This window comes from Balaenoptera physalus (genome assembly GCF_965194825.1).
Source record: "Balaenoptera physalus genome assembly, chromosome: 12".
Classification (NCBI taxonomy): Eukaryota; Metazoa; Chordata; class Mammalia; order Artiodactyla; family Balaenopteridae; genus Balaenoptera; species Balaenoptera physalus.
In genome coordinates, this window is record NC_138897.1 from 82,038,164 (window position 1) to 82,107,387 (window position 69,224).

The 69,224-nt window shown below is 50.6% G+C and overlaps 3 protein-coding genes across 11 annotated transcripts; 2 read left to right on the forward strand and 1 right to left on the reverse strand.

Moving 5' to 3' along the window:
• The first annotated feature begins 1,898 nt into the window (after positions 1-1,898).
• PLBD2 (phospholipase B domain containing 2) lies at positions 1,899-30,300 on the forward strand. 3 transcript variants are annotated; one of them, XM_082416493.1, is made up of 12 exons: positions 1,899-2,287; positions 13,379-13,472; positions 15,588-15,746; positions 17,547-17,647; positions 17,867-18,081; positions 23,598-23,695; positions 26,413-26,573; positions 27,171-27,266; positions 27,527-27,598; positions 28,263-28,418; positions 29,041-29,203; positions 29,307-30,300. In XM_082416493.1, exons 1-12 carry the CDS (start codon positions 1,998-2,000, stop codon positions 29,472-29,474), a joined length of 1,773 nt encoding a protein of 590 aa, XP_082272619.1. In that variant the 5' UTR covers positions 1,899-1,997; the 3' UTR covers positions 29,475-30,300. The 3 variants fall into 3 exon arrangements, with proteins under 3 accessions (XP_082272619.1, XP_082272621.1, XP_082272620.1); XM_082416494.1 differs by having other exon boundaries at positions 1,900-2,287; positions 28,266-28,418; XM_082416495.1 differs by lacking the exon at positions 27,527-27,598 and having other exon boundaries at positions 28,266-28,418.
• Positions 30,301-33,136: 2,836 nt separating this feature from the next.
• On the reverse strand, positions 33,137-41,192 carry SDS (serine dehydratase). Of its 2 annotated transcripts, none has more exons than XM_082416507.1 (8): positions 41,043-41,192; positions 37,395-37,549; positions 37,059-37,098; positions 36,700-36,836; positions 36,510-36,601; positions 35,524-35,751; positions 34,598-34,722; positions 33,137-33,872 (listed from the first exon to the last, which is right to left on the reverse strand). In XM_082416507.1, exons 2-8 carry the CDS (start codon positions 37,545-37,547, stop codon positions 33,664-33,666), a joined length of 984 nt encoding a protein of 327 aa, XP_082272633.1. In that variant the 5' UTR covers positions 37,548-37,549; positions 41,043-41,192; the 3' UTR covers positions 33,137-33,663. The 2 variants fall into 2 exon arrangements, with proteins under 2 accessions (XP_082272633.1, XP_082272632.1); XM_082416506.1 differs by having other exon boundaries at positions 36,700-36,839; positions 41,043-41,191.
• Positions 41,193-50,724: 9,532 nt separating this feature from the next.
• On the forward strand, positions 50,725-65,160 carry SDSL (serine dehydratase like). Of its 6 annotated transcripts, XM_082416518.1 has the most exons (10): positions 50,726-54,021; positions 54,187-54,320; positions 57,360-57,443; positions 57,738-57,982; positions 58,153-58,192; positions 59,251-59,390; positions 60,551-60,639; positions 61,374-61,601; positions 63,317-63,441; positions 64,472-65,160. In XM_082416518.1, exons 4-10 carry the CDS (start codon positions 57,809-57,811, stop codon positions 64,663-64,665), a joined length of 990 nt encoding a protein of 329 aa, XP_082272644.1. In that variant the 5' UTR covers positions 50,726-54,021; positions 54,187-54,320; positions 57,360-57,443; positions 57,738-57,808; the 3' UTR covers positions 64,666-65,160. The 6 variants fall into 6 exon arrangements, with proteins under 6 accessions (XP_082272648.1, XP_082272644.1, XP_082272643.1 ...); XM_082416522.1 differs by having other exon boundaries at positions 50,725-54,320; positions 59,251-59,342; XM_082416517.1 differs by having other exon boundaries at positions 50,726-54,320.
• The last annotated feature ends 4,064 nt before the right edge of the window (positions 65,161-69,224 follow it).

The window sequence follows — 69,224 nt, forward strand, 5'->3', positions numbered from 1 at the left end:
GACTGGAGTCTTCATTTCAGCCAATGCCCAAGGGCTGGGCTAATCAATGGGGACCTTGGGGGCTGTAGCTGAGGGTTTTCTATGTCTGCCAGGCTCTCGGGTGGGATTGTAACCCCTGAGGGTGAGGGTCTTTCTCTGGGACTTGGATCATTACAGCCGCAGTGAGTGAGGGTCACCTGGCCCAAGTTGGGGTAGGGGGCTGCTGCTCAGGTTCAGGGCTCAGCTGGGAGTATTCTGGAGGTTTCTTATCACTCAAGGAGAATCTTTTTGTTTTTGACGACCCATGGCCATTTGAACCTTTTCTCCACGCAGGCTGAGATCCACAATGGTTCACTAGCTTCCAAAGCCAGGTTTGCAGGAGTCCATATAGTTAAGAAGTTAAATGCTTAGAATTCAGAGGCAGAGAGGCCCAGGGTAGAATCCCATCAGCCTACTCACTTGCTGCAGGCCCTTTCGAGGCTGGAAGGAGACAAGGCACTTATCTCTCAACATCCTTCCCATCCCCCACAAACTACTCCCCACCAAATCAAGGCCTTTCTCCTCTCAGTGCTACAGCCACCAAACCCACTCCCCTGCCCCCATCCCAACACCACTGTCCTCTTCTCTTATGGTCAATGAAGTGAGCATTTTCCATGTTTAAAGATCATTTTAACATCTTTTTTCATGAATTGTCTGTTCACAGTTTTTGTCTATTTTTCTATCTGTTTTTCACATTTTCCCCTCAAATTTAAAGGGTTATTCATAAATTAGTGAGAATGGCCCTTTATCCATGATACATGTTATAAATATCTTCTCCCAGTTTGTCACTTGTCTTTTGACTTCGTTTATGGTGTTTTCGACATGCAAAAGTTAATGAAAGTTTTATGTAGTCAAATGTACTAATCTTTTATTGCATTTGGATTTTGAGTCATAGTTAGAGGCCTTTTTTTTTCCCACACACAAGTTATGGAGGAATTCACCCATACATACGCTTCTAGTAATTGCAGTTTCATTTTTTAGATGCTCATCATTTAGGAGTTTACTCTTTTTTTAAAAATAAATTTATTTACTTTTATTTATTTATTTTTGGCTGCGTTGGGTCTTCGTTGCTGCGCACGGGCTTTCTCTAGTTGCGGCGAGTGGGGACTACTCTTCGTTGTGATGCGCGGGCTTCTCCTTGCGGTGGCTTCTCTTGTGCAGCACGGGCTCTGTGTGCGTGGGCTTCGGTAGTTGTGGCTCGCAGGCTCTAGAGCACAGGCTCAGTAGTTGTGGCACACGGGCTTAGTTGCTCCGCGGCACGTGGGATCTTCCCAGACTAGGGCTCGAACCCATGTCCCCTGCATTGGCAGGCGGATTCTTAACCACTGCACCACCTAGGGAAGTCCCAGGAGTTTATTCTTGTGTGTTGTGTGAGGAGTGGATACTGGGTCAAAAGAAAAGAAAAACAGAGAAAGCATTTTTGGGACAACTGGTAAAATTCGAATAAAGACCCTGTATTAGACAATAGTATTAAGTAAATGGTAAATTTCCTGAGTGTTATAATGGTACTGTGGTTATGGAGGATAATGTCTTTTCTCTTATATGACCACCTGCAGTTTTTAGGGTTGATGCGTCTCGATGTCTTCAATGAACTCTCAAATGGTTGAGCAAAATTACATATAAGTATGAAGAGACAGTTAATAAAATGTGACAAAATATTAGCAATTGATGACAGGCATATGGATATTTATTATACTTTACTATTCTTGCAACTTTTCTTGAGGTTCAAACTTTTGAAAAATAAAAAGCTGAGATGAAGTGCGTCGTTGCAAGGTTTGAGCAGGCTGACGAGGGCGCCGGGCCCCTTTAAGATGGCCCTGTGCCTTACGTCCCGCCCCCAGGCCCCGCCCACCCGGAAGGGCTTGGCCCAAGCCCCGCCCCTCCACCGCCTACGGCCTTTTCTTTCCAGCCCCGGCCCGGCCCTCCGCAGCGGAGTGCAGTCACGTGAGCCGGGCTGCGGCGCCCCGCTCCGCACCGTCATGGTGGACCCGATGTATGGAGCCCCGGGCGGCCGCCTGGCCCGGGCGCTGACGCGGGCGCTGGCGCTGGCCCTGGTGCTGGCTCTGCTGGTCGGGCTGTTCCTGAGCGGCCTGACCGGCGCAATCCCGACCCCGAGGGGTCACCGGGGACCGGGAAGGCCGGTCCCACCCGCCTCCCGCTGCCGTTCGGTGCTCCTGGACCCTGAGACGGGCCAGCTGCGCCTGGTGGATGGCCGCCACCCTGACGCCGTGGCCTGGGCCAACCTTACCAACGCTATCCGCGAGACCGGGTAAGGGTTGGCCCGGTCTCGCGCGGACCAGCCGGGGGAGGGAGTTGCGTGGGCGCCGGACCTCGCCTGCCCCTAGGACCGGCCTCTTGCCGGTGACAGAGTCCCATCCTTGTCTCCCTGGGGGTCAGTGTCCCACCTCTGAGGCTGCTGCACCGTAGTTGGGTGGGGCTGATGCCGCATCCCTCAGCTCATGGGGACCAGTCCTTTGCCTTCAGCCAGGGATGACAGTACCTCTGTTTCCCTAGTGATACAGTAACTCTTATCCCCACGTAGGCCGGCACTCCCCCTCAACCCTCATCTCACCTCCATGACCAGAGGGGTGGTAATGGCTCTCCAGGAGAAATTCTCACTTCCTTGGTTTTAGCTTACCCCATGGGTGCCAGCCCCCCTGCCTTCTTTCCAGAACCAGAGCAGCAGGACTGAGCTTGGATTCCAGGCCAGTCTGAAAACAGAGGGTCCCTAAATTCACAAAGACCCAGAGTGTATCATTGCTTGGCCTCTGCTCCTTGCTTCCCTCCTCTCTCCTGGTCCAGGGGGAAGTCACTTGGCCAGATACTTAGTATGGGGCCAAGCACTCCATCTTTGGCAGTCACCGTCACTATCCTTATCACTGGGACCCAGGCTGTCATTCTGTTGTATGGCTCTTACCTAACTCCTCTGCCTGTCTGGGCTCTCATTTCCCCATCTGTGGCTTGGATTTTGATGATGTGCTCTGGCTGGGAAGTTGGGTGGTGTCCCTCTCAGGCCTTGTACCAGGGCTGGTGCCCATTCATTCATTCACTCACCTGGTGCTCTTGGCTATGGGGACACAGAGCTGAGGGGGTCCCCATTCAGTCAGGGAGACAGTGCCAGGAGGGAAAATCCTGGGTGTGGGGAACATCTGCCTCAAAGCCTTGTCAGCAAGGCCCAGACCCTGGATCCATGCTGTGTTGGGGAATCTTGGGGAACCCTGTGTCCCCCACTCCCCCCCACCACCTGCACTGTCCCATCCTGGGGTCATCCCAGTGCTTAGAATACGTTACCCCCTCCAGCAGGCACGGCTTCTCCCACTGCTGCCCCCATCCATTTTGCTGGCTTGCATTCATTTCTGCAGGTGTTGGGGAGACATAGGACACTGTGGACACCCCCGTTCTGGTGCTTTGTGGCCCTTGGGAGTGTATTAGATAGACAGACCAGAGACTGTGGGGAGAGGATTTGCTGCAGACCCAGGAGCTGGGTGCGGCTAATCTGGGAAGGCTCCCAGGGAGAGGAAGCCACAGAGGGCGTCTGTAGAGGGAATCAGAACTCTGTGGCGACTTGACTCTGGAATCTGGTGACCCAGTCTCTGCTGACTCATATGTTTTGGGCCCCCGCTTAGCAGAGCTAAGAGAGATGACAATCTCTGGATGCTAGGGAGGGGGCACAGAGGTAAGGCTCAGCATGGGGAGGGGGCTTTGGCCCCAGCAGTTCCCCGCTAGGCTGTGTTGCTGTCAATTATGGAAAACAGAGAAGTGGGGAGAGGGATCCCCTGCTTGTGCTGGATGGAAAGTTCTTCCAGGCTCAGCTCTGGTGCTGTGTGACCTTGGGCAAATCACTTCATCTCTCTGAGCCTGTTTCCTTCCCTGAAGGTGGGCCTCGAAGGGAAATTTGGGGAATCACAGAAAGCACCTCTGTTTATTTACTAAAGGAAGGAGTGAATGAAAGAGAAAGGAGCGCCTGTCTTCTGCCCCCATTTAGCAGGTGGGGAAACTGAGAAGTGAGCCCTGGTCTCTTCCACACTTCTTGCTCTCACTTCACTGTTCCAGCATCTTTTCTGTCCAGTCTGCCCCTTTCCCTGTGGGTTTGACAGCACTTGGGACTACGATGTAGGGGAAACTGTATGGGAAGCCCCCATTTTATAAGTAGGGAAACGGAGGCCCTCAAAGACACCCTCTTGAGAACTCAGGAGTGAGATGTAAGAAAGACATCTGGGGTGTCCTGGCCCCCGAGCAGTAAAACCGCTGATTTGCAGGTGACTGTCTTATTTTTTGGAGGGTGGAAATCATGGTTTGACTCTTCTGTTCACCTAGAATTGGGATCCTTCTTCCTTTCTGGCTCCCAGATTTCACCAGATCCTGGGATTGTCAGGATAACTTGCACGTCTCCTTCCCTCATAATCTTTCCGCTTACTTGTGCTGTATCTGACTCTGGACTGACACTCCCCATGGAGCCTGAAACATTTAGATTTAATGCTAGGGGATCAGAGATGCACCCAGAGGCAGCGCCTGCGCCAGCCTGGCTCTGGTCTTGGTCCTGGGGAGGCCGAACCCTCCAACCTTAGCTTTTCCTCCTTTTCTGACCTGATGCCCCCCAACCTGCTGATTGACCTAAATAGCCTTCGAGTTGGGAGAGGAAGTGAATACCAATAAGAGGGAACTAACCTATTAGGAAACTGGGAAACATCCCAAATCTACCACCCAACAGGCAGAAACGCAGCCCAGTAAAATAGATAAATACCACCCAACTGTTTCTTTTTTTTTTCTTTTTTTCTTTATCTATTTTTTTTGTGTTTTATTTTATTTATTTTTTTATACAGCAGGTTCTTATTAGTCATCCATTTTATACACGTCAGTGTATACATGTCAATCCCAATCTCCTAATTCATCACAGCACCACCCCCACCCCCCGCTGCTCTCCCCCCTTGGTGTCCATACGTTTGTTCTTTACATCTGTGTCTCTATTTCTGCCCTGCAAACCGGTTCATCGGTACCATTTTTCTAGGTTCCACATGTATGCGTTAATATACGATATTTGTTTTTCTCTTTCTGACTTACTTCACTCTGTATGACAGTCTCTAGATCCATCCACGTCTCTACAAATGACCCAATTTCATTTCTTTTTATGGCTGAGTAATATTCCATTGTATATATGTACCACATCTTCTTTATCCAGTCATCTGTCGATGGGCATTTAGGTTGCTACCATGACCTGGCTATTGTAAATAGTGCTGCAATGAACATTGGAGTGCATGTGTCTTTTTGAACTATGGTTTTCTCTGGGTATATGCCCAGTAGTGGGATTGCTGGGTCATATGGTGGTTCTATTTTTAGTTTTTTAAGGAACCTCCATACTGTTCTCCATAGTGGCTGTATCAATTTACATTCCCACCAACAGTGCAAGAGGGTTCCCTTTTCTCCACACCCTCTCCAGCATTTGTTGTTTGTAGATTTTCTGATGATGCCCATTCTAACTGGTGTGAGGTGATACCTCATTGTAGTTTTCATTTGCATTTCTCTAATCATTAGTGATGTTGAGCAGCTTTTCATGTGCTTCTTGGCCATCTGTATGTCTTCTTTGGAGAAATGCCTATTTAGGTCTTCTGCCCATTTTTGGATTGGGTTGTTTGTTTTTTTAATACTGAGCTGCATGAGCTGTTTATATATTTTGGATATTAATCATTTGTCCGTTGATTCGTTTGCAAATATTTTCTCCCATTCTGAGGGTTGTCTTTTCATCTTGTTTATGGTTTCCTTTGCTGTGCAAAAGCTTTGAAGTTTCATTAGGTCCCATTTGTTTATTTTTGTTTTTATTTCCATTACTCTAGGAGGTGGATCAAAAAAGATCTTGCTGTGATTTATGTCAAAGAGTGTTCTTCCTATGTTTTCCTCTAAGAGTTTTATAGTGTCCAGTCTTACATTTAGGTCTCTAATCCACTTTGAGTTTATTTTTGTGTATGGTGTTAGGGAGTGTTCTAATTTCATTCTTTTACATGTAGCTGTCCAGTTTTCCCAGCACCACTTATTAAAGAGACTGTCTTTTCTCCATTGTATATCCTTGCCTCCTTTGTCATAGACAAGTTGACCATAGGTGTGTGGGTTTATCTCTGGGCTTTCTATCTTCTTCCATTGATCTATATTTCTGTTTTTGTGCCAGTACCATATTGTCTTGATGACTGTAGCTTTGTAGTATAGTCTGAAGTCAGGGGGTCTGATTCCTCCAGCTCCGTTTTTTTCCCTCAAGACTGCTTTGGCTGTTCGGGGTCTTTTGTGTCTCCATACAAATTTTAGGATTTTTTGTTCTAGTTCTGTAAAAAATGCCATTGGTAATTTGATAGGGATTGCATTGAATCTGTAGATTGCTTTGGGTAGTATAGTCATTTTCACAATGTTGATTCTTCCAATCCAAGAACATGGTATATCTCTCCATCTGTTGGTATCATCTTTAATTTCTTTCATCAGTGTCTTATAGTTTTCTGAATACAGGTCTTTTGTCTCCCTAGGTAGGTTTATTCCTAGGTATTTTATTCTTTTTGTTGCAATGGTAAATGGGAGTGTTTCCTTAATTTCTCCTTCAGATTTTTCATCATTAGTATATAGGAATGCAGGAGATTTCTGTGCATTAATTTTGTATCCTGCAACTTTACCAAATTCATTGATTAGCTCTAGTAGTTTTCTGGTGGCATCTTTAGGATTCTCTATGTATAGTATTGTGTCATCTGCAAACAGTGACAGTTTTACTTCTTCTTTTCCAATTTGTATTCCTTTTATTTCTTTTTCTTCTCTGATTGCCGTGGCTAGGACTTCCAAAACTATGTTGAATAATAGTGGTGAGAGTGGACATCCTTGTCTTGTTCCTGATCTTAGAGGAAATGCTTTCAATTTTTCACCATTGAGAATGATGTTTGCTGTGGGTTTGTCGTATATGACCTTTATTATGTTGAGGTAGGTTCCCTCTATGCCCACTTTCTGGAGAGTTTTTATCGTAAATGGGTGTTGAATTTTATCAAAAGCTTTCTCTGCATCTGTTGAGATGATCATATGGTTTTTCTCCTTCAGTTTGTTAATATGGTGTATCACATTGATTGATTTGCGTATATTGAAGAATCCTTGCATCCCTGGGATAAATCCCACTTGATCATGGTGTATGATCCTTTTAATGTGTTGTTGGATTCTGTTTGCTAGTATTTTGTTGGGGATTTTTGCACCTATATTCATCATTGATATTGGTCTGTAATTTTCTTTTTTTGTAGTATCTTTGTCTGGTTTTGGAATCAGGGTGATGGTGGCCTCATGGAATGAGTTTGGGAGTATTCCTTCCTCTGCAATTTTTTGGAAGAGTTTGAGAAGGATGGGTGTTAGCTCTTCTCTAATTTTTAAAAAAAATTTTTATTGGAGTATAGCTGATTTACAATGTTGTATTAGTTTCAGGTGTACAGCAAAGTGAATCAGTTATACATATATCTACATTTTTTTTTTTAGATTCTTCTCCCACGTCGGCCATTACAGAGTATTGAGTAGAGTTCCCTGTGCTGTAGAGCAGGTTCTTATTAGTTATCCAACTGTTTCTTTGAAAAGTCACAAAAGATAACTTACACCATCAAGAATGGAAGAGGAGTGATAGCCACAGATGAGGTGGTACATCCCACATAGTAGTGGGTGTCCAGGGCACACTGTACACTGAAGGGACAATGAAGGTGAGGGGCGATTTGTGACCTGCTGCTCATCTCACAAGAATGGTCTGGCTTTTCCCAAACGTGGCCTCTTCATTAGATCCTGGAGTCATCTCAGAGGTTATTAGCTGCCCCTGACATAAAACCACAGTGTGGCCCATACACTTTCCAGGAAAAAAAAAAAAAGACTGGGGAAATAGATTCAGTGCAGCCGACTTTTTATTTTTGCCAGGCAAGTGCATTAAAGACAAACCAGAACAATATTTATTGATCTCTGCCCATTTCATCTAATAAAAGATCCGCTATTTTAGAACCAAACAAGCAGGAAGGACATGATCTCTGAATCAAGAACAGTCTAATGGGGACATTTTGCTTTAGAAACACATTCTTTCCAGTGGTTTGTTTTTTTGTTTTGTTTTGGCCAGGGACTGGGGTAGAGTCTTCCCAAAGTTGTCAGCCAGCACAGCAGTGAGGGATTCCAGAAGCCATTTGCTGATGTCCAAGCCTTCCCGTTTTACAGATGGGGAAGCTGAGGCTGGGAGAGCGTGGAGGTGTGGTATGACGCAGGGTTTCAGGTTTAACATCAGGGAGATCTAGGTTCAGATCTCTGCCCGGACACTTCCTACAGGTGGCTGTCGGCAGCTGCCTCACGCCCCGAGATGAGGATGGCGCCAGCCTTGCAGGGGCCCCGAAGAAAACCATCTGATTAGGACTTAGGGCCCGAGGCAGCAGAGGGATCCTCAGAGATCAGCCAGAGGGGCTCTAGCACTGAAATTCCCTCACGAATGGGAATCTCTCTCTTTCCAAGGTATTCTGGAAAGACAGGCAGACACCTACGTAGCCAGGTTTTCTGAGAACTCAAGCAAAGTGCACAAACCCCATCCAAACCGAATCACCCCAGTTGCCCTTTGGAATAAGGCGGATCAGAGAGGAATGCAGAAGGCACGCTCTCCGACAAGGGCAGTGACTAATTGCATATTTACGGTACTGTGGCCTGGCTGGGGGGCGGGGGGTCGGGGGGGAATTGTCACTCTCCACTCATCCTTTTCCTTTCTGTCCAGCTTGAAAGAGTCACACTGCTCTCTTTTAAATCTTTGTAACTGTTGCACAAGTACTTAACTTTCCATGGTAAAAAAATTCTAGCAGTTTAGAAAGGTGAGGTGGAATGTGGAAGGTAAATTGCGCTCCCCACTCTTTCTTTTTATATATAACCACTGTTCTTTCTTCTAGAATTTTCTATGCATAAACAGGCCTAAACATACATACATACATACATGTGTATACGTACTGGTATGTGTGTGTGTGTAATGTCTTTGTACATGGGGTTATCCTGAGTCCACTGTTTGTCCTTCTCTAATCTTATTTTTTTTAAAAAAACTTTGTGTCTGACACCTCATCAGCACACGGCAGTCTGCCACATGGTTCTAGAAGCCCACCGCATATATGGATAGATTATTGTATCAGGCCCCTAACACTGGATGTTTTGGGAGGGTCCTGTTTTCCTCAGCTCTAGTCAAAACTGCTGCTGTGAGCTCTATTTACAATAGCCAGGACATGGAAGCAACCGAAGTGTCCATCAACAGATGAATGGATAAAGAAGATGTGGCACATATATACAATGGAATATTACTCAGCCATAAAAAGAAACGAAACTGAGTTATTTGTAGTGAGGTGGATGGACCTAGAGACTGTCATACAGAGTGAAGTAAGTCAGAAAGAGAAAAACAAATACCGTATGCTAACACATATATATATGGAATCTAAAAAAAAAAATGGTCATGAAGAACCTAGGGGCAAGATGGGAATAAAGATGCAGACCTACTAGAGAATGGACTTGACGATACGGGGAGGGGGAAGGGTAAGCTGGGACGAAGTGAGAGAGTGGCATGGACATATATACACTACCAAATGTAAAATAGATAGCTAGTGGGAAGCAGCCGCATAGCACAGGGAGATCAGCTCGGTGCTTTGTGACCACCTAGAGGGGTGGGATAGGGAGGGTGGGAGGGCGGGAGATGCAAACGGGAAGAGATATGGGGACATATTTATATGTATAGCTGATTCACTTTGTTGTAAAGCAGAAACTAACACACCACTGTAAAGCAATTATACTCTAATAAAGATGTTAAAAAAAAAAAATGCTGCTGTGCACAAGGACGCTGATGCATGCCCGTGGGGGCTGTGCGAGCGCCGGTCACGGGGTGAGTGCCTGGCTGCGGCCTGTCTCCAGGGCCTCAGCACTGTGGCCTTGACTGAGCCTGCTCCCTGCAGAAGGAGAGTTTTCAGGCAGGCGCTGTCTGGACGAAGGCCACTGACCTCTCAGTTATAACCAGGACTTGGCATCTGAACAGCCTTTTTGGTTTTGTTTTTTTTTTTTTTTTTTTTTTTTGTTTTGTTTTTTTTAATAGATTTCCTAAGCACTAGTGTTTTTTAAGGAACATCTTATAGCTACTTTATTTATTTATTTATTTACTTTATTTTTGGCTGTGTTGGGTCTTCGGTTCGTGCGAGGGCTTTCTCTAGTTGCGGCAAGCGGGGGCCACCCTTCATCGCGGTGCGGGGACCGCTCTTCATCGCGGTGCGCGGGCCTTTCACTATCGCGGCCCCCCCCGTTGCGGGGCACAGGCTCCAGACGCGCAGGCTCAGCAGTTGTGGCTCACGGGCCCAGCTGCTCCGTGGCATGCGGGATCTTCCCAGACCAGGGCCCGAACCCGCGTCCCCTGCATTAGCAGGCAGATTCTCAACCACTGCGCCACCAGGGAAGCCCGTAGCCTTTTTGGTTTTATGTAAGTTGTGTATGTTCTCCCTTGATTCCCCCGCTTTTTTTTTTTTTTTTTATCACGAGGGGAACTACATTCTGTACCCTGTTTTAAATTTCTTCCCATCACCGAGTCTACTGGATTGCTCCAAACCTCCCCTCTCAGGTTCATGATGAGACACATATTTAGTGAGTATAAAACGTGAGTTCTCTTCTGGCACCTGCCATGGCAACCCTCTGAAGTGGGAATCGCTTTGCCCATTTTACAGGTGAGGAAACTGAGGCCCAGAGAGGTTAAGCAATTTGCCCAAAGGTACACAGTTGATAAGAGAGAGACCTGGGGATTCAGACGATGCCTGAGGGACCCACAATCCCAGACTCTCTTTGTCCTCCACTCTCCTTGAAATTTAAGACCTTTATTATAGTCTCTTCTGTTTTTCTGTCCATATCTGTGATTATATGTGAGTCACTAGCCGGAAGTTCATGGCTCTTAGATTTGTTTGATAAGAGCTAACTCCTTCACCTTCAAGGACAAAACAATCCCCCACAAAACTCAGTTAAGGTAGAGGCTCAGGGCACATCATGCCGTTTGATGTTAGTCTCAGCTCTGTTGGGCAAGTGACTTCACCTCTCTGAGCCTCAGGTCCCACAGCTGTAAATTGGGAGACTCAAACTCATGTCATAGGGTCTCTGGGAGAATTTAGAGAGAAAAGTAGACATGTGATGTGCTTAGCACTGGGGGCTCTTGTTATCCACCATAGCAGGGCCTCATTACCAGTCCCCACAGCTCCATTTTATCTTGTAGCTCAAATTCTTTGCTTTGGAACTCTCAGAGCTCAGGCTTCCTTCTTTTACTTTCCCTCTCCCCACCACCCCCCTTCTCCCCGCAAGCTCTTACTTAAACTTCAAAACGCAGAGCAGCTGTCACCTCTTCTGTGAAGCCTTCCTAGAGTTTACTCAGTAGCAGCAGGAGCGTACCTTCTCAGGGTACTTTATTCCTTTTCTCGTCATAGCAGTTACATATATTCATTCTTGTATACCCTCGGTGTCTGGCACCCAGTAGGTGCTCAGAGAAGCTTGATTGCCAAAACTATTGGGTGTGAGTATTTTGATAGTCATTTCCTCTCCTGTGTCTTCTCTAGGGCAGAGCTGTGCCTGTCCTGGAGCTCTTTGGTGACTTTTTAGCCAAATTCCTGTGAGACGGTCCTGGCTGAGCCTGGCTTTCCGTGTTGTGTAGCCTCTTCAAGGTCTCATTAGTGTCTTCTGTTGCCCTCATTTTCTTAATAGAAGTTGCCTTCACAAGTGTTTTCCTTAGTTACAGAAGTCACCTGGGTGAATATTCTTTGTGTCCTTGGAGCAAGGATGAAATCCAGAACCATAAAGGAAAGACTGATAGGACAAAACTGAAAACTACCATATGGCAAAAACAAAAGCAAAAATCTATTAAAATACAGGTATTTTCAATATTAGTGACACGCCAAGGGCTAATATGTATATAGAGAATTTCACCAATCAATAAGAAAAGGTGATGGGAATTCCCTGGTGGTCTAGTGGTTAGGATTTGGTGCTTTCACAGCCATGTCCAAGGTTCAATCCCTGGTTGGGGAACTGAGATCCCGCAAGCCACGGTGCAGCCGAAAAATAATAATAATAATAAGATGAAAAAAACTACGGTAGAGAAAAATGAGTAAAGGACATGAACCAAAGAACTATAAATGACCAATAAGAAATAAGAAAATATATGTAACTTAACTCATTAAAGGATTATAATTACGTGATTGAATTTTTCTGTCACCTTAGTAAGGATGAAAAAGATTGATTTTAAGCAGGGAAGTGCACAGACAGGAGTTTGTACGTTGTAGAAATGCAGTATATATCCCAGGCATCACCTGGGAGCTAGTTAGAAATACAGAGTCTTGGGCTTTACCCCAGACCTCCTGATCAGAATCTGCTTCCTGGGAGCCAGCCTGCCTGGAATTGAATCCTAGCTTTTCCCTTTCTTAGCTCTGTGACCTTTGGTATGTGTATCAGCTAGTATTAGGCAACAGTGTTGTGTAGTAACAAACTGCCCCCAAACTCAGCGGCTTGAAATGACAACCGTTTATGCTCGTGGATCCTTGGAGCAGTTGGGGCAGCTCTGCTTCATGCTATAGTTCTGCAGACCTGGTCAGCAACATGTGTCTCTCATATTCTTGGGACCAGCGAGCTGGCCGGGCATGTTTCTCTTGTGGCCATAGCAGGGACACAAGTGGAAACACGGAAGGCCCTTTGAAGGCTAATCTCATAACTGACACAAGTCACTTCCACCGCATTCCATCGGCCAGAGCAAGTCATATGACATGACTGAGCCCAAATCAAGGGGACAGGGAAGGACATTTGGCCAGTGGTGGGAGGGATGTAAAGCCACACAGCAAAAGGCAGGGACGTGGGGGGAAGAGGCTGCGATGCCATCTACCACAGCAGGTACATAACTCTGTGCTTGAACTTCCTCCCCTCCTGTACAATGGAGACAAGAACAGTGCCTGCCTTGCAGGACTGTGGGATTGTCATGAGGACTACTACATGAGTTAATAGATATGGAAGTGACTAGAACAGTGCCTGGCTCAGAAGAAACCCTCAGTAGATATTAGCTGGTATTATCGTGGGGGAGGGGCGGAGAATGAAGGTTAGTACAGCCCTGGGGGAGGCTGTTTGTCAGTATCTATTAAAATTAAAAATACATGTGCCCTTTGACCTAGCAGTTCCTCTTTTAGGGATTTAGCCTGACACGTGCACAGAGACAGACCGACAGACATTCACGTGAATGGCAGTTCATCACTGTGTTGTTCTCTATGGTTTAAAACTGCAGACAGGTGCACGCCGAGCTGAGGGCCCATTTCACGCTCGCTCCCTCGCTGACCAAGTGTCCCCTCTCCTCCCCCTGCAGGTGGGCCTTTCTGGAGCTGCACACGAACGACCACTACAACGATAGCCTGCAGGCCTACGCAGCGGGCGTGGTGGAGGCCGCCGTGTCTGAGGAGGTAAGGGCCAGATGCGGGACCCCGGGGTTCCCCCCGCCCATCAAGTGTGTTCCCCAGGGAGCTTTGGAGGGTTCTGAGGTATGTGTAGAGGGGGCTCTCCCACCCCCAGCCTTCCATCTAGTTGGGGAGAAAAGGCTCCCATGTATTTGTTAAAAATTTACACTGGGTGCTATTTGATGCATATAAAAAATACACAACACATTCCAAGTTACGAAGCTTAGTAATAAAATGAACACCCAAACTAAACCCTGGACTGTTACGAAAACCACTGAAGCCCCCTCTCAACTCCGTTCCCCTGCCTCTCCTACCCCAGAGACACCCACCACACTACATGTGGTGGCTGTCATTCCCTTTCATTCATTCATTCATTCATTCATTTATATTGAGATAGAATTCACATGCCATAAAATTCACCATTTTATAATGTACAGTTCAGTGGGTTTTAGTATATTCACAAGGTTGCACGACCACCACCACTATCTAATTCCAGAACCTTCTCATCAGCCCAGAAAGAAACCCCATACCTGTTAGCAGTCACCTCCCTTTTTCCCCACTCCACCCAGCCCCCGGCAACCGCTAATCTACTTTCTGTCTCTACGGATTTGCTTATTCTGAACAGTTCCTATGAAAGGAATCATCCAATATGTGGTCTTTTGTGGCTGCCTTCTTTAACTTGTTTCCAGGGTTCCTCCACGTTCTAGTGTATGTTAGTACTTTATTCCTTTTTATGGCTGAATAGTATTGCATTGTAGGGATAGACTATTTTATTTATCCTTTCATCAGTGGGTGGACATTTGAGTTATTTCCACTCTCTTCCTTTGGTTAAACTAGTTTTACTACATGTGATGAAACCTTAAACAACATATTATTTTGCTTTACCTGCTTTTGGGCTTTTTAAAAGTGATAATCACAGATTTCAGAAGGCAGACCTCATCAGGAGTGGGTGAGGCCGTGGTGGGCTGGCCATGCTCCCACACTGTGTGTGAAGGGGTGACACCCACGTTGGAATGTAATTTGGCATTAACGTGTAGAGTTGAATACACACACGCCTTAGGACCCAGGGGCCCCACTCCTTCGGTGTGTACCCTAGAAGTGACCCAAGGGGTTCAAAGCAGCCCCGAGGCAAACACACTCAAACGCCACCGGTGGGTGCACGGGGAACCGGATTGCAGTACTGTCACACAGTGCAGGATCATAGAGCAGTGAAAATGAACGAGCAGAGTGGATGGGTGTGAGATGCATGGTGGTGAGAGGGACAGAGCATGTCACAGGAGACGGTGTACAGTGTGACAGCGTTTAATAAACTCCCTCTCCTCATTCTGACACCCAGCTGCAGTTTGAGATGCCCTCCTGGGACCTCGATGTCTGGGGAGGTGTCAGACACTGGGTCAGGCCACGCTGTTTTGGGTGCTTGGTGGTATCTGAGACAAGAGTCCATCTCTCAAGGGCCCTGTAGCCTGAGCCAGGAACACTGAGGCAAGGCCCTAAGTGGTTCTCACGTGAGGAACCCCAGACACAAGTGCCAGGGGCTTTGCCCACGTTACCTCTCTGAGCTTGCACACCAGCCCCCGAGGGAGGCTCTCCGTCTGTTGGGGTGACGGGGACGATGGGCTCATATGGTCTTTCACCCCCCAGCAGGCTGGCCCAGCTTGTTCATGTGACGTCGGGGCGGGGAGGTGGGGAAGGCCTCTTGAGGGCTGGTGGAACTGGCACAGGGTTCTCTTGCCAGGTTCACTGCCGTGTCCTCAGTGCTCAGGACAGGACATAGTAGGTGCTCAAAAAAAAAAAAAAAAAAAAGGTAGTTGAGTGACTGAATACATGTATAGATGGGGGGGGGGGTCGGTCCCCAGTAACAGAGGAGGCGTAATCTAGGGCAGACTGTGAGTGCTGAAGGCTTTCAGAGGAGGGAGGCATCCAGAGGCATTGGGCCCTGGTGGGGGTGAGAGAAGCCAGCGTGAGCAGAGGTGCAGAGGTGTCCTCACCAGAGCTCCTCGACTCTTTGGAGGCCTGGATGGGGTGAGGAGGTGAGGACTCTGAGCCCGAGCGGGGGCCAGTGGGGTCCTCAGGGAAGAGCGCAGCCCCGCTGCCCCGCCCCTGTCCTCGCCCACCCCACAGCTCATCTATATGCACTGGATGAACACGGTGGTGAATTACTGCGGCCCCTTCGAGTACGAGGTCAGTTACTGCGAGAGGCTCAAGAAATTCCTGGAGGCCAACCTGGAGTGGATGCAGAAGGAGATGGAGTTGAACAATGGCTCTGCTTACTGGCACCAGGTGGGCGTGGCCCCCATGCTCGGAGGGCTGGGGCAGCAGGCTGGGTCTGCTTTGGGGACCTGCTACCACTGCGGCTGCTACTGTTCCAGCTGGCCAACCTAGCTGTCCCCTGCTCCTCTTAGCCAGCCCTTTCTCCCTTCCTCCCTCCCTCCCTCATCCATCCACCCATCTACCTACCCGTCCTCCCATCCATCTACTCATCCATCCACAGATCCTTCCAGTCTTCCCTCCCTCCCTCCCTCCATGTCCATCCTTCCCTTTCTCCCTCCCATACATCCGGCTATCCATCCACCCACCCACCCCTCCATCCATCTACCCATTCATCCATCCATCTATTCATCCATCCGTCCATCCATCTAGTTTTGCAGCACATTCGTCCACCCACCCACAAGTCTATCCATCTTTCATTCTCTTCTTCCCATTTATTCATCTGTCACCAACCTGCCCATCTTAGCCTAGTTGTCAGATATTCTATCCACCCGCCTTGCTGATATATCCCATTTGGTTGCCTGTCTCTCTCTCTGTTCATCATCTACCTGTCTGTCCATCTACCCTCCCATCTACCTGCCTAGCCATCTTTCTGATGGACCACGTTCCCTGCTTCATTCCTTCTCTTCCTTCTGGCCAGAGCCTAGGCACCTCTCAGTCTGTCCATCTGTTGGTCCATCCCCTCTGCTCTGTCTCTGCTGCTCGTACATCTCGCCAGGGGCTGCCCAGTTCTCCAGGGTGATGCCCACACTCCTTAATGTGGCCTCAACACCGCCCTGCACCCTCTCCCTCCCCAGCCTCATCTACTGACCTTCTTGATCTGTGCTCCAGCCTCCCTGGCCTCCTCCCAGTTCCTTGAACAAGATGTCACCTCTTCACTCAGGGCTTTAAAATGTGCTGTTCCTTCTGCCTGGAACACTTTGCCTTCCCCCCCTCTGCCCGGCTCACCCCCACCACTCCTCACCTCCACGTCCCCTCCCTGCACTTCTTCGTAGCACTCTTGTGAGGCATTCAGGTTCTGTCTTCAACTGGACTTGGGCCCCATGAGGACAAGGCAAGGACCACATCTGCCTTGTCCACTGTGGTATCCCCAGTACCTAGCACAGGGGCTGGCACATAGTAGGTGCTTTATAAGTGAAGGTTTGTTGAGTATTTACAGATGAAGGAGTGAATCCCTCTGGTCCCGTCCATCTGCTTCAGCACCTGCCTGAACATCTGTCCTTCTCTTCACTCTCCTGTCCATCTAGATGATTGCCTTTCTCTCTGTCCTTCTCTCGTTTAACTCGGTAGCCACCATCCAGCCATCCATCCATCTGTCCTTTTGTCCATCCATCTTATGGATGCTTGCTAAGTGCCTGGTGTATGCCCAGCACAGGCCAAGGCCCGGTGGGGGACACAGTGATATACTCCATGGTTACAGAACAATGACAGTGACAGTGGGGAGAAGTCAGCCACGAGACAAGTGCGCTGAGCCAGCAGCACAGCCAGTAAAACTCAGAACAGGGAGCAGTCAACAGTGGGCCAAGGCAGGCTGGGAGGCTTCCTGGAGGAGGTGGGTTTGAGTTGGGTTCTTAAGTGGGGTGATTTGGGGTTGCCACAGGATGGAGACATATAGTTAAATGATGGCAGGAGGGTGCTTGGCATGGAGGGGTGGGTGGTGGTTAAGGGGGGGGGTCAGGGTTGGCTGGAGCCTGGAGGGTGCACCTGAGCCTCCCTTGCTGGAGCCCCTCCCATTGCAGAAGGCATGAGCCTGGGGGAGAGGCCTCACACTGCCTCTGCCCCCTGCCCCCTGCCCCCTCCCCCTCCCCCTAGGTGCGGCTGACCCTCCTGCAGCTGAAAGGCCTAGAGGACAGCTATGAAGGCAGTGTGACCTTTCCAACTGGGAAGTTCACCATCAAACCCTTGGGGTTCCTGTAAGTGCCACCCCCAGAGTGGACAGGGCAGGGGAAAGTGCCACACACCTTATAGTCAGACAGACCTGGGTTCCAATACCAGCCCTGCCACTTCCTGGCTACATGGCCTCGGACCGGTCGCCCAACCTCCCAGTGCCTCAGCTTCCTCTTCTGTGAAATGGGTATGTAATGGCACTCCCAGCAGGCGTGGTAACCCTCCGGCACTCTGACCCTCCTCAGCCTGTTGCAGATCTCTGGGGACCTTGAAGACTTAGAGCTGGCCCTGAATAAGACCAAGACCAAGCATGCTATGGGCTCTGGCTCCTGCTCCGCCCTCATCAAGCTGCTGCCTGGCCAGAGTGACCTCCTGGTCGCCCACAACACCTGGCACTCCTACCAGTACATGCTGCGCATCATGAAAAAGTACTGGTTCCAGTTCAGAGAAGGGCCCCAAGGTGGGTAGATGTGGGTGGGTCTGTGTGTGAGCATGTATGTGGGTACACAGTGGGCATAGTACTGGGAGGTGTGGGCCTCAGCCCCGTATACACTGGGGTCACCATAAGGCCACTCTAAGAGTTCATGTTATTTTTAACATGTTTATTTCCTTTTAATTTTTATCTCACAAGGCGTATCAGTAAGCTACTGCTGCGTAACAAATCACCCCAAATTTAAAACAACAAAGGTTTAAAACATAGCCATTTATTTTTGCTCACGTGTCCATGGGTCTGCTGGGTGGTTTTGTTATTCTGGGACAAGCCTGCTGATCGTGGCCGGGCTCACTGATGCTTCTGTAGTCAGCTGGGGTGAGCTGGCTGACCTAGAATGGCCTCGTCTGCACGTCTGGGGGTTGGCTGTCAGCTAGGATGATGTGACAGCTGGGCTACATGGTCTTTCATCCTCCCACAGGCTAGCTCAGGTTTGTTCATGTGACATCTGGGCAGGGAAGTGTGGAAGGCCTCTCGAGGGCTGATTGAAACTGGCACAGCATTCTGTTGCTCAAAGCAAGTCAAGTGACCCGTGCAGATTCAAGAAGTGGGGAAATAGACCCGACCATGTGATGTAAGGAACTGCAGAGTCACATTGCAGATGACGTGGATACAGGCATGGGGAGAGTTACAGCCATTTTTGCAAACAGCTACACAGGAATGGATGAATACGTTCTTCCTGTCAAATGTGAAAACCTTGCCACTAAGGCCCAAGTGCCAGATAGTGTGCCCGTCATTACTGGCCCCAGTGTTAAGTCTAGAGGTAGCCACTGCCAGATGTTTGCAGTGCCTCCTTCTTGGCCAAACTTAAAAAAATTAATGTTGCCAGGAGGTGGCGAGAGGGTGGGGAAATGTATACCCTCATTCACTGCTAACGGGAGTGGGAGCTGGCACGGCCACTTTGAAGAGGAGCCCAGCTGGCGTCTAACAAAATTTAAAATCTGTCTCGCCTGTGATCCAGCAACTCTCTGGCTCATATCTGTCCCTGGAGAAACATTTCTATTTCTGCAAGGGGATTGTGTACGTGGATGTCAGCTGCATTAGTGGTTTGGAAACAACCTAATGCCCATTAATTTAAATTTAAACTTCTAAATTGACATTTGTACAGAAAAGTGTGCTCATCATAAGTGACCAGCTGGAATTTTTGCACGTTGAACACACACCTGTGTGTGTAATAGCCAGACAGAGAAACAACATTCCCAGCCCCCAGAAGCTTCCTTCCTGTCCCTTTCCAGGCACTGTCCCCAGCCCGTAGTGACTTCTCACAGCCTGGATTAGGTTTGATGGATTTGGAATGTTTTGCGAATAGAATCATGCAGCATGGGCTTGTTTGCATCTGGCTTCTTTCACTCAGTGTAACGTCTGTGAGTTTCATCCACGTTGTCCTCTGTAGCTGCAGATCTGTCGTTCCCATTGCTGTGTATCCACTATCGTCTTAATATCTGAAAAACCTATATAAGTCATACACGTATGTTATAGAAAATTGGAAAATGCGGCAAAACACACATACACACAATGAAAGTCACTGGAACACCCCACATCCCACAAGAGATCATTTCTGCAAACACTTGGTTATGTTTTTTAGACTTTTAAAAAACGTACCTCACTTTTCCATTTGTTTTAACTTATCAATATTTTTATTATACTATTTATATGTAAATACACCCTCACTGCCACAGATTCCAGCAATAGAGATGAAGAAATACATCTCCCTTGATACCTTCGTCCCAAATTCCAGATCTCTCCTAAGAGGAAAGCACTGATGCCATTTTGGTTTGGATCTATCTAGATTTTGGGGGATGCATTTATATGTGTGTATATATGGACCTTTTTAAAATTAATAGACTTCATTTCTTAGAAAAATTTTACATTGACATAAATTGAGTAGACAGTACCGAGCGTTCCCATATATCCCCCTTCCCACTTTCCCCTGTTACTAGCCTCTTGCATTAGTGTGGTTCATTTGTTACAATTGATGAACCAATATTGATACATTATTGTCAACTGAAGTCCGTGGTTTACATTTGAGTTCACTCTTTGTAGAGTTTTATGGATTTTTGATGAACGCTCAATGACATGTATCCGCCATTACAGTATTCTACAGAATAGTTGCACAGCCCTAAAAAGTTTGCTTTCTGGGTTTTTAAAAAAAACATAAATGAGATCATGCTACATGGATTGTTTGCCACTTGTTCCTCTTGTTCCACAGCCGGCCTTGGAGAGCGTTTGATATTGCCATGTTCGGTCCACCTTTTAACAGCTGGACGTTAAATTTTAATTAGTCCCCAGTTGAGGATATGAACCATTTCCAGGTCTTTGCTCTTTCTCCCTTCCTCCCTTCCTGCCTTCCTTCCTCCCTCCCTCCCTTCCTTCTTTCTTTTTAAAAAATATTTATTTCTTTATTTGGCCACACCGTGAGGCTTGTGGGATGTGGGATCTTAGTTCCCCGACCAGGGACCGAACCTGGGCCCTCACCAGTGAGAGCAAGGAGTCCCAACCACTGGACTGCCAGGGACTTCCCAGGTCTTTGCTGTTTCAAACAGTACTACAGCAAGCAAGTGGGCCCCCAGATGTGTTTCCTGGTGGAAACGCTGGGTTAAAAGATGAGTATAATTAAAATTTTAGTTTCTAGATAGATAACAGCCAAATTGCCTCAAAAAATGGTTGGGCCAATTTACACTTCCACCGCCATTCTGTGAATATGTTGTCTTTCCCCACAGCCTTGCTAGCACTGGGTATTATGGTTCATTTCAAATTTTTTTGCCATTCTGCTGGGTGATAAATGATGTCCCGGACGAAGTTTGTTCTGTTTTTTTTTTTTTTTAATTCACTTTATTGATGGATAGCTTAAATACACATTTAGAGCATATAATTTGATGGGTTTGGACAAACATCTGCAGTCACGTAAACACCATTCCATGAAGATATAGAACATTTCCGTCACCCTAGAAAGTTCCCTGCGACCTTTGCAGTTAGCTTCCCCGCCTCTCCCCAGGCAACCGCTCTTCTGATTTCTTTCCCATGAGGTTAGATTTGCCTGTTCTAGAACTTCATATAAACCTGCACTAACTTTTAAAAATTTTCGAAGGGAACTCCCTGGCGGTCCAGTGGTTAGGACTCTGCCCTTCCACTGCAGGGGGCACAGGTTTGATCCCTGGTCAGGGAACTGAGATCCTGCATGCCTCACGGTGCAGCCAAAAAAAAAAAAAGTTTTTTTTTCTAGTTTTATTTATTTATTTATTTATTTAATTGCGGTGAAATTCACATAACATAAAATTAACTATTTTAAAGTGAACAATTCAGTGGCATTTAGTGCATTCACAGTGGTGTGCAACTGCCACCTCAGTCTAGTTCCAAAACGTTTTCATCACCAAGAGAGGAAACCCTGTACCCACTGAGTAATCACTCCCTCTTCCCCCTCCTCCCAGCCCCTGGCAACCACCAATCTACTTTCTATCTCTGTAGATTTAGCTGTTCTGGACATCCCATAAAAATGGAAACATACAATGGTGGTTTTCTTACGACTGGCTTCTTTCACTCAGCGTCATAATTTCAAGGCTTCTCCATGTCGTAGCAGGTGTCAGCACTTCATTTCTTTTTCTGACTGCCTAATATTTCACCGCATGGAGATACTACAGTTTGTTTATCTATCCATCTATTGATGGATATTTGGGTTATTTCTTTTTGTATTCTACACTTATTTTTAATAATTAAAAAAACAAATTACTCAAGTCATACATGTTCACTGTAGGAAGTTAGAAAATAGAGCACAAAGAAGGAATAAAAATCACTTGTAACCAGCCCTGCCACCAGCCCCTGAAAAACCACCATTGGTGTTGGTTGTTTTCCCTTCCAGTTTTAGCTGTTCATTGATGGCTTTGCCCTTTTTACTTTTATCTATTTATTAGTTATATAGAAATAGCTCCTTTGGTCCATCCCCTCATCCCTAGGGGCCCTCATCCCTACCCCAGAACACTTTGTACCAAAAGTCCATCCCTTGACAAGTGCTGGTCTGGTTACGCAGTAACCTTGATCGTAGGCCTACTGGGTACCCACTGTTATGCTAGAAACTACCTCCACGATCTTATAAATTAAATCTTTACAACTGCCCTGTGTGAGATGAAGGATTATTATTCCCAGTTTGCAGATAAGGAAACTGAGGCTCAGAAAGGCTAAGTAACTTGACATAAATCAAACGGTTGATAAGGGCCTGAACCGGGATTCTGCCCAGGTCTCCTCCCCACAAAGCCTGTGCTCTCATATGATCCATCCATCTCACTTCCAGGAAATAAAATCTTGAGGAAGTGTCTGCACTCCTATGTTCATTGCAGTATTCACAATAGCTGAGATATGGAAACAACCTAAATGTCCATCGCCAGACAAATGGATAAAGAAAATGTACACGTACACACACACACACACACACACACACACACACACACACACACAAAATGGAGTATTATTCAACTGAAAAAAGCAGGAAATCCTGCCATTTGCGACAACATGGGTGAACCTGGAGGCCATTATGCTAAGTGAAATAAGTCAGAGAAAGACAAACACTGTATGATCTCACTTTCACGTGGAATCTAAAAAAGTTGAACTCGAGGGAATTCCCTGGCGGTCCGGTGGTTAGGACTCTGAGCTTTCACTGCTGCGGGCCCGGGTTCAATCCCTGGTTGGAGAATTAAGATCCCGCAAGCTGCGTGGTACGGCCAAAAAAAAAAAAAAAAAAGTTGAACTGATATAAGCAGAGAGTAGAGTGGTGGTTGCAGGGGGCTGGGGGGAGGGGGAAATGGGGAAATGCTGGTCAGAGAGTACCATCTCCCAGTTAGAAGACAAATGAATTCTGGAGTCTAAAGCACTGCATGGTGACTGTAGTTAACAACGCCGTATTGTATACTTGAATCTTGCCAAGAGAGTAGAACTTCAGTGTTTTCACCACACACACAGCAGAGGTAACTACGTGAAGTGATGGATGTGTAAATTAGCTTGACTGTGGCCATCCTTTCACAGTGTCTACGTCTATCCAAACATCACAGTGTGCACCTTAAACACAGACAATTTTTATTTGTCAATTATACCTCAGTAAAGCAGGGGATAAACCCACCCCCCACCCCCCAAAAGAAACCAAAAAAACAAAGTCCGTGCTCTCAGACTTCTGGGTATTTGCTCTGTGAATTATCTTTTTCACAATAGGTTTTTGCAATTAAAAAAAAAAGGAAAGCCAAAAAAAGGTACAGTAATCAAAAAAATTATATATATATATGTATATATATATATATATTGCTACTAGCTTTTACACAAATGGCCTGGTTTGCTGACTCTCAGAAAGACTGGAGTAGGGGCTTCCTCTGAAGCCTGCCGTTCCACCTGGAGACTCCCAAGTCTTGCTGGGAGGGGGGAGTGGGGTTCTCCGTATGTGCTTGTCTGACCAGGCCCCCTCCCCTGCCCCCCCCCGCCCCCCGGGCTCACTCTCCCGCCTGCAGAGCAATCTACCCGGGCTCCCGGCAACAGGGTGACCTTCTCATCCTACCCTGGTACCATTTTCTCCTGTGATGACTTCTACATCCTGGGCAGCGGGCTGGTGAGTCATCCTCTGGTGTCACTTTTCTCCCCGGGGGCAGCTTCACACCCAGCAGCTTAGGCACAGCAGGGGGACGCAGACACCCCCCATTCCCGCATCACCACCACCCCAGGGCCGAGGCCGTCCTCCACCAGGAAGCGCTTGTAAAATGTCGCTCCCCAGGTCACGCCCGGGCCTCCAGACCCTGCAGCCGGCCTGGGACTCTGCATTGTCCTGCAGCTCCTCAGAAATCCCTGGTTTGGGCCCTTTTGAAATATCCGTGGCCCCAGTGACCTCATTTTGTGTTTATGTATTTAGGACAAGCCATCTCTCTCCCTACCATGACTCTGCTCTTTCTCGTTCAGCCTTCCCTCTTGCTTTCCACAAAACCCCCTCTAAACCTGGCTGGGTTTTCTGAATAAATGTTGTTTACAATGTGTTGTTTTTATCGGTTTTCCTGGCTGGGCTCCAACCTCATTTAGAAATCTGTTCCTGGCACCCCTAGACGACACAGCAAGCCCTGTAGTCGCCAGGGTAACACTGCAGAGGAGAAAAACATCACTTAAAAAAAAAAAATCCTAGATGCAGAAGACGCCAGTTCCTGGGGAGGGGAGAGGAAGGGGCTCTTTTTCTTCTATTACTTTGTGAGAGGAGCGTGGGATTTAGTTCCCTTAAATGTGGGAAGAAGCATGAGAGGGGCCAGGCAGTGGGTGAGGGGACCCCCTTGCTGCGGTCTGGGGTGGGGAAAGCAGGAGTGAAGCCTGGGGAAGGACAGTTGAAATAGTTTGATCCAGTTACGAAAAGTGTCCGGGAAGGAAATTTACCTCCATCTGGGTTCTTAACTGTTTTTGTGCCACAGACTCCTTTGGCAGTCTGGGGCCGTGAACCCCTTCTCAGAATAATGCTTTTAAATGCACAAGCCAACATATATGGGATTATAAAGGAAACCAATTATATCGACATGCATTTATCGAAATATTATATAAGTAAACTTTTAATGTAATATACAAGTATACCTCGTTTTATTGAACTTTGCAGATATTGCAGTTTTTACAAATTGAAGGTTTGTAACAACCCTGCATCGGGCAAGTCTGTCAGAGCCATTTTTCTAACAACATTTGCTCATTTTGTGTGTCTGTGTCACATTCTGGTAATTCTCACAATATTTTAAGGTTTTCATTATTATTATATTCATTATGGTCATCTGTGGTCAGTGATCTTTGATGTGACTATTGTAATTGGTTTTTTGTTTTTGTATTTTTTTTTCTATTTTTAAATTAAGGTGTGTACATTGGTTTTTAAGACATAATACTATTGCACACTTAATAGACTATAGTGTAGTGGAAACATAACTCTTATATGCACTGGGAAATCAAAAAATCCATGGGACTTGCTTTCTTGTGGTGTTCGCTTTATTGCAGTGGTCCGGCACAGAACCCGCAGTATCTCTCGGGTCCGCCTGTATGTGCTGCTTTATTAGCACGTTAAATAAGAAACTCCAGGGACTTCCCTGGTGGTCCAGTGGTTAAGATTCCGTGCTCCCAAGGCAGGGGGCACGGGTTCGATCCCTGGTCGGGGAACTAAGATCCCTCATGCCACAAGGTGTGGCCAAAAAAAGAAAGAAAGAAACTCCAGTCGCAGGTGGGCTACCTGCCATAATTTAGAAGTATGAGGAGCGTAAACGATATCTTGAGATGTGTGCAATCCTGTCCTATGGTGGGAAAACATCTGTGATTTCTGTTGGTGACGATCTCAGGTACCGCTAATAACACTGTCATGTGTCACCTCATTAGCAATGGAAGGAGATGCTGCATTTCGGTTTGACATTAGCGGAAATAAAGATGTAATGTTTCCCCGCCCAAGTCTGCAGACTCCCTGAGCACTGTCCCAGGTTGAGAACAGCCCCTGGCGCAGAGAGAGGAAACTGCCCTCCAGGGCTTCTGAGGCCATGCGGGTCTGAATCCTGGCAATGACGTGGGACACTAGAGGGATGAGGAGGGTACAGTGTGGAGGGAGTAGAGAAGCTCTTCCTACCTGGGCATCGCTATTGAGAGGCTTGCTTTGCAGATTCCTCTTTGAAACATCATATTGATGGCTACTGCTATCTCGTAGTTGTTTTCCAGCTTCGTATAAAAAAGGAAGAAGCATGCTAATATCCTGCTGTAGGGGAGCAAGCCCCGATTTAAGAGTTGGAAATCTGAGGATCAAATCTTGGCCCAGCCACGTAGCGGCCATGACCTTTTGGCAAGTCTTTTAGCTTCTCCAGGCCTCAGTTTACCTTTCAAGAAGAAGGGGGCTTAATAGCCGTGCTGTGTTTTCCCCCGGAGGGCTGTAAGAGTTCATGGAGACTGTAGCAGTCCACCAGGCTACCAACCCCAAGCCTCCCAGCTTTCCCTGCGGAACTGCAGGGAAGGGGTAGAGATGGGATGCTATGTCTCTCTGGGGAAAGAGTTGACCCACTTGGTAGGGGGAGTGGGTCCCGTAGGAGCGGCACCCTGGGCTCTCTTAGGGGCTGTTCCCCAGGGCAAAGGTGGATGCATGATCTTGATCATGACCCCCCCTCAATGCTCATCCAAAGAACTAGTGAGGAACATGCACCTAAGCCAGGACATGAAGTTTTAAAAAACTAGTCAACAAATTTGAACCACGATTGATGCAGCGCTGCCACTTGGTGGCACCACGCCCCAGCTGTGAGTTAGGGGGCCCTTTCGTGCAGCGCCCCCTCGGCTCTCCCACAGGTGGCCCTGGAGACCACCATCGGCAACCGGAACTCGGCCCTGTGGAAGTACGTGCAGCCCGAGGGCTGTGTGCTGGAGTGGATGCGAAATGTTGTGGCCAATCGCCTGGCCTTGGACGGGGACTCCTGGGCCGATATCTTCAAGAGGTTCAACAGTGGCACGTGAGTGGGCTTCTGGCACTGCGGCCGTCCCACCCAACCTCCCCACTAATGCTCAGACCCTGGGAGACCTGACGTGGCACCAGGGCCACACCCCCCACACCCTCTGCAGAGTCCTCTCCTTGTTTTATACGTGGGGAAACTGAGGCACGGGGAAGGAAAGGATTTGCCCCCCTCTTGCAGGCTCCTCCACCCAGGGAAAGGCTCCCAGAGGGAGGACAGGAAGACACTTGGAACTTGAGAGCTCTGGGGACAGTGGAGAGGGCCATCCGAGGGGATGGACATGGGTGGATGGGGGCCCCATGAGCCAGAGACACGGGAACTGCATAGGGCAGGGTCTTAGGACATTGCGCAGAGTTGACCTTTGTTCCAGTAAGCACTAGGGAGCCATAGACTCTTCTGGAGCAGGTAAGCAGCATGATGAGAGAAAAGTCTGAGGACGCCTGCTCAAGCTGCAGCGTCCGGGTGACGGTCGGATGGCCGGACGCGCCCAGACCGCCCCGGCCCCATGATTCCTGACTGTGTGTGGCCCTGGGGGCAGGGGGAGGCTGGGGCAGTGACCGCAGGGTCTGTTCAGCCCTCCTTCCTTGGGCACGGCAGGTACAACAACCAGTGGATGATCGTGGACTACAAGGCATTTGTCCCCGGCGGGCCCAGCCCTGGGAAAAGGTTGCTCACCATTCTGGAGCAGCTCCCGTGAGTACCCGGAAAGGGGCAGGGCATTCCGGCAGAGGGAACTGCCGAGGCAGAGGCCCGGAGGCAGCTGAATCGTGTGCGGGAGGGGAAACATCAGGAAGGCAATCCTGGAGGAGAAGGCAGCTCCTGATTGGGGCTAAAGATTGGGGACATAATCTAGCCCCAGGCAGTGGGGAGCCATTGAGGGTCCTTGAGCAGGGCAGCGCCCACAGGAGCCCCCTTTCTCACCACTCCTGCCCCGTGTCCCTTCCCGGTCGCAGGGGCATGGTGGTGGTGGCCGACAGGACCTCGGAACTCTACCAGAAGACCTACTGGGCCAGCTACAATATCCCGTATGTCCCCCCTTCCTGGTATTCCCCACCCTTTGCTCAGCTCTCCGTGCTGGGGAGGGGTGCTTCCCAGGCGATTCTTTAACTCCACAAAGAAACCCACCCTACCCCCTTTTTCTCCAGGAAAGCCCTGATGGTTTTAGGGTACAGTTGTGAGGTCGGCATCCGTTCGGCCTCCCAGTCTGCACCCACCCACCGCAGGGTGGTAGGGGGCGGCCTGGCTCAGGTGCCGACCCCTGCCGTGGCTCTCCAGCTGGAGCTGCTTTAACTGGGCTGCACAGCCAGCACCTCTTGACCCTCACTGTGCTTTACCTGGGTTATCCCCTTTGATCCGTGCAGCCACCGTGCGTGGTAGCCACGGCTCCTATTCCCATTTCACAGATGATGAAACTGAGGCCTTGGGAAAGTACCTAACTCTCCCAAGGTTCCACAGGTGGCCAACAGTGAAGTCAGAATTTGAACCCGTGCCTCTTGGACCCCCAGAGCCCTAGCTTGGCCACCCCACCAAGCCACCCCACAGCACAAACAAAAGACATGATTATTGCTATCCCGACTGTCGTGGTTGTTGGTGTTAATGTCCTGGCACGACCGCCCCCTTCACCTCCCTGGCCACGGTCACGGCCGGGTGAAGTCAGTGGGGGTCGTGAGTGACCATCCTCGTTCCCAGCAGGTCCTTTGAGTCTGTGTTCAACACCAGTGGGCTGCCGGCCCTGGTGGCCCACTTTGGGGACTGGTTCTCCTACGACGGGAGCCCCCGGGCCCAGATCTTCCGGCGGAACCAGTCGCTGGTACACGACCTGAACTCCATGATCCGGCTTATGAGGTACGCGAGGGACCATGAGCCCAGAGTCATGTGGTGGGGCTTTATTGTAACTCATTTCAACCTCCCAACAAGCCCGGGCGGGCGGCAGGCGGGTGGTGCAACTGTGTAGCAGCCAGGGCAGCAGGACCGAGGCAGCGCTCAGCTGAGCCCTCTTGCTGTCCTCGTGTCATGGGTGAGGATGACGAACAGCTGTGGAGTGACCGCCCTGTGCTGGGCTCCGTGCTTGGCACTGGGAAACGGGCACAGGATGTGTCCCCACTGTCCTTGGGGAGCACCCTGTCCTTTGGGGGATGCAGAAATCCATCCCGTATTCACACCGACGTGGACGTGTAACTAGGACCGTCTGAGCTCCAGGAAATGCTGTGAAGGGACAAAACGGGGTCTCTAGCCTGGCCTGGGATGGGGGCCCAGAGGGATTCCCGGAGGGAGGGAGGGATGGCGGAGCCGAGGCTGAGTGAGGCCTGTGGAGTGACCAGCTGAAGGGGGAGGTGGTGACTGAAGCCCAGGCGGCGGGAGGGAGCCGGGCACGTTGCAAGCAGGCGGCTGGGTGAGGGGCTGCCGCTAGCAGTCTGGCCTCCCCCGCTCCCCGCACCACTGATGTCTCCTCTCTTTCCGCATCCAGGTACAACGACTTCCTGCATGACCCCCTGTCATTGTGCAAAGCTTGCAACCCCAAGCCCAACGGGGAGAATGCCATCTCGGCCCGCTCTGACCTCAACCCAGCCAATGGCTCCTACCCCTTCCAGGCCCTGCACCAGCGCTCCCATGGGGGCATCGACGTGAAGGTGCCGGGCCTGGGGCTGTGGATGGGGTCAAACTTGGGGCGGCGAGCAGCAGAGCCTCGCAGGTGGGGACAACTCAACGACCTGCCCTCCCCTCTACCCCCAGGTGACCAGCACGGCACTGGCCAAGGCCCTGCGTCTCCTGGCGGCCAGCGGCCCCACGTGGGACCAGCTGCCCCCGTTCCAGTGGAGCACCTCGCCCTTCAGCAGCCTGCTGCACATGGGCCAGCCCGACCTCTGGAAGTTCTCACCCATCGAGGTCTGGTGGGACTGAGGCTCCATCTCTGCTCTGCTGCCTCTGCCCCTGCTGACCCCAGCGGGGCCACCCGACTGGCTGCCACCCTGCCCTCCTGGCTGTCCCCCCGCCCCGGTCCCCCGTGTGAGCATTGCCCCCCGCGCTGTGCCCACGTTGGGGACCTGGGTCGGCCAGGTTCACTCTCGTCTGGGTGGCCTCCTGGGTGGGGAACGGAACCCGATGGGACCCAGGACTGACTCTGTCCCCCTAAGTGGGTGATGCCATCCCCGTCTCCCTCTGCCTCTCGTCTCCCTCTGCCTCTCTGCGTCTCTCTCTCTCTCCCTGCTTTTCTCTCTCTTCCAGCCTTGGGCCCCCTCCTCGTGCCGCCCCTTCCTGAGGGCGGGAGCCGGATCCTGGGACCGGGTTCCGGGGCCCCTAGGGGGGCCGGCAGGAGAGGCCTGTTCCAGTGCCTGCTTCCCAGTGCTGTTCCTGCTGGCGGCTCTGGAGCTTCAGCCCCCGAGACCCGGGCGTTGCCTTCGGTTGGCATCTCTCCTCCCAACCCCCGACCCCAGCCCCACTCTGCTCCGTCGGGAAGTAGCTCCCCTGTTTCTCCTCCTGGAGAGCCTCCTTGAGGACAGAAACTTGAAACCAAACAAGAACCAAAGTTTCTGGCCACTTGTGGCTGGAAGGGCCCGAGTGTCCTTCTCTCTCCGGGGGCAGGCAGGAGTGTCAGCCCCCTGCTCCAGCCTCGGCCCATGCCCCCCCAAACCCAGGCCTGCCCCTGGCCTCAGGGCAGTGCCCACAGGTCCCCTGCTGCAGGAACCAAATCGCAGGCTGTGCCGCCATTAAAAAGAGAGGCCATGGCCCCTGTGCTGTGCTTCTTGGGGCGGTGGGGAAGGCTGGGTCGGCGCCCTCTCTCTTCTCAGGTTCGGGTTCTGACCATTCACCTATGCATCTCCTGTCCATCCTTCTGTCTGTCCATCTATACATTCATTCACCTGCCAACCCGCCCACCCCTCGTCCATCTGCATAATCATCCATCCATCCATCCGTCCATCTTCCAATCATCCATCCATCCATCCGTCATCCAGATACTGACCCATCTACCCATTCATCCATCCATCCATATCTATCCGACCATCCTTCTATCCATATGTTTATTGAACACCTACTTTGTTCTGGGTCCTGTTCTAGGGCTCTTTTAACCACCAAGACCTTCCCAAATCCTACTGGGGGTTGAGGTGGGGGACAGATCAACACAACACAGAGTCCCTTCCCACCTGATCTTACCCAAAGCCTACAGTGGAGACTCGCACAATGCGATGTGCTTAGGGAGAGGAGAGCACACAACCCGGGAGTCCGAGGCCTGGGCTTGAATCCTGTCTCCACCTCTTACTAGTTATGGGACTTAATCTCTCTGAGCCTCGGTTACCTCATCTGTAAAATAGGTAACCATGTGAGCAGCATTTCCCCACGCATGTGTGTGCACGTTTGGTGGGGGGAGGGGGAGGATTTGCTGCAAAGGTGGCTGTGACGTAGCCCACACGGGGCCTCACACACTCAACGTTCGTTCATTAGCGAGAATTTATCGAATGCTTAGAACATGCCAGGCACTGTTATAAGGTCCTGGGGATACCTCAAAACAACAGGTATCCCCCCCCAAAAAAAAATCCCTGCTCTTGTGACGTTTACATTGGGGAGGTAGATAGATATTGAAAATAGACATACAGTGTGTAAGATGCTGGTAAATGCTCTGGAGAAACTAAAGCACAGTTGAGGGCTGGGGATGGATTTGCTATTTTTTTTTTGACCTCGCTGTGTGGCTTGTGGGATCTTAGTTCCCTGACCAGGGATCTAACCTGTGCCCCCTGCAGTGGAAGCATGGAGTCTTAACCACTGGACCACCAGGGAAGTTTGCTGTTTCTCACCATAGCTTTACAATTCTTGTTATCTGGGAATTGACAACTTGTGGTTCTAAAAATTAACTTTTCTGCCGGTACATTTCCCAGCTCCCTTAAGAGTGTTGTCTTTCCCAGGTCTCTTGAGCTCACAACAGCCCTGTTAGGTGGGGTAGGCCGGGATGTTCACATGTGGTTAAAAGATGAGGATGCAGACTTGGAGAAGGGAAGTGACGTGCCTGAAATCTCAAGTCTTGGGCCCTTCAGAACTAGGATGGGGCCCCAGGTCTGCAGACTCTCCCATGGGACACAGCTCTCCCTCCCCATCTCCTTGTGATGGCGCAGGCCCCAGCCGAACAAAGGTCACCACCCACCACCACTGTGCGCCAGCCACTGGATCTTCCCAACCACTCATGAGGCTGAGGCTTTTATGAGACCCATTTGGCAGATGAGCAATCAGAGGCTCAGGCTGGTGGAACTCAAACAGGGCCACTCTGTAGGAAGGGGCAACTCTTGTCTCTTCCCTAGAATGATTCTGGTCCCTCTTTCTGCTTTTCAGGAGTTAAGGGTAGGTGTGAAGCTAAGGTGACTGAACAGAGAATGGGGGGGTCATGCAGATGGTCCCCCACTGGAGCTTCAGCTGATCCAGTAAAGGCAGGACCCACCTTTGCAGGGGCAGCCTGAAAGGCAGTCTCCCTCAGCATCTTTGCACTGGGAGTTTCCCACAATCCTCAGCTTCAAGATGGCAGCCGCAGGCTCATCTGTGACTTCTGCCCTCCCCTGCAGGACCAGGGTCTGGCCAGCTGGTCGGCCCTGGCCCACAGCGGCTCCTCCTTTAGTGGGCAGAGATGTCTGCCTCCCTTCTTTTGGGGTTTTGTGCCTGATTCAGGCAGGACAGTGGAAGCTGGAGACTCCTGTTCTGGGCAGGTTTCCCTGAACTGAATGCTGTTTTAGGCCCTGTCCCCCTGGGAACAATTCTGGGGCCAAGGGGCTGATGATTTCCCATCCCTTTCCCGCTGTCCTCTCTCCTGGGTTTTTAAAGTACATGTGCTGTCCCTCCTGGCTGGAAATCAGCACGTAGGCCTGTCGCTGGGATGGGTTTTCCCTGAATTTCACAGCACCTGCTCTTGGTCAAGGTGGGTGGGGGACTGCAATCCCACGTGGATCTGTGTGGTATCCCGAAGGGTTAGGTTGGTTCTCAAACTTCACTTTGAACTTGGGGATCCACTAGTGTCCCAGGGGCTGCTATAGGCAGTGCAGGGATGTTCTTGAGTGGCTACGGGGGGCTCCTTTCAGGAACTCCAGGCAGCCCCGGCAGTTCCTCTTCTGTCTGGTTTATCGGCTGGCTTCAGTAATGTGCTGTCCTTGGAAGAGAGGGTTTGTGTTTGAGAGGGTTTGCTTGACGTTGACCAGAGATGGGTGTCCAGTGTCAGTTTACACACCCCCACGAATGGGGGGCTCACTACTCCGCTCCCAGTGGTTCTGTGATAAAATCATTCTGTTATCAGGAAGGACTTCCGATCAGAATGAGGTTGGACTCTTCTGCCTCCACTGGAGGCCCGCATCCCATCCCAAACCCCTCGTGTTCAGCACAGCTCCCCCTCGCCTTCTCCCTGCCATGCAGGGATGCCCCCTCCCGGCACACAAGCCCAGCAGGAGTTGGGATCCTGGCCTCCAAGTGGGAGCCCAGGGTTCCCAGGGGTGGGGGTGGGGTGGAGGATGGAACGGTGCTCAGTGCTGAGAGCTGGGGGCGACAGCAGGCACGGTGGGGTGGAAGGGAGCGAGGGAGGAAGACAGCCATGATGGAGAAACTCAAAGGAGCTTCATTTCAATAAATAATGCTTTTCTTCTTCAATGAAAGTTTGCACATTAGAAAAGTGAGTAAGGATGGACTTTGGGCTTTCTGCGAGGAGAGACAAGACGGTTCTTCCACCCTGGGCTGTGGCCCTGTCCACCTTCCCAGCGAGAAAGCCTGGGTCGGGGACATCTCATCTTGAGGAGGCCCCGCTGCTGTCCCTCCTGCCCACCCTGCTCTGGGTACCAGGTCTAGTCCATGTGGGCGGTTGCCACCCTAGCAGGGGTGGATAAGAGCGGGGCGCGGGGAGGGACCACAGAGCAGTCACACAGACACCAAAGAGTTCAGTTCACAGCCTTGCCGGCTTCCGGGCCCTCCGCACAGTGGGGCCCTCCGCACAGTGTTCGCGTGAGAATGAGGTTACCGGCTGGCCCGGGCCACAGGCTCCCAGCAGACACAAGAATAATATTTAACAACAAGTCACTGGATGAAACTCCAGCCCTTCCAGGGGTCTCCCGGGTAGGGGGAGGCGTCCTCACTGGGGCAGCCCGCTCTTCATGCCCAGCTGTTTCTTGAGCGCCGGCAGCTGGGCCAGGCTGATGTTGCTGCCCCCACAAACGATGACCACGAGGGAGGACAGTGGGGTGCAGAGCTTCCCCTCTCCTTGCAGCTTCTGAACCACGTTGCTGTAGATGGCAGCCAGGGCTGCCCCACAGGCGGGCTCCACCAGGATCTTCTCGTCATCTGCCGGAGGAGGGGGATGGTGAGGGTAGAGCCAGAGTTCCGCAGGGTGCAAGGGAACAGTTGGGCCACTGGTAAAGCATGAGCCAATCAGCTCTCAGCCCTGGGCACAGACTCTGGTCCTGGACCAACCCCACCCCGCCATCATTACCCTACATTGAACTTCCAAGGTCTGAGCCGGGGCTGAGTTTCATCGTCAGTGCTAACACTGATAAAATGATTGTAATTTCCTGAGCACCGTGTGGAGCATTCTGAGGAGTCATCTGAGCAAGAGTGCCAGGGTTGATTAGCCAAACTAACTGTGAGTGTAGGAGAATTAAGTGGCAGCTTAAGTGTGTGTGTGTGTGTGTGTGTGTGTGTGTGTGTGTGTGTTTGTCATCCTTGTCCCAGGATGAACCCAGTAAGAGTCCAGCTTAGTTACAGACCCACCTCTGAATCCAACACTGAGGCCCATAATTTCCTTTTCTTACACTGGCTACCAGGAAACTCAGAGCCAACATTTTAGATACTCCGTTATTTTTCCTTGCTGTTATGTTATCAGACTTACTTCTTCATTTGTCCCTTTGGTCTTTCTATTTTTACCACCGCATTGCATTAACTTCCATTAATGGGAAATTCCAGGGAGGGACGGGAGACAGAACTGTGAATGGGAGCCCTTGGCACGCCAAGTGGACAGCCACTTAGGTCCTGAATCAGCAGGTTGGGTCTTGAAAGGACTTGGCACATACCCACAAACTTCTCAACAGCGGCCACAGCCTCCTGGTCCGAGACAACTTCAGAGAAAATGGGGTGTTCCTGAAACACCTTCATAGCCTGTGCTGTCACAGTGGTCACGCCCAGGGCTTTGGCAACACTGGAGAGGCAAGGATGGAGAAGGGGGGGAAGAGATAGGAGAGAGGAGGGAGGCAGACCACGTGACTACCTTCTGGCCAATGAGAGGTAAATGGAAATATCGTGTCTTTAAAGGGAGGGGGCATAGCTTCTGCCCTGACTTCTTCCTGCTAGATGGAGTATGGGTGTGATAGCTGGCACTTAAGCAGCTATTTTGGGCCATAAGTCTACATGATAAGGATTATGGAGAACAAACTCAAGGATCCTGGGCCCCTGGCTTCGTGGAGTTGCCCCTGGACTGCCTACCTCCAGATTTTTTTTTATATATGAGAGGAAATAAAGTTCAATTTTGTTTAAGCCATTGTTATTTTGGGCTCCTGTATAATGTGGCCAAACCTAATCCTAATCAAACACCATCTGTCAAAGGTTTGGGGCTGGGATAAGAACTCCTTGGGAGCAGGAGCTGTGTTTATTCACCACTGTCTCCCCAGGATCAGCCAGTGTCTTGCACATATTAGGGGCTCAGTAAATGGTTGGTAAATTAGTGAGGTGTGTAAAACCCTGCCACAGAGGAACCCAATTAATGATTAATATTAGACTTTTCATGCAAGGAAGTGTGATGCTCATGGTACAGAGTCACACAGACTTGGGTTTGGTCCCAGCCGTACCACTCACTGGCTGTGTGACTCTGGGCAAGTGACCAAAGCCTCAGTTTCTTCACCTATAAAATGGGACTGGCATCGGGATCTGCCTCACAGCCAGCACCGAGGGGGGAGCTCCCCAACGCTCGCGGAACATAGTGGCAGCACCCCTGCCTACTTACCTGGTAATCTGGGGCAGGGTGACAAGCTTGCCGGCCTTGGTGGAAGCGTGGAAGCTGTTGGCTCCGATGGTCTCCATGGTGATGATGGGCACGTCCCCCCAGCCCACCTCCACCAGCCCCTGGGCCACTCCGCACAGCAGGCCTCCACCCCCCACCGCCAGCACGATGGCCCCCGGCTTTGTGCTCATCGTCTCCTTCAGCTCCTTCACGATAGAAGAGTGGCCTTCCCTGGAGGAGGTGGGTGGGCGGGGCAAGTCAGGGCTGGGCTTCCTGGAGACCCCAGGCAGTCCTGAAGATGCCACTTACCCTCTGTATTTGCCCTCATCCCAGGCGGCTGATGGGCCTCGGGGCTGGTCCCCTCGTCCCCGACTCCACCCTGATTTCCAGCTGCCAGCATCTGCATCTCTACCTGAGGGCTTTCTCTGGCCACTGGAGCACTATGACTGTGGCAGCTGGAGGTGCCAGGAGATGATACGCCCTGGGAGCAGCCCCCAACCAACTATGGGGATTAAGAATTACGGGAGCTGATGCACAGACGCCCCAGCATCAGCTTCTGCAGGTGCGGTAACTCTGGTTCATGTTCAACACTGGCTTCCAGGGACCCCCGAGGGATTAAGCTCCAGCTGCCCACAGTGGTCACTGGCCCATCAGTGCTCTTTATTGGCTTCTCTCCTCACTCCTCTAATGAGTCGCCTCCCAAGCCAACTGCTTTCCCTGAAATCTTTGTCTCGGTGTCTGATTCCGGGGGACCCAATCACACACACCTGTGTATCTGAGCCCACGTGTTCGCTCATGGTCAAGGAGAATGGGCCTTGGTGCACGTGTGTGCGGGCACCAGCTGCCATGCCTGTGTGTGTGCTTCTACAGGGTGATGTGCACACACGTGTACACCGCTGTGTGTGATGGTGTGCTTCATGGCAGGTGTCTACTCAGTGGCGTAGCGGGGTGGTCACTACCCACCCCGGGTGACCCTGGGCTCCACGTACCAGATGAGGGGGTCGTCAAAGGGAGGGACATAGATCCAGCCTGAGTTGTTTTTTGGCAGGGCCTTGGCCACCCTGACAGCCTCATCCAATGTCTGCAAGATCACAGAGGAGGCGGGAGGGGTGAGGGGCTGGGGGACCTGGCCCTGCTACCAGGTGCCCTCCGTGGCCCCTGCCCCAGGTTGGCACTCACCTCACCCACCACCTTGACCATGGCGCCCTCATTCTTGAGCCGCTGGATGGTGAGGGCAGGCGTGGTGCTGGGCACGACGATCGTGGCGGGGATGCCCAGCTTCCTGGCCGCATAGGCAGCTGCCATGCCTGCGTTGCCTGCTGCCAGGGGTCGGGGGCGGATAGCGTTAGTGGGACTCCCTGACCGCCAGGCTCTGAACCCTCCCTGGGTGACCGCTGGCCTCCAGCTGGAATTCTAAATTGGGACTTCTGCAGATGTTTGCAACGGCTCATTGCTGGGGAAACCAGGGCCCAGAGAGGTGGAGCCCCTGGCCCCAGGACACACAGCGGAGGACAGGAGGAGGCATGCAGGCCACTTACCCGAGGAACAGACAAAATGTTCACAGCCTCGCTCAGCCCACTGTAGAGACAAAGAGGGAGGGGATCAGGCCGTACATCTTCCCTCCCCAAAGAGACTGGCTCAGGGAAGGGTGAAGGAGAGGCAGGCCACTGATGGCTCTGGGATCAGTCCACAAGGGGACCCTCTGGACTGGCACCCCTTAACCAGAGGAGGCGTTAATGGTGGGTGCTCAGGCATTGCGGGGAGGTTGCAGGGCCTAGCCTGTAGCTCCTAGGATTTCACACCGCACTGGGCCTGGCCTGTCCAGAAGGAGGACCTGCCGCGCTCTCCCGGATGATGCAGAGCCCGTGCTGTACCGTCTTGCAGAGGTGTCCGATGCCCCGGATCTTGAAGGAGCCGGAGGGCTGGGCACTGTCCATCTTGAGATAGACGGTGGTGCCAGCCACTTTGGACAGGGTCATGCTGTCACGGATGGGGGTCTTCACGTGCAGGGGTTCGCCTGACATCATTGCTGGGAGAAAGGAAGGAAACCCAGAGGGTCAGGGGAGCTGGCCCTGGTGGCAGCTGCTGCCATTCAGTAGGCAGTGTGGCTGGGAGGGACCCTGTCGCTATCTTCCCAGGAGGCCAAGGACAAGGCCCAGGTTATAGCAACCTGGAGACCTGAGTTCAAACCTCAACTCGGCCACCTACTTGACATGGGACAAGGAATCTCCCTTCAGCCTCAGCTGTCTCATCTGTAAAATGGGCATAAGGGCCACCTGCCCCCCCCCCCACCTTGCCCACCCCAAGACACACATACGCTATGCTGGAAAGCTACGAACATCAGAAATAACATCCAGGGAATTCCCTGGTGGTCCAGGGGTTAGTACTCCTTGCTCTCACTGTCGAGGGCCTGAGTTCGATCCCTGGTCGGGGAACTAAGATCCCACAAGCTGCATGGCGCGGCGAAAAAGAGAAAAAAAAAAAAAAAGAAATAACATCCAGACTTTGTAGCTTTTGAAGAGCACGAGGTGGAAATAGATTTGCAGGTGCTGATTCAGAATGAGCCACAAGATGGCTAAGTGGCGGAAACAGGGGCGGGATATCAGGTCTAGTCTGTGCAAAAAATGCAGGGACACACGCACACACACACAATCCACATGCTCCCGTGTGCACAGAACATCTCAGGAAACACACAAGAAACCAGTCAGGGTGGGGGCCTCTGAGGAGAACTGGCACTCGGCATCCCCTTATGTACAATTTGAATGTTTTGCCATGCGCGTATATATTACTTATTTAAATATGCATTAAAAAATTTTTTATTTTAAAAATTATTTATTTATTTATTTATGGCTGCATTGGGTCTTTGTTGCTGCATGCGGGCTTTCTCTAGTTGCGGCGAGCCAGGGCTACTCTTCATTGTGGTGCGCGGGGCTTCTTATTATGGTGGCTTCTCTTGTTGCGGAGCACGGGCTCTAGGGCACGTGGGCTTCAGTAGTTGTGGCACATGGGCTCAGTAGTTGTGGCTCACGGGCTCTAGAGCGCATGTTCAGTAGTTGTGGCGCACGGGCTTAGTTGCTCCGCGGCACGTGGGATCTTCACAGACCAGGGATCGAACCCATGTCCCCTGCATTGGCAGGTGGATTCTTAACCACTGCGCCACCAGGGAAGTCCAAAATATGCATTTTATAAAAACTAACCTTCGGAAAGCCCTGTACCCAGTTAGGGGAAGCTTTTTATTATTGTTATTTTTTATAATAATTACTATATTATTTAATAATCACTTCTAAAGTGATTACCATGTGCCAGGCACTGTCTTCAGTTTTACAGATATTAACTCACTTAACCCTTTTAACAGCCCTAGGAGGTGTCATTATTCTCCAGTTCTCCTGGTGAGGAAACGGACTCTGTTTTTCAGGTTGGCCACGTGTACCTCTTATGATGCGACATTGACGCTTTTCTAGATGGGAGGTGGGGTAGGGTCTATGCTTCCTCCTCTTGAACTGGGTCGGGGGTGGGAGGGGCGCTGTGGCTGCAGTGGAAGTGACACTATGTGACCTCCAAGCAGTGATGTGCTGGTGAATATTTAACTATGGCCTCTCCAAAGGAAAAGAAAGTCCTGATTTCTAGTGTGTGGCTCTAGCCCAGCGTGGCTCTCAAGGCTGGTCCATGTAAGGTGACCCAGCTTCCACCTGGCTGGTAAGCTCCCTGTCCTAACCCAGACGCCATGATGGGCACAAGCCCAGGCCGCACGCGGAGGCCACGGGTAGGTGCCCTGTCCGACAGTTCCAGCTGAGATTCCAGCTGATGGCCAGACATGGGGTCTGACTTAGGGATGACTCTAGCCCAGCTACCATCATCACACTGCAGCCCCCAGGTGAGACCCAAGTGGGAAGTACCTGGCTGAGTCCAATCAAGCCCCAGAGTCATGACAGGTAAAGAATGTCTACTGTTGTTTTCAGTCACTCACCTTGGGGCGGTTTGTCACACAGCAATAGAGACTGGAGTATTGACTTGCCCAAGGTCACACAACTAGGGAGTAGGGGAGGCAGGATTTTTATTTTTTATTTTTGGCCGTGCCACGTGGCTTGTGGGATCTTAGTTCCCCAACCAGGGAATGAACCTGTGCCTACGGCTGTGAAAGCGTGGAATCCTAACCACTGGACTGCCAGAGAATTCCCAAGTCGGGGAGACAGGATTTGAACCAGGCAGTCTAGGCCCAGAGCCAGGCTCTCTCCAGGACACATGGGTGTGGCTCAGGCTCCCCTGTCTGCACGGATTCTGGGTGACTGAGAAACTAAGGTGGCCCAGAGTCTGACCACACCCCCGCATACACATGCAGGCTTTCCATCCTGCCTCTCTTGCTGAGTCACAGGGGAAACTGATTCTCCCCAACTTGATCGGAGCCAGAATTGATCAGCGGGTGGTTGACCAGCCTATCTACTCCTTCCCTCCCCCCGACCCCAGAAGGCCAGGCAGGGGTGGCTACCCTCGCCCATCCCCCCACTACATTTCCAGTGACTCCACTGGTCCAGCCCCTGGACCTGGGTACTCCTGGCCCAGGCATCCCCCCTCCTGGAATGGTCCAGATATGCCTGGCTTGGAAGAAAAGTGGGGGATGGCATTCCTGACCACCCCAGCAGCCTTAGCACCCCCCAAATATGGGCCTCCCATGTCTGTCTGAATTAACTGACATTCAGGGCCTGGGTTGGGGGGGCCCAAACACACACCACCTCTCCCCTAGATCTGCTGAATAAAAGTCAGAGACAAGAGGCATTCCAAAACAGGGGCATCCCCACATCTGTTTGAATTAACTTTTAGCTCCTGGAGGTTATTCCTCAAACAATGGCACTCCTGTTCTGGCTGACTGGACCTTAAGTTCTTATGCAGGTCTTATGCAGGTAGCCAAGTCCTGGCCTCAGGGAGCCCTCCTGGTTGGGGCGGGGGGAGGCACCCACCCCTTTCAGGTGGATTTGGAACACCCCCCCCAACCCGTCTCCCATTGTGCCATCGGATGCCCTCAGGTGAGGGGGCAGGGTCCCTCCAGCACAGTGCCCTGTGGAAAGGGGGCATCTGTAAACTGCACTGGGCAGCCATTCCCACCTGCTAAGGAAGGTAAGACTTCAAAAAAGGAGGCTGAGCCAGGCGCGGAGGAGGGAGAGGGCGCGGGAAGCTGCAGTCTGCCTACCTGTCACCCGGCAGTCAGAAGTTACAGTCTCACGTGACTCACAGTAAGAGCTCAATAAAAATGAACTATTATTATACACGGACTGAACACTTTAAGTGCACTATCTCATTTCACCCTCACAACAACCTTAAGAGGAAGGTTCTGTTATTATTACCCCCACTTTACAGATGAGGAAACTGAGGACCAGAGCTGGCAGTGAACCCAGACAGTCTGGCTTCAAAGCATGGGTTTTTATGCTCAACTGACTCTACCTCCCCCTCTTCCCCTGGGAAAACCCAGGCTGGCCACAGGCACTCCAGTCGCAGGGATGGAGCTGAGGATGGATGGGGCCGCTTACCGGGCAAAGGCGATGAGCTGGCGGCTGGACAAAGCGTGCGAGCAAGGGAGGGATAGATTGGAGATGGTCTTGATGGGTAGACGGCCCACGGACAGATGAAGTGCCGAACAGGTAGAGAGTGTCTTCAGAATTGTCCCGGGGCTAATGGGTCCGGGCTTTATCCCCCCGGGCGCCTCCGGGCAGCCAATGGGGCCCCAGGACAGGCCACACCCCCGCCAGGCCCCGCCCCCTGGCCCAAGGCCGGGGGCTTCCAGGAGGGGAACCGGCAGCTAGCTGCGCCTCTCTGGCAGCTGCTTCTGTCATTTTTCCAGTCCCGCTAGCCACCTCCCCTTCCCCACCCACAACCTCACTTGCAAATGAGGACAAACACCTACTTCCCTAGGGCTTTTAGGAGGCTGCTGGAGGAGGGTGTGCGATAACGCACTTAAAGTCGCTAGAGCGTGCTTGGCACTTAGTAGGCACCCAAGAAACAAACAGTGGATACTATAGTTATCCTCATCTTACAGAAAGGGAAACTGAGGCACACAGTAAGAGGGATGAGCTGGCACTTGAACGCAGCAGTCTGACTCCCAAAACTGCAATCTAAACACAGTTTTTAAAATTGCCGTCCCCTGTCATCCTTTATGACTCCTTTGTCCTAAAGGGGCAGACAGCCTTATGGGTAAGACCCAGGAGGGTCAGGGTTCAAATCCTGGCTCTGCCCTTTACTGGGCTGCGTGGCCCTAGGCAAGTCACTTTGCCTCCTGGGGACTCTTTGCTCATCTGTAAAATGGGGATGATAATGGTACCTCCCTCCTAGGATTAGATGACATGATAACGGATGTATGTATGGAATTGAGTGTGAGTGTTCAGTAAGTGCTGGCAGCCATCACCATCATCCTCACCATCATCTTCATCATCACAGAAGTGGAAGGTCTTGCCTCCCTGCCCCATGCCAAGCCTCGGATCTGTCGCTGGCTGTCTGCAGGGGTCTGTATCCCCACAGGGGTGGTGCGCATGCGCGCGCGCACACACACACACACACACACACACACACACACACACACACACACACACAGTCGGCTTTCTCCCTGGCCCCTTCAACAAAGGTTTCTTGTCCAACTGGCCAGGACGAGAATATCGATGAGACAGAGGGCAGAGAGGGCACAAACAGCCCACACAACCATCCCCCTCCATGCGACCAGCTGTCCCCTCTTGCTGGCCCCCTCTGACTTTCCACAGGCCATCCCGAGCCCCCCTTCCTAGTGGGACATCCACAGGTGTGTGTTGGGGATCCAGGGTGGCAGAGCTGAAGGGATGTGGGCATCAGGAAGCTCACGTGTAGCCGCAGCCTCCCGGTGTGCATCTGAGTGTATACAGCTGGCGCTCACTTTGCCCGAGTATCTGCTTGTGCCTGATTCCATGTCAAGTGTTTCCTATGTGGGTTTTCACTTAACCCTCAGATAACTAGGTGAGTGGGCATTTTGAATCTCACGTCACCTGTAAGGGAACAGGCTCAGAGATGAAGTAAAACTGCCCAAGGTCACCCAGGAGGCAGGGATGAAATGAGTCGACTGAAATAAAACCTCACAAGGTGAGAGCTGTGAGTTTCAGTTTTATTTGGGAACTTACTGAGGACAGTAGCCCGGGGTGGGGGGGCGGGGAGACATCCTCCCAGATCGCTCTAAGGAGCTGCTCCAAAGAGGTGGGGAGGGGGTAGGTCAGTACATATAAGATTTGGTGAAGGGGATACATGCAATCCAGCAAACATCTCGGTACAACGTTGCTGCTGGTCGCCAGGAGCAGACATCTTCGTTAATGATTTTAGTGCTTTTCTAGGTATGAGAAGATACAAGAAATTGGGTTCCTAAAAATTTTTCCTGAAAATATCCAACTGTCTGAAGGCCTGTTCTGCCAGTTTTCCCAGAGCACAGAGTGCCTCGTTCCTGATCGCAGCCCTGAACCCCTTTTGGGCAGGGTGTGTTGAAGGTCAGAGATTGCAGTGGCTAGCGACTTCATTCTTGTAGAACCAGGTGACGAGTGACATTTTTTAGTCGTCAAATGCAAAGTCAGGAATTCTGAGTCCTTCGTGGATACAAGGCTGATGGAGGGGTTGGAGGTGGGGGTCAGGGAGGGCATCTGGCCCAGCCTGGTCACAGTCAGAAGTCCCAGATTTAGGCTTTTGATGCTACCTCCACGTGAGGAAGGCAGCTATTTTAAGTGCTGGATTAAGCGCCATTCTAGCGGAGCAGCACCCTGACTTGGTGGTGGGAAGATGCAAGCGGTGGAAACAAGACGGTTAATTCTTTCTTTTGACCTCTATGTATTGTTCCATTTATTTCGACAAGAATGGATCACGGCTGTGATTTGAAAAACACCAAATTAAGAAAATCAATCATATAAGAACCAACAAGAGAGAAAAAGACAAAATATATATCGTTTTTGATATCCTGTCTGGGCATTTAAAAAAAAAAAGGAACTTTACTGGGACTTCCCATGCTTCCAATGCAGGGGGCATGGGTTCCATCCCTGGTCGGGGAACTAAGATTCCGCATACCATACTGCACAGTGCAGCCAAAAAAAAAAAAAAAAAGTAACTTTATTGAGATATAATTCACAAGGCGTACAATTCACCCGTTTACAGAGTATCAGCTTTAGAACATTTTCATCATCGCACAAAGAAACCCCCTACCCAATAACAATCACTGCTCCTTTCCTGACCACCCAGCTGGAGCCAGGATTAGGGCCCTGAGACGAGGGGCGCCTGCTGGGCTGCCGCCATCGCCCCAACTCCTGTCCTCTTCACTAGGCTGGCTGTCACCTCTAGTTTCCCTGGAGTTCGGGGATTCCAGACGGTCTCCGCTCACACTTCTGTATCCCGCCTGCTGCCTCAGCACTGCTGAGCCACACCAAGGGGGAACAGCACACAGAACTGCTTTTCAACACACCAACGTTCCACGCCAAAGTTAAGCCTGCAGGTTCTTTTTCATCAGAGGACATTCGCAAGGCCATGACTTTCCCCGGCTCCCCACTGCCCTTGCCAGCAGACTGGACATGCGTGGCCGCCCGCCGTGCTGAGTCGGGCACAGCCCCCTGGCTCCCCTCCGGCGCACTCTCCTGGAGAACTGAGGGCTGTGGCCTGGGCTCATCAGCAGGATCTGTCCTGAAGCCAGTCCTAGAGTGACAAGAGCCACACCTGCAGGTCTGTTCCACTGACCAGCCGCACAGGACCGAGCTGGGCCCATGGACCTTGGTCTGGACTGTGTTGGCTGGTCGTTCTTGCCTAGGTTCACAGGCCAACAGCCCGTGTCCTTCCTTTCCTGTTCATCACTGCACCAGTGGCTCTCTCCTACCTGCTGCCGTCACACGCCTGGCAACCTCGTGTTCCGGGGCCAGCCAAGAACTGAGACCCCAGCAGGCCCCTAGTTCCCAGCAGGCAAACTCCCCATTAAACTACCGCTGCCTAGCGGTGTTCTCGAGGCTTCGGAGCCGGGAGAGTGCGGAGAGCAGAGCAAGCCGCGGCGCCCCCAGCCCCAGACCCGCGATCCTCCGCGGAGGCACCGGAACCTCGCCGCGCCCCCCCATCCCCAACACAAGCGACCTCTGCGCCCGGCTGTCCCGCGGACCCGGGCGCACCTCCGACCACCGTGACCCAGGACGGAGGCGCGGGGCGCGGGGCTCGGCCGGCGGCGGGCGCTGGCATGGGCGGGGACCTGGGTTCCGGCCCCGCCGCCCGGAAAGCTTCGTCCCTTTTTATGTCTTTATAATATTCCATTGTATGGATAAACGACATTTTTGTTATCCATTCAGCAGTTGATGGACATTTGCAGTCTGGGCATATCTTCATTTTTTAAAAGTGTAAAAAAATATGTACATGTGTGGGTATATGTGTGGTTCTGTGTCCCATCACATGGATGGAAACCCGAGACCCTAACAGGGCAGGGGGCTCACCCATGGTCACCCTGGAGAGCAAATGGAGCAGAACCAGGTAGAGTGGCGGTGTGATGGGGACATTGTGACTAGTCAGCTGCTGGAGGGTCTTAGAGGGAGGCTGGCCGCTGTCATTGTACAGACCTCAGCCAGATCAGTTTATGCCCATGACTCTAGCATCCAAGGCGTGTCCGTTTCCAGATAGCAAGTGAGTCAGTTTCCTGACAGGACCAAGTTCAAATCCAACTTTTGCCATGAACTTGCTTTAACTGATAGTAGTATCCACCCCTTAGATTTGTTGTGAGGATTTAATGACTTAATTGATGTAAAGTTGTAAGGACAGTGCCCAGCATATAGCGGGCTCTTAATAGGTGATGGCTATTTTCTTTTTCTGGTACTAAAGAGGGCATTTTCATCCCTAGCTCTATGTAATAGGGAACCAGGGCTTTCCTTTCCCATCTAATCCTCCCTTGAAAGGTCTTGAGAAACAGGGAGGAAACTGAAAGTCCCCTTCCCCCATTTCACAGATGGGCAAACTGAGGCCTGGATCTATCCAATGTAGGGAGGTGAAGGCAGAGCCAATAGTCCCAGGAGGAGGGTGGGAGTCTGGCTGTGGAATCTTGGGCAAGTTGCCTCTCTCACCTCTGCCTGCTGGCTCTGTTGCATCACACCCAGATCAGTGTTTCCTTGGTTGTGGGAAATGGGGATGATGACGACTGTCTTCACAACCCCGAGGAGGAACAGACAGCTCTCATTTCTGTTTGCCCTCCCTGGTAGGTGCAGCCAAGCCCCAGAGTCTCCTGATTAGTTCAGGTCTCTGGCTCCTGAGTCCATCAGACTTGAGCTGAAACTGACATCCATCTGTGTGACTTTGGGGGGGTCACCTAACTTCCCTAAGCCTCAGTTTCCTGCCCCAAGAAATGGAAATGATGGTACCTCCTGGGTATTGCAAGACAGAGATAGTGGCAGCCCAGTGTCAGGCACTGGGTAAGGGCTGAAGGAACAGTAGCTGCTATTATGATTATCTTTGGTAGTGTTATTATTGTCCAGGACTTTCCCACCCCTCTGGCCCCCTTTTCCTGAGCCCTCCCTCCAAGCCTGGCTCCTCATTCATGTTTATTCCCCATCAAGTCTGGGTTGGAGCCTCTTGGAGGTTCTGCAGCCTGGCAGCCCCTGGAGACTCACCCCAGGGGACCATGAGCAGCCTGAGGGCAGGTCTGTACTAACTTGTTCCCCGCTGGACTTCCCACTTTCCCCTCCATTCACTCAACATCCTATACTGCACGGGACCGCACCTTCCACCCCCCAACAAAGAATCATCTGGCCCCAAACGTCAGTAGTGCTGAGGTTGAAAAATTCTGTTTAAGAGTAATATAGAATGAGACTCTATCCTCCCTTGTTCTATCTTCTCTACTGCTATTAATATGACCAAGTGAATTAATTAACCTCATGTGGGTGAAATGTGCTTTATCTTAAAAACTGTTGTTCTGGGACTTCCCTGGCAGTCCAGTGGTTAGGACTCTGTGCTTCCATGGCCGGGGGCCCGGGTTCGATCCCTGGTCAGGGAACAAAACTGTGGTTCTATGTCCAAATGCTACTCAATCAACCCCCAGAGAAGTTAAAATATTTTTTTTCTTGGTGCGATTAATACAATCCAATCACGCCTCCCTTGTTTTGGATTTAATGCATTTAACCTCTGTGGCCCTGGCTGTACTACTGGACAGCTAGCCCTCTTTATTTTGCTTCACCTGGCTTCAATCCATCATTCAATTTGGCCAAGACCTTTTGGAACCCTCCTCAGGCCATTTGACGGTGCTGTCTGTGGTGGTGCTGCCCGGCTTTGCGTCATCCCCAAACATGGCAAACAGCCTCTTGGTGGGCCCTGTGGCTAAAACTGGCCACAGCGGGGCTTCCCCCTTGGGATTATCATTACCCATCAATCAGCGTGTGAGGAGTTGACTGGGTCCAAATGGCCTAATGAGGGATTTTGTTCAAAGTTGACCAGAAAACCAAGATATTCGCAGCGGGTTTCAGTCTCAGAACACAAACCCCATGTGCAACAAATGAAGACTTTTTAATTTTCCCCTCCCCACCAGGGGTGGCAGTGACATTCCAGGGCTGAGTCAACACAAGGTGGGGTGGGGATGCTGTCTGGTCCTCACTTGTCTGACCCCCGCCCCAGCTTGCTGGGGGGCCCTTCCTCATTCCCAGCCACGTGAATCCTGTCCCATAGTCTGGGGGCCACGGGCAACCATTCCAGAGAAAGGTTGGAGACTCAAGGTATCTTCACTCCCCTCCCTGTTTTGGCCACTGCCTTAAACTTTCTCTTATCTCCATTCCCTGAGGCAAAGTGCACGCCCCCTCTTCCAGCAGTGGAGTGTGGAGTAGACGCCTATCAACTGTAAATCTGCAGGAAAGTTTGAGTAAGTCGTTAAACTTTGGTAGCTTGAAACTATCCGCTGGGGGACTATTGATACCATGAAAATCAACAAATGTTACAAATGAGGACTCCTTCCTTCTTTCCTTCCTTCCTTCTTTCTTTTTCTTTCTCTTTCTTTTTCTCTCTCTTTCTCTGTCTCTCTCTGATCTGTCTCTTTGTCTCTCAATGTCTCTCTTTCTTTGTCTCTGTCTCTCTGTTACTCTCTGTCTCTCACTGTCTATCTCCTCCCCAGGGGAGGGAAGTGAGGGGGAGGGAGTGATAAGTTAATATTCTCAAAATATTAGTCCTCCATCATACATGACTCTGCTATGCATTTCCCCTGATTATGCAGAAACATAACTATGGCAGAAGGGAAAAAATTGTTACTGCTGATCCCGGACTGGCTCCTGTTCATTGCCCCCTCTTTATTTATTTATTTATTTTATTTTTAATTAAAAAAAAATTCTTTTTAAAAATTTATTTATTTATTTATGGCTGTGTTGGGTCTCCGTTTCTGTGCGAGGGCTTTCTCTAGTTGCGGCAAGCGGGGACCACTCTTCATCGCGGTGCGTGGGCCTCTCACTATCGTGGCCTCTCTTGTTGCAGAGCACAGGCTCCAGATGCGCAGGCTCAGTAGTTGTGGCTCACGGGCCCAGTTGCTCCGCGGCATGTGGGATCCTCCCAGACCAGGGCTGGAACCCGTGTCCCCTGCATTGGCAGGCAGATTCTCAACCACTGCGCCACCAGGGAAGCCTCTGCCCCCTCTTTATTTAATGGTTGTAGTCAATTTCTTTTCCAGCTTTTTCTCTGTCATCGGCTAGCTTCTCAACATCTGCATCCAAGCAGTGGGCCTGTTTCTCCCTCCATTTTAAAACATAGGACTTTAGTCAGTTAAGCTCGCTTAATGAGAATGAATGAGAATGAAAAAAAAAAAAAAAGCACCTCGTTATTTAAGCACCCTCTGAGGAGAACTTTTCTGCAAAGCAAAGAATCCTCTTGTAAGAAATATTGTTATTTTCTGCTACTTTTGCAGGTTTGGGTATAGGGACTTAAAAAAAAAAACTTTTTATTTTAGAATAGTTTTAGATTTACAGAAATGGAAATCTAAAACTGCGTAGATAGTATAGAGTGTTCCTATATACCCCACACCCAGTTTCCCCTATTATTAATTTACATTAACACGGTACATTTGTCACAATTATTGAACCACTATCGATACATTATTATTCACTGAAGTCCATATTTTACTGAGTTCCTTAGTTTCTCCCTGACGTCATTTTTCGGTTCCAGGATCCCATCCAGGACGGCACGTTACATTGACCCATCCCGTCTCCTTAATTTCTTCTTGGCTGTGACAGTTTCTCAGACTTGCCTTGTTTTTGATGACCTTGACAGATTTGAACAGAACTGTCGTGGATTTTATGTTTTTTCTCATGAGTGGAAGGACGGGGGTTATAGGATTTGGGGAGGAAGACCATGGAGGCGATGTCTCATCCCATCCCATTAAGACCAGGCCAACTACCAACATGACTCACCACTGTGGATGCTGACCTTGATCACCTGGCCCAGGTGCTGGTTGTCAGGTGTCCCCACTGTAACGTTCCTCTTTCTTCCAGGTGTGGAGTTTTGTTGAGTTGTGTCCGTCTGTATGGCGCACAGATCCCATATTTACACGGGGGACTTCCTGTCCCTGTTTTGTGATTGCCCTTCTGTCTGCATGTTACTTGGATCTGTCTGTCTCAGTGGGGGAATCATTACACAAAGCCGAAGGACAGACTAACACGCTTCCCCTCCCCTGGTGACAATACGCCTCTCATGTTGGGTCCACACTGCCTCCTAGACAGATCCTCTAGCTCATGCTGTCCAGTATGGTAGCCCCTGGCCACCTCTGGTTATTTACATTAAAGTAAAATTTTTATTGAAGTACAGTTGATTTACAATATTGTGTTAATTTCTGCTGTACAGCAAAGTGATTCAGTTATACATATATATACATTCTTTTTCATATTCTTTTCCATCATGGTTTATCACAGGATATTGAACATAGTTCCCTGTGCTATACAGTAGGACCTTGTTGTTTATCCATCCTAAGGTTATTTACATTTAGATTAATCAAAATTAAACAAAAGTTACAATTCAGTTCCTCAGTTGCACAATCACGATTCAAGAGCTCGGTAGGCATGGGTGGTGAGTGGCTACCATATTGCACAGCGAAGATTACGGACCATTTTCATTGTCATGTTTCCATGATGGCCCCCGCCTCCTTGCCCCACTCCGCCTTCATCCCCACCTCTCCCATTTCCCCAGGACAAATGATGTTATCAGTATTGTTTTCCATGAACCTACAGGTATTGATACAATCATAGACTGGTATATCAGGAACTTTTGGTTATTGTTGTCTTTTTACAAGCAACACTGTTGTTTGTTTAAAAAAAAAGTCATTACACCCTTGTTTGAGGAAAGCATCCTAAGAAGTTGTTTGGAAAATCTGGGATTTTTGAAGAATGCACTAATCATTCCATCTCTAGACTGCTGTTCTAATCTACAGATCCTGGACTTGAGCTGCAGCATCTAGATTTCCGGTCTCCAGCCACCCTGCTCACTTCAGACTGGCCCCCACTGCCAATCCTAATTGGCAAGAGCCAGTTCCTTAATATCTACCCTGCTGCTACTGTCTGTCTTGAATTCAGTGCGTTTTATATACTGACCGACTCCTCGGTCTCAGGTCTGAAGTCACAGGGAGCTTCTATCAGTAACCGAGGACCACTCAGTTCAGTCCTGGGTTTTTCCTCCAATCGCATGGCTTGTCCCTTTACTTGTGCTACTAAATGTATAAAAGTATATCGAGTTGTACCACCTCCTAGATTCCCTAATTGTTTAATATATTGTGCAATATTTAATACACTGCACCCTTAACGCCGTCTATCCATTTATCTTTATTTCAAAAATCTGAACATAGGGCCAGAACTGTTCCCCTTTTTCCTCTGGGCCCCATTTTCCCCATCCACAATAAGGATGGCTTAGATGGCCCTGACAGATTCTTTCAGCTCCGATATCATGGCTGTGAATTTGTAAGTCTCTTGGGACAAGAACATCCATGTTGGATGTGGGATCCCTCAATGATTGGTCCCGTGGGCTATTTGCTGGGCAAGTCACTTAACCTTTCTGTGCCTCAGCTTCTCCCTTAATAACTGACTCCTTTCCTTTTCAGGGCAAGAGGAGAGAGGGAGAGTTCCTCTGCACAGGGTTTCAAACTCAAAGAACTCCAGGAACCAGGTAGGAGCCTTCTGGGTGTTAGGGATGCAATAGTGAAAGATGGGTACAGTGGCAAATAGAACTATCCCGTGGGGGCAGAGTGAATCAGCTCCAGCCAGCAAAAACGTGGCCCCCTAGTTTGAGACCCTTTCTGCTCTAGAATGATTTATCATCTTGGCAAGGGTCTGAGACATTAGCTAAGATGTATTGGGTGTTAGAAGATCCAGGGCAAATCCCAGCTGGGTTACTCACTAGCTAGACTGGCTGCTTGACTGCGTGAACTCCAGTTCTTTTACCTGTTAATGGAACTGAATCTCTGTGGCTTGGAAAGTGTATGACGCAGAGTCCAGGGTTAAACCTGCAAATTCAGAGGGCCAATTACCTGTGTCCAAGACTCCATCCCTCCTCTTTACGCAGTTCCCTCGCCCTGGGAACAAGAAGGCCAGCTGGGGGTGAGGATGGTGAAATGTAGCTTAATGAATAATCCGGGAGACTGGCCAGGGTGTTTGGCAGCCCGAGGTGTCAGGGACACGGGCTGGCTAACAAATGTGGATCTGGGAGGGAATGGGTCAGTGACTTGGACCCCTCTCCAGCCTCATCTGCTCTCTGATGCAGCCACTCTGGCTTCCCCACTCCATCCTCTTCCAGGTCAGGAGCTCTGGGTCTAAGCCCTGGCTCTGCCCCTGCTGTGTGACCTCAGGAAAATGACTTGGCCTTTCTGAGCCAAATCTGATTCCACAATGTGGAGTTCATTACAATACTTACCTCCCCCAGGGTGTTGTAAGCGTCCTGTGATAGAACTATGTCATGTTCCCAAACTTCAGACATTCTTGTGCTGCCTTTGCAATTTTTGCCACACTGTTGTGTCACATCTTTTATAATACTGATAAAGCAACACTAGCAGCGACAGCAGCAAACACAGAGTACTTCCTACTGTTCTAAATAGTTTACATCTGTTAACTTTTTTTTGTTTTTTTGTTTTTTGGCCGCACTGTACAACATGGGGGATGGTTCTCTGACCAGGGATCGAACCCGTGCCCCATGCATTGGGAGCGCAGAGTCTTGACCACTGGACCGCCAGGGAAGTCCCCATCTGTTAACTCTTTTGATCCTCACATCAACTCCACTAGGGAAGCAGTATTTTTTTTTTCTACCCGCCAAATGGAAATTCAGTATTATAATCAAAACTTCAAAGTCTTCCTCCCATACTGCTTTAATGTAAGGAAAAATAGCCTTTAATTTAATTTAATTTTTGGACAGGAAAGTAGTATTTATTGGTGGGCATGAGTAAGGAGAGGACAGCGCCGAGGCTCTCATGAACGCAGGACCTGCCATTTGTCCAGGGGGTCACGATGAGGGATGTATTCGACCCCACAGCCATCCGGGATGAACCACTTTTCTGCCACCATGTTTTCAAATTCATCTGCTTAAACTTAGTAAATCCCCACTTCTTGGAGATGTGAATCTTCTGGAGACCAGGGAACTTGAACTCAGCCCGTGTAGGGCCTCAATAACATGCTCCTTTTTCTGCAGCTCAGTGAGGATGAACATTATGACTTGGCCAATGTGGACCCTGGCCACTATGCCCTGGGGCTTTCCAAAGGCACCGCGCATACCTGTCTGGAGCCTAGACTGGGGACTGCATGCCAGACATGAATGTCCACCGGAAAGGGCTGTCGCCAAGGCCCCTTAGGGCAACCCATACAGGCAACAGGCTGCATACACTACTGGGGAAATAGTATTTTATCCCCGTCCTACACTTGAGGAACCAAGGCACAGAGAGGTTAAGTAACCTACCCAAGCCACAGCCAGCAAGTACAAAGGTGGTATTTGTACTAGAGCCTGGCTTCAGGGTCTATGTTCTAATTGTTACTGCCTCTTCATGCCAGAAACTTACTGCTACTATTTAATATTGAAAAAAGAAAAAACACTCCATTTTTAAACTTTAATACCTGCCTTAGCTTCTTCCTAAGCAATAACATCCATAAAATTATGTATATTATTTTATATGCACACACACACACACACACAGAGGATATAAATACCCAACTATTAAAAAACCTTTGGGAATCTCTCATCAACACAAAAGGGCTGGCATACAGTAGGCATGCAATAAATGCAGCTGTCATGCTTCTTGTCCAAACCTGAACTGTATGCTAAGGCCCCACTCCTCCAGGAAGCCCTCCTTGATCACACCCCACCCTCAGCTGCCCTATGGGGACCTTCTGCTCTCTGTTCTCCTAGGGGGTGTTAGGGTTGTCACTGAATTAGTGACTTCCTCTCCCCTCCAGGCTGGGGGCCACCTCAGGGCATGAACTGGGTTTTATCACCTCTGTGTCCCCAATGCCCAGACCAGGACAGGACACCTGACAAGGATAGTGTTTGTTTAATGTGAGGATGGGGATGAAACTGCTAAAGTCCTCATCAAGGATCATGACCAAGCAGTTCCACTTGACCCCAAGTGGCCAGGAGTTAATCATCAAACCCGGGGAGGTCACACGCAGGTCAAGAAGGGCACAGACCATCTGGGCTGCCAGGTGCTTCCTGGACCTCACCTCCCATTTGATATATAGGGAAACTGAGGCCCCCCAAATGGATGTGACCAGCTCAGATTCACCCAGTGAGATGCTGATAGAGACAAGACATGAATGTGATCACGTCATTCCCCTGCCTAAAGCCTTCCATGGCTGCCTAGTGCCCCTGGGTGAGGTCCAGACTCTGGATTGGCACAGGCATCCTGTGGACTCTGGTCCTTGCCCACCTCCCCAGCCCCAAACCCACCTGCTGTCCTATCCTTGCCTTTTCTGTTCGAGTCCTCTTGCACATGTCTCCGTTCCTGGAACACCCCATGTTTTTCAGTTTCAGACCTTTGCTTTCCCTGTTCCCGATTCCTGGCTCCTCTCAGTCTCCTCCTCCAGGAAGCCTTCCCAGCCCTCAAGGGCCAGGTGAGGTACCTGCTCTGGGCACCTGCAGCCCTGCCCCACCTCTTTCTCCCAACATCTGACAGCATTGATCAGAGCTGCTCTTCAGTGGTATCTTGGGGCTTCTTGAGGGCAGGGGACATGTTGTCTTGTTTGAGGCTAAAGGTCCCAGGACTTGACACATAGTTGTTGTCCAATAAATATTCTTTGAATGAATGAACCGGTTGTCAGAGTCATTCATTTGAACAATAAATAATTGTTTGGGTCCCAATGTTGGGTATAAAATATCAGAGGTGAGGAGTAGCTTCAGAAGAAAACATGCCTTTCTCATGTGACAGATAATAATTGTTTCTTTATCCTTGTTTTCTCGTCTCAGACCTAAGTTGACCTTGACAGTGGTCCAGGAGAAGTGGCTTGGCATTCAGGACAAGCACTGGACCTGGAGGTGTCTGTGTCACAACAAAGGTGGTCCAGGGTGAGAGTTAAAGGGTGCCCCTCGCTGGCTGGGTGGCCTTGGCCGAGTGAGTCCCCCTCTCTGGGCCTCAGTTTCTTCATCTGTGAAATGGGACCAGGTAATCACATGTCTCGGACAGCAAACCGGGAGGCAGTGAAGGCTGATCTTGTCCCCTTTCTCCTCCAGTGGGGAGCTGTCCCTTTAACACAGGAGGAGGGGTCAAGGCCACAGGAAGCTGCAGGAAGCTGGCAGGAAGCTCCAGGCAGGCTGGTGGGCAGCGGGCTGGGGCTGAGCTGGTCTGGGGACTGTTGAGAAGGAAGGTAAGGGGTTCTGGGGCCCAAATAGAGCCCTGGGGCTCTGTGTACATTTGTGAATGTGAGTAGAGGCTAGTCTGGAAAGTTCTGGGGCCAAGTCCCAGCTGAGTGGACAGAAAGTGGGAGGGTGAGATGGTCCGAAGTCCTCCCAGGAACATGGGTTCAGCTCACGGTGCTTGTGGCCCGTCTGCCTTGGAGTAGAAGGCTAGGCGTCTGGGACCCTGAGGATCGGGGAGCACATCCTGATCCCAGGGGGGTGGGGCTGACATTCTGCCAGCCAAGGGGTGGCTGAGGGTTCCCAGCCCTGGCACCAGAGATTTGACTGTTGAGCGTCACCCAGGTGGCCTCTGGGGAAAAGCGTGAGGGACAAGGGAGGTGGAAAAGGTATTCAGTTGGTCTTTACCCCAATTCATAGATGTAGCAGGTGTCCTCCTGGGCATCTGGGCTCCATAAGGCTGTTGGCAACTTGGGGTTCATTCATTTGTCTGATGCCTGCTGTCCTCTTCTGGGCAGTCGGTATAACCAAGAGGGCTGGGGGAGCCTGGGGACTGAGGCAGGAGCATTTAGCTCCTAAGGACAACTGGCAGTTAAGTGCTAAATGCTCACACCTTTAATGATAATAATGCTAATATAAAAGAGAAAGTAAAGCATGGTGGGTAAGAACACAGATGCCAAAGTGCACTGTCTGAGTTTGAATCCTGGCCATGCCATTTCTAGCTGTGTGACCTTGGACAAGTTACTTAACCTCTCTGGGCCTCAGTTTCATTGTCTATAAAGTGCAGTTAATAATTGAACCTATCTCAGGGTCGTTGTAATGATTATATGCGATAAAATATAAGGTGGTTGGTATAGTGCCTGGCTCAAAGTAAGTCCCATATAATTATTAGCTATTATTATATGTGAAGCAGAGTTGATGCCTTTACTTTATGGTCTCACTTAATCATCACAATGATCCTGTGATGCACAAGCTCTTCTCCCAGTTTGTTGTGTGGCTGGTTCCTTTTCATTTTTCAGGTCTCAGTTTTAATGGTCACCTCCTCCAAAAGGCCTTTCCTGACCTCCTGACCCAAAGTACGTCCCCTGTTCTTCTCTTCAAGACTCCATATATGCCTGTTTCCCTTTTAGCAGTTTTCACCATTTCTGATTATTTTGTTTGTCTATACAGTTATTTGTTGAATGTCGATCCCCTTCTGAGATTATAAGTCACCTCCAGGAGTAGATGTCTGTCTGGTTCACCATGGTATTCCCAGTTCCTATGTCAGGGCCTACACCCTGTAAGCATTCTAGAGTAACAATGAACCTACCAGCACTGTTAGAAGACACCAATGAGATAACGCCTCCAAAAGACTCAGTCAATTTCTGGTAATTGGGTTCAACAAAGGATAGCTATTATTATTATTATTAATCTGCACCAAAACCTGTGAGTTGGGATGTTATTATTCCCATTTTACGGAAGGGGAAATAGGCACACAGAGGTTGAGACACTTGTCTGGGTCACACAGCCAAGAAGTCATAGCTAGTTTCTAACTTTGGTCTCTGATTGACCCCAAAGCTCACATGCTTGGGCTCTGGGGCTGAGGTGAGGCCCAGGGCTGGGTATGCGGGATTTGGGTGACCTATGGGCTACCCTCCCCCAGTGCCATGCCCTGCTTAAGAATTGTCCTGGATGGAACTGGGTGGAGGTGGTTCAGGCTTTGCCATGCATGGGGAACCCCAGGGCCATCCCAACAAAGGCCCAGAGTCAAATCCAGGGACAGGAGACCTGGAAACCTCTGAAGGGGGGAGCCCAGCTCTTGACTAAGCAAGGGTGGACGAGAAGCTTGGGCTTGTGGTGGGCGGGGGAGGTCGCAGCGCTCCTCCTAGTGGCAAATAATGGAACTGCAGCCCCACTATTGGGCGGCCCAATGCTTTTCTCCTCCAGAAAAAAAAAAAGGGGGCGGGGGGTTGGGAGGGCACAGCGTTTGCTCCTTAAAAAAAATCCTTCTAATTTTCTCCCTTCTAATTTCCTCCCTCTCTGCTTCTCGCCCTTACACACTGGTTCATTCACTCACTCACTCATCGGCACTTTGGCTTAAAACCTCCCAGCGGCTTCCCATAGCAAGTACAATTAGAATAATATCCCAACTCTTCACCGTGGGCTAGAACGCCCTCCCCTGCATCCCTGACCACCTCTCCTTGCTCGCCACCTACTCTCACCTCCACCAGTCCCTTCTCTCAGCACCAGGAACGCTCTAAGTTCATTTCCCTCGAGGCGGTGGTTCTACCTGCTGTTCCCTCTGCAGAACGCTTTTCCCTTGCTTCTCTTCTTGTCATTCATCTCAAAGTTCCCCCTTTGAGAAATTGCAGGTCAACAGAAAAGTAAGTTACCTCTCAACCAACCAAAAATGCACAGCTCCGATCTGCCTCCCAATTCAAACTGTTAAAAACCCTAAACCATCACCAACAGCAAGACGGGCGGTTTATTACATTTAATGAGACGATTGGAAATTTGAACACTTAGCAGATATTTGATGATATTAAGAAATCATTTTAATATTTTTAGATGTGATAATGGCATTGTGATTACATTTTAAAAAATAAACATCAGTGAGGTATAATTTCCATAAAATAAAATTAGCTTACTCAAGGTTAGAATTTGAAGAGTTTGGACAAATGTATACTGTTCTCAAACTGTGGCTACAATGTTTAAAAAGAGTTCTTTGCTTTTAGAGCTACATGCTGAAATATTTACAGAAGAAATAATATGGGAGGAAATTTATAATAATAATAAAGGAGGAAAAAATAATAATACAGGAAGAAAGATTAGGCGTAGATATGGAGAAAACAAGGCAGGCCATGCGTTGATGATTGTTGAAACTAAGTGATGGCTACACGGGAGCTTCGTCAGACAGTTCTTGACACTTTTGCTGTATTTAAATTTTCCATAATACAGGTTTAAAAAAAAGTTTCTTTCCTGGGAGACGTCTTTGCTGACCACCCTTGCTAAAATAATACCCTCCCCTCGAGGTCACTCCTGTTTGAAATTCTGTGATTCTGTCTCCCCAGCTAGACCGTGAGCTCCGGCAAAGCAGGGGCTGCCTCTGACGTGTCCCCTCCTGGGTCCCAAAACCTGGAACTGCCTGGCACATAGTAGGTGCTCAGTAATGTCTTTTGAATAAATGAATGAATAATGAATGAATGAATTCTCCCACTCTCATTCATTCATCACCACTATTGGCCACGTTCTCCATCCCCAGCGCTGGGGGCAGCCACAGTTACAGAAGAAAAGGGCCTCTAGTCCAAACGCCCTTGTCCAGCTGGTGAAACTGAGGCCCAGAGAGGCGCAGACACTTCCCTGGAGCCTCACAGCTTGGCAGCCGTAGGGCACTAAGGGAGCCAAGCGGAGGAGCTTCTCCCTCTCCCCGTCCCCTGTTCTGGTTACAGGGACTCTTGGCTGGAGCTGCCTGGGCTAGGACGTTTGTGCCCTCCTGCAGGCCCTCTAGGTGGTTGCTGGGATGGAGGGCCCTCTGGCGGAGTGTGCCAAGGGTGAGCACTTCCACATCGTCACACCTCTGCTGGAGAGCTGGCCACTGTCCCAGGTGGTGGACATGCCTGTCTTCCTCAAGTATGAGAATGTGCAGCCGACTGGCTCCTTCAAGATCCGTGGCATTGGACATTTCTGCCAGGAGGTGAGGGTGTGTGGGCAGGAGGGGAGAGTGAGGTTGTACAGATGGAAGGGGACAGCTGTGGGCAGGACGAGGGGTGGGGAGAGTTGCAGTGGGAGGGTCTAACTCCACCGACACAGACCTCCATGACACCTGCTCGGGTCAGCCCCCACCCACATACCTTGTCTTCCCAGGTGGCCAAAAAGGGATGCAGACACCTGGTGTGCTCCTCAGGTGAGCCCACCCCTTTCTACTTCACGGGGGTCCTCAGGGCTGGGGCGGGGCAGGAGGAGCCGGCTGGAGCAGCAGTAGATGTCCAGGGCTTGGCCTCTTTTTTTTTTTTTTTTAATAAATTTATTTATTTATTTGTTTGTTTTATTATGGCTGCACGTGGGCTTTCTCTAGTTGCGGCGAGCGGGGGCTACTCTTTGTTGTGGTGCGCGGGCTTCTCATTGCGGTGGCTTCTCTTGTCTCAGAGCACGGGCTCTAGGTGCCCAGGCTCCCGTAGTTGCAGCACGTGGGCTCAGTAGTTGTGGCTCGCGGGCTCTAGAGCACAGTCTCAGTAGTTGTGGCGCACGGGCTTAGCTGCTCCGTGGCATGTGGGATCTTCCCGGACCAGGGCTCAAACCCATGTCCCCTGCATTGGCAGGCGGATTCTTAACCACTGCGCCACCAGGGAAGTCCTTGGCCTCTTCTTAAAGGTTCAGTCTCATCAAGGTCATGGTCAGATGGCTGCTTTGTATGTCCTTTCCCAGCCCCCTTCCCATCATTCAAGCATCCTGGTAGTAAGTGATAAAAACCCAATCATATGGGTTTAAGTTACAGGCTCCAAGAATTGAAGAATTCTTGGGATAATTGGCTTTCAGGCACAGCTGGATCCAGGAGCTCTCCTCTGTACCTCTCCTTTTCTTGGCTTGTCTTTCCTCTGTACTTTTACTCTCATATAGACCACATGGTAACAAGGTGGCCATCAGGAGTTTTAGGCTTGCCTCCTACCACCCTACCAACCCTGGTGAAAAGGGAGTACCCCTTCCCAATGACCTCATCAATCCATGAATTGGTCTTTTTGGCCCAGCTTGTCCCATGTACTCATCCCTGAACCAATCATGGTTCAGGTGATTGCGTTCTCTGATTGGCTCCACATAGATCACGTGTCCACCTCTGGGGCCAATGGTGGGGCATATAAGTGTCGGGAAGGAGTGACTCCCAAAGGGGAATGGAGGGGGTGGGAGAACAGTGTGTCAACAGGCTAATGCAAATGCCCACAACACCCCCTTCTCCTGCCTCCACAGGGGGTAACGCGGGCATCGCTGCTGCTTACGCTGCTCGGAAGCTGGGCATCCCAGCCACCATTGTGCTCCCCGAGGGCACCTCTCTGCAGGTGGTGAGGAGGCTGCAGGGGGAGGGGGCCGAAGTTCAGCTGACTGGAAAGGTAAAGACCTCAAGACGGGGAAACCAGCTGAAGGGGGCTGTTCCCCCTTTGCTCCCACCTCACCCCCAAGAGATCCTGTTTCCTTTTCCTTTCTGTGAACTATGCCTGGGACCCAGTCATCCCTGAGGATGGCTGAGCTGAGGGGTGAGTGAGATGTGTTGTATATTAAGGGCTGGGATCTGTCAACTTGCCTCTCCCCGCCTTGAGAAGACTTTTCCTGTGTGAACCCAAGAGAAGCAGGAAGCTGGTGGTTACCAGGAGTGTATCTGTCTCCCTGCGTCCTCACTAACACTTGGTACTATCCACTTTAAATTTGTGCCATTCAATAAGACAAAAAGTATAAAGAAAGATGATGACAGCATCATCCCCCATTCTGAGGCCACCCCGAAATGAAAGGATATTCATCTGATAAGGATATCATTGGTTCACTTTGTTACCCAAGACACAGAGACCCAAACATGTCATCCTTCTCCCCTCCTGGGAAGAAGAAGAAAAAAAAATCCATCCATCCATCCATCCATCCATCCATCCATCATCCCTGGAAAACAGGCTTTTAAAAACCATCAAAGTTAAAACTAAAAGCCATATCATGGTACCCAAAAGCTGGTCTCCAAATACTTAGTGTATACAATTTCCTTCCTTCCTGCCTGCTTTTCTGTCTTCCTTTCTCCTTCCTTCCTTCATATATTCATCCATTCATTCATTCATTCAACATCCTTCCGTCCATCACCCTTTCTCCCTCCCTCTGCCTTCTTTCCCACCCATCCATCCATCCATCATCCATCCAACAGATATTCATTGAGCACTTACTATGTGCCTGCACTATGTTAGGCAGTGCTAAGAATACAGAGGTAATAAGACGTGGTCTCTACTCTTACAAAGCTCCAAGTATTGTTGGGGAGACTCGCAGGTAACCAGATGATGAGAATAGAACACGATGGGTCCTGCCTGGATTGTAGAAAGCACATGGCATCCATTTGTCCACTTGGAATCCTCTGCCTTTGTGCCAGGAGGCTGCTGGGTCCACACCAGCTCTGATCTCACCGTCAGGGGTCTCCTCAGCCCACTGGCCCCTGGAGCCATCCAGGAGACCTCAGGCTCTGCTCCAACCTCCATAGCTGTCTGACTCCTGTCTTCTGAGGGCCTCGGTTTCTCTTTAGGTCTGGGACGAGGCCAATCTGAGGGCGCAAGAGTTGGCCAAGAAGGACGGCTGGGTGAACATCCACCCGTTTGACCACCCCCTGATATGGTAAGGCTGGTGCCCTTCTCCCCATGGAACTCAGCACTGAGAGACCCTCGTTGAGTCAGGGTCCTCCCACTGGACAGAGGGGAAACTGAGGCCCAAAGAGGAGAAGAGGCTTGGAAGCCAGGCACATGGAGGTCCAGACCCCACCTCTGCCACTTGTGATTTGTGTGACTCTGCAAAGCATCTCACCACCCATGCCTCAGTTTCCACGTGTGTAAAATGGAAATGCTAATAATAAATCCCCTTGACTGAGTGTGTACTTTGGGACACATTTAATCCGTTTAGTCTTCCCCAAAGCCCTAGAGATGGTTTTTCTAATGCCCATTTTACAGGTGAGGAAACTGAGGCACAGAGAGGTCAAGCTACTTGCTGAAGATCACACAGCTAGTAAGTGGCGGAGACCTTGGGTCCCAGGCCCAGGACTCGAGTTGGGCTGGTTCCAAGTGTTACTCTGGTCTCCTCTTAACCAGACACAGGAACGCTGCCTCTTTCCAGCGTTGTGGAATGGATTAAATGGATTGAGCATGTGCCTGGGAGGTTGATGAAAGGGGGAAAGAATGAGTGAATGAATAAACTGAGTGGATGGAAGATGAGTGAACTAAGTGTGGCAGGGTCTCCCCTCCACGTGCCATGGGTGGGGAGGCGGATGGCGACGCGGGGAGTTTGTGTGGATGTGAGCCTGTGGGGCTGGGGCCTCCCTCACCCCTGCTCCTCTCTCCTGCTCCCTCATCCTGCAGGGAAGGCCACGGGAGCCTGGTGCGGGAGCTGAAGGCAGTGCTGGGGACCCCACCGGGTGCCCTGGTGCTGGCAGTGGGGGGCGGAGGCCTCCTGGCCGGGGTGTCGGCTGGTCTGGCAGAGGTGGGCTGGCAGCATGTTCCCATAATTGCCATGGAGACCCAAGGGGCACACAGTTTCAATGCGGCCATCAAGGCAGGCAGGCTGGTGACACTGCCGGGCATCACCAGGTAGGCATAGGCTGGGGGCATTTGTGGGGCGCTAGGCTGCCCTTGGACCTCCCAGTCCCACTTAGTGGAAGTGGGGCACTCAAGGGGGGTCACCTTTTTTTTTTTAATTAAAAAAAAGATTGTTTTTTTGCCACACCATGGCATGCGGGATCTTAGTTCCCCGACCAGGGATCGAACCCATGACCCCTGCAGTGGAAGCACAGAGTCTTAACCACTGGACCACCAGGGAAGTCCCCTCAAGGGGGTCTCCTTAATCCTGCATGGCTGATCTATAGGACTTTTCATTCCCCGCTTAAAACCATCAGTGTGTTCCCCAAGCTCTCAGGCCCAAATCAGACTCCTCCCCATTCCACTTCCGCCACTGGCCTGTCTTCCTGTCCCTTGAACGGGTCATGCTCTTTCCTCCCTCCGCGCCTTTGCACGGGCTGTGTCCTCTGCCCAGAAGTCCTAGGGTTCCCTCTTCTTCTTTTGGCTGTTTTCTCTCCCCCTCAGAGAGATTCTCCCCTCAACCCTGTCATCGGAGGTTCCCCTCCCAAGTTCTCCCTCATAGTGTCTGCCTACAGTGGGTATTTATTTACTTGTTCTTGTGTTTCCTTACTCATTGCTGTCTCCCCTCCCAGACTTGGTGCTTGGTAACAGCAATAACAATAATCGCAACCAACACTTCTGTAAAACTCACTATCTGTCAGGCTCTATTCTAAGCACTTGAAATGTTTTAACTCATTCTCTACGACAACGTCGTGAGCCAGCTATTGTTAGTATCCCAGTTTTTCAGATGAGGAAACTGAGGCTCAGGGAGGTGAAGTGACTTTTCCAAGGTCACACAGCTAGTTTAGAGCCAAGGTTTGAAACCAGGCAGCCTGGCACCAGAGTCCGTACTCTGGGCTACTTAGGGCTCAGAGCCAGTTCTTATGAGCTCAGCAAAGCCTCTCCCAGGCCTGAAACACTGCCCAGCTCAGGAAAATACCAGCAGGTAGGTGATCCCAAGCACGGAGGTAAAGAGCATGAACTCTGGAGCCAAACTACCTGAATTTGAACCCACCTTCTGCTCTTGACTAGCCGTGTGGCCTTGAGCAAGTTACTCAACCTCTGTGAACTTCAGTTTCCTGACCTATAAAATGGAACTCATAAATTTCTAACTCCAAGGGAGAGCATAAGGATTAAAACAGAAAATCCAGGGACTTCCCTGGCGGTCCAGTGGTTACAACTCCGTGCTTCCACTGCAGGGGGCGCAGGTTCGATCCCTGGTTGGGGAGCTAAGATCCCACAGGCTGCATGGTGCAGCCAAACAAACAACAAACAAACAAACAAACAAAACCCCTGTCAGAAAATCCAAGCATCCAGCACCTTGTAAACATTCAATGAATATTAGCTATAGTATAGACATAGTAAATGTTTATTAATGAATAAAATGAAAAAAAGATCATTTTCTAGGCTTGGCTTTCTGGGGTCTGTGCAAGAACAACACAATCATGGCTGTAGAGTCAGAGGGGGTGATGTGCATTCATCAGCCATTCTTGGGACACACAATTTTTGAGTGCTTCCTCTGAGCCAGGCGCTGCTTGAGACTCTTGAAATGCTGGGCCCCCGGCCCATTGCAGGATGGGCGGGGGGCCCGGGGCTGGGGAGGGCTGGCGCTGTGCGGGGAGGAGACTTGATTCCCCAGCTCCTCTCCGCACCCTTGCCCTCCCTGCCCCACCTGCCCGCTCCTGCAGTGTAGCCAAGTGCCTGGGTGCCAGGACGGTGGCTGCACAGGCCCTGGCGTGTACGAAGGAGTTCAAGGTCTTCTCTGAGGTGGTGGAGGATTCTGAGGCCGTGAACGCTGTGCAGCGGTTCCTGGGTGAGTAAGCACTGCCCCCCACCGGGCTCAGAAACCGGCAGAGTCCCTGGATCCCCTGGAGACAGTGTGCTCCCTCTTGTCTGTATCCTCAGTGCCTATCGCAGGGCAGGGTATACAGTAATCATATAGTAAGTGCACGTTGAGTGGCTGGAAAGGGTGGGGGTGAAGAAGGGGTGTGTCCTGCTGTCTCTAGCCTCCGGACTTCTGTACCCACTCTTCTTCCCTCTGGCTGCCCATCCTGGCCCTCCTCCCTATTGGTTTCATATAACTATGGGCTACTCAGCTATCATGACACCTCCTCCAGGAAGCCTCCTCTGATCTCTCACCCCCACCCCACCTGGGTTGAAGACTTCCTATGCACCAATCCCAACAGTCTCATAACTGCCAGATTCTTATCCAACTACATCACTAGACTGTGAACTCTATGAGGGAGGGGGCTGGTGTGTCTCGTTCATTGTTGTGTCCCCAGGGCCTTCCTAGCACTGGGCCTGGCAGGGAGGGGGCGCTCAATAAATATTTGTTGAGTGAATGGATGACTGTATGAGTGAGTGGAAAGGTGGATAATGAATAGGTGGATGGGTGGGTGGATAGACGGATGGATTGATGGGCAGTGGATTGACAAATGACATGGATGAAATGGATGGAAGGATGGGTGGACACATTGATTAATGGACACATTGATGGATGGACAGACAGACAGTCAAATGATGGATAGGGGCTGAATGGATGGATGGATGAATGGATGGATGGATGGACGGATAAAACAATGATTGATAGATACACTGATAGATGGACAGACAGTCTAATGATGGATAGAGGGAGGGCTGGATGGATGGCTAGATGAAAGGCAGACGGATGGAGGGATAATGGTCAGATTGATGGATGGAGAGAGAGTCAGACAAATGATGGATTGTGAGATGGATGCCTGGATGGCTGGCTTCATGGAATTGCAGTGCCCAGAGCCTGCTGAGCCCTAACTGGTTTTTCCTCCCTTTCCTCCCCTCCACCCCCGTTCCCCTACTCTGGGCAGATGATGAGCGAACGTTGGTGGAGCCTGCCTGCGGGGCAGCCTTAGCTGCCATCTACTCAGGCCTCCTGGGGAGGCTCCAGGCTGAGGGCCGCCTGCACCCTTCCCCGGCCTCGGTCGTGGTCATTGTGTGTGGAGGCAACAACATTGACAGTGGAGAGCTACAGGCTCTGAAAGCCCAGCTGGGCCAGGGCTGAGGAAACCTGGTTTAGGAGGGCCGGCTGGGCCCCAGTGATCCCCAAGAGGCTCCTGGACACCCCTGGAGGGGGTTGCTGGCTGAGGGGCCTCTGTTCTCATGGATGGCAGTGGCAGCTGCCCTGTGTTGCTATGCTGGCTGCCTCCTGCAGGAAGCCCTCCTGAACTGCTCCCTTTGGCTTCCCTGCAGCTCTGGCCAATAAACCCTTTCTGAGTTGGGCCTGTAACTCCAGCAGGTCCATTTTTTCCACCTCCATGAACTCAGAGAAGGCACACAGCAACCTGATGCCAGCACTCTGATGAAGCGACTCTTTTCACATCACACGGCTTGTGCAACAAAGCCAAGAATTCAGAACTCTGGTTCCTAAGGGAATCCAGCCATGCTGAGCTCCTAACCAGGCTTCCCTTACCTGGCGGACCTACTCAGGAAGGGGAGGGGGACATTCTGTCACTTCTCAGGCCTGGGCTGGTAGGACAATATTGCCAGTCTTTATCAAGTGCTTATCATGTGCCAGAAATGCTTCTAAGAAGTTTCTATTCATTGTCTCTTTAACGTTCATAAAGGCACTATGAAGTAGAAACCATTATTATCATCCCTGTTCTACAGATGGGGACACTGAGGCATGGAAAGGTGACATAACTCGCTCGAGGTCACACAGGTTGGAATGTAGCCCAGCCAGTTTCAAACCCTGTGATTTTCGACATGACTCTGTATTTCTTGGACCTCCGCCTTCTTTGTGTGGTGAGACATTGGAGAAGGAGGTAGGGCCTCCAGGTCGGTCTGGACACACCTGTGGGTCACAAGGAGGGTGGACACTGGTCCTGAAACTGGGCACCTGCAGCCCCTGGGAAGGATCTCTTCGGAAACCGAGAGAAAAATTAGAATCCTTTGTGGCCACCAGGGGGCAGCAAATTGTCTCCAATGGGGAAGCCCCCGGCTCCAGGCAGGTGAGACCTGCCCCAGGGTCTTCCTTGACTCTACCCAGCCGGGGGGTGCTGAGGTCCCAGAGGCGAATGGGCCCACACAGTCTTGGCATGGGGGGAGCCCTATCCAACCCCTCCCAGTGCTGCAGGAAACAAGGCTCAGAGAGGGTGGGGGCCACCCTGTAGACATCGACCTCGGTTGCCAAGGTTGTCCCTCCAGAAGCCTCCAGGACCCAGCCCTATGTCCTTGCGGGTTCCTAGAATAGACACTGAGCGCTCCAGAGCGGGACACAGCCAGGCTTGAGCCTGAACTTTGTTCCTACTCACTACCTCAGTGACCTTGAGTAAATGATGCTCTGGTTCAGTACCTCAGTGTTCTAATCAGTAAAATGGGTTGTTTGCAGATTACTACTAGGACCCGGCATAGGTATAGTCCTTCAATAATTGCTAGTTCTTACCACCTCCTGAGTGCTCCTCCTGCAACAATGAGGGGTGTGGAAGAACTAGTAGTTATTCTTGTGTTGAGCACCTACTGTGTGCTTCGGGTCTTAGCAGTCATTTCATTTAATCCTGCAATAACCTATGTGGTAGATACTATTATAATCTTCATTTTTGCAAATGAGGAAACTGAGGCACAGAGCAGTCAAGCACTTACTCCAAGTCACACAGCTGAACTGGAATGCTACTATGTAAACACCTGGGCTTGTGCCTCTAACCACGACTGCTCTCCTACCTCCTTTCCTTTGCTTAAGCCATGCCCCCTGCGTGCCATGCCCTCCTCGCTTCTAAATCCTACACATTCTTCGAAGCCCAGTGTAAGGGCGGCCTCCTCCCTGAAGCCCCTGGGATTGCTTCAGCCAGAGACCATCTCCCCAACCCCGCACTCCTCCAGGTGAGCGGCAGAGCCCGTCTCCACTCCAGGTGCTCTGTCTCCCACTCCGGCTCCTGTCCTTGGCTGCACTCATGGGAGACTTGTCAGCTGCCGTTTGCTCCTCTCCTGGTCTCGGCAAGCTTGAGATAAGAACCCGAGGGGCCTGTTGACCCTGTCCAGATAACACACGTCAATTACCTTGGAGGAGCCCTTCCTGGCTGGCACCCAAGGAATGCCAAGGGCAGGGCGGAGGCACAGGGCGAGAGCAGGACGTGGACGGTTGAAGCTGAGGTGATGGTTGTTACGACCTGATGTAGCAGGCTGGGCACTGGGGCTGAGAAACTATTGCCATTCTGCCTTTGCCCTCCTGGACCACTCAGTGGGGGAAGTGGGGAGCCTACAAGGAGGGTCCTGGGAGCAGGAGATTTTCTATATTGGTCCAGGGCTCTGTGGAGAGCACTGAACACTGGGTCACCAGGTGTGTGTACCTGCCTGAGATACACCCAGCTTCCCCATCCCAGCTGGGGCCCCTCTCCTGGGAGGGGGGCCCTTTGGTTCCCTGTGGGTTCTATCGGCCGAGGTTCCCTCTGTCTTCTCATCAGGGGGACTCTAAAACCCCTGCCTCCAGAGGCTGCCTCCATCTAGTCCTTCACTCCAGCCTTAAGCCAAGGTGATGGTTGAAATCCAGTTGGCAAAGGAGGTGTTTTTACCCCAGAGCTGGCCCCAGGCATGGCAGGGGCATGGGAAGGCGGACCAGGGTCATGCTGCTGCTGCCCCCCTTTCTCCAGCCTGGGCAAGAGCCCAGTACAAAGCGGGTACGTGCTCCAGTACCTTCAGAGAAGGGTCTGACCCTCAGTTGTGGACACGATGGCTCAGACTGGCTTTATATCTCAAGTCATCTGTGCATGGCTGTGTGCTTTTGTACTTGTAGGCATGCATGTATGTTTGTGTCCATGTGTGGGAGAGTGCATGCACTCGTGTATTTATGAGGCAACACTTGCAATTCATTGAAGGATTTCCCTCAAACTGTGTAGAGCTTCACATTTTTGCACTTGGGGCTTATAATCCAGTCACTAGCCAGGCATCAAACTTAGATGTATACGATGAAGCAGGTTGGGGGCTAGACATTAGGGAGTGGTGGGGATTGGAGCAAACTGGAAAGCTCATATTCTGCCTAAAGGAGGTGGCCACTGCTCAAGTTTACCCAATAGCAGGTCCAGCAGAACAGATCTCCCAATTTCTTAGTGTTAGCTCAAATTCAAAGCAATTTAGGAAAAGCCATGTGGTCTGTTTGCCTGCATATTTATAAAAAGGTCCTGCAGGAAAGGAGGAGGAACATGTGACCCCAACCTCAGCCAATCCAAGCACTGTATTTTGTCTGGCCATGGTGACTGGTTCAAGGGCAGGCCCAGGAGCCAAACTGTCCAATCAGAGCAGCTCTCAGGATGTGAGCTGGGGATTGTTTGGCAAATTCTGGAGACATGTTTGATTGCCACAACTGGGTTGGGGGAGCGTGCCCCCGGCACTTAGTGGATGAGGTCCAGGGAAGCTGCCCGACACCCTACAATGCACAGCATGGCCCCCACGGCAAGGAGTAACTGGACCTTAGAGTAGTAGAGCCGAGGTTGGGAAACCCTGTGTTAGACAAATCTCATCTCTTCTGGGCCTTGTTTTTGCGAGGGGGGAGGTGTCTCTGGATTATTTCTATTTGTGTATTCCTGGGAGATGGCATGCTGTTTTTAATTGTTATCACTTTATCAAGCAACTACTCAGTGCCTGGGAGGATTCCCTGTCTTACACATGAAGAAAGGGATGCTGAGAGAGAGGTAGAGCCCAGGCCCACTCCAGAGTCAAGGACCCTATTTACCATAACAGCCAGAGTAGCCAGGGGTTCCACAGTGGAGGAAAGGAGGCAGGTGGAACCACGGCCCGCCCCCTGTAGGACCTGGTTCGCTGAGCTGCGATGACGGGCAGGTAGTGAACCCAATGAGGCAACGCATCTCACCAAGTCCCTAAACCCACTGGACTGCTTTTTTTAAAAAAATATTTATTTGTTTATTTATTTATTTGGCAAGCCGGGTCTTAGCTGCGGCTTGCCAGCTCCTTAGTTGTGGCAGGCGGGCTCCTTAATTGTGGCATGTGAACTCTTAGTTGCGGCATGTGGGATCTACTTCCCTGACCAGGGATTGAACCTGGGCCCCCTGCATTGGGAGCGTGGAGTCTTAACCACTGTGCCACCAGGGAAGTCCCTGGACTGCTTTGAAGAAGAAACTTCTGGAAAATTTAAATGATCCCACCAACACCTCACCAGGATAGTGGCTGAATTTACGGAATCCATTTACGGAAGCTCTTTATATGAAGGCGGGGTTATTGATCCTAGTTTATAGCAGAAGAAACAGGTTTAGAGAAGCAGCGCCAGGAGCCTCCAGTCACACAGTGGGTTGATCTGTTCCTTAAGTGTCTTAATCTTTTGGTTAGTTGAGATAGGATGGTTAAAGAAAGCTTCTTTGAAAAGGTGACACTTGAGCTGAGGACTGAAGGAAATGAAGGAGTATGTGGGGGTGTATGGGGGAAGAGCAGAGGGAACAGCATGTGCAAAGGTCCTGAGGTGGGAACCTGTGAGGAGGCCACTGTGACTGCAGAGGGAAGGGCAAGGGAGAGAAAGTAGATGATGGTGGAAGATGGACAGAGAGGCAAGGAGTGTGCATGGGTGGAGGGAAGGGGCACCAGATCACAAAGAGCCTTGCAGGCTGTGGTCAGTACTTT

What these genes read in the sequence shown, in the direction of transcription:
- PLBD2 (XM_082416493.1), top strand. Translation starts at nt 1,998, where the DNA reads ATGGTGGACCCGATGTATGGAGCCCCGGGCGGCCGCCTGGCCCGGGCG. An exon ending in GCTCTGCTTACTGGCACCAG is followed by an intron (nt 15,747 to 17,546) that starts GTGGGCGTGGCC and finishes CCCTCCCCCTAG; the next exon opens with GTGCGGCTGACCCTCCTGCA. An exon ending in AAGAGGTTCAACAGTGGCAC is followed by an intron (nt 26,574 to 27,170) that starts GTGAGTGGGCTT and finishes TGGGCACGGCAG; the next exon opens with GTACAACAACCAGTGGATGA.
- SDS (XM_082416506.1), bottom strand. Translation starts at nt 37,547, where the DNA reads ATGATGTCAGGCGAACCCCTGCACGTGAAGACCCCCATCCGTGACAGC. An exon ending in TTTGACGACCCCCTCATCTG is followed by an intron (nt 35,752 to 36,509) that starts GTACGTGGAGCC and finishes CACCTCCTCCAG; the next exon opens with GGAAGGCCACTCTTCTATCG. An exon ending in CGCTGTTGAGAAGTTTGTGG is followed by an intron (nt 33,873 to 34,597) that starts GTATGTGCCAAG and finishes CTCCTCCGGCAG; the next exon opens with ATGACGAGAAGATCCTGGTG.
- SDSL (XM_082416517.1), top strand. Translation starts at nt 57,809, where the DNA reads ATGGAGGGCCCTCTGGCGGAGTGTGCCAAGGGTGAGCACTTCCACATC. An exon ending in ACACCTGGTGTGCTCCTCAG is followed by an intron (nt 58,193 to 59,250) that starts GTGAGCCCACCC and finishes CTGCCTCCACAG; the next exon opens with GGGGTAACGCGGGCATCGCT. An exon ending in AAGTTCAGCTGACTGGAAAG is followed by an intron (nt 59,391 to 60,550) that starts GTAAAGACCTCA and finishes GTTTCTCTTTAG; the next exon opens with GTCTGGGACGAGGCCAATCT.